This window comes from Cynocephalus volans, chromosome X (assembly GCF_027409185.1).
Source record: "Cynocephalus volans isolate mCynVol1 chromosome X, mCynVol1.pri, whole genome shotgun sequence".
In the NCBI taxonomy this organism is placed as follows: Eukaryota; Metazoa; Chordata; class Mammalia; order Dermoptera; family Cynocephalidae; genus Cynocephalus; species Cynocephalus volans.
Window position 1 is genome coordinate 164,570,201 of NC_084478.1, and position 72,089 is coordinate 164,642,289.

Sequence of the window (72,089 nt, forward strand, 5' to 3'; positions counted from 1 at the left end):
TGGTGGAGGTAGGGGGCTATGTCTTGGGTCTGGCTTTTTATTTACTTTCCTTGTCATGTGCATGAGAGAACCAATCACATTTCCAACTGTGATCACTGACCCTGATCAACTATATCCTGGACTGGGCAAGCACATTCCTTTCTCCAATGATGAACAAACTTTTGTGCATGGGGAAGAATGTTGGAAAACAAAAATATTCATCAGCTTCATGTTTCGCCATTCAATGTGAAAATTGCTGTAAAGACTTTCATGGCAAAAATGCAAATGCTTACAACTTAGCTTACCTACTTTATTGAAGAACAGCAATGAGAAAATTGGCACTGCTTTTTAGTCAGTGAAGTTAATATCTGGACATATTTGAGAAATAACACACTGGGAGGCAAACTTCTAATATTTCCTCCTAAGATGGGAGAACAGGTAAGAACACAGGCCCACCATTTGCCTATAGGTCCTGTGTTGCTCATCACTCCTGGGTATACCAGGAGTGCTGGATATACTCTGAAATGGTTTTTGACTGGATGCTGAGAGAGTGGTCTTCAGAGTTTTGGAAAGTAGGCCTCACAGAGAAGGTGACATTTGAGGAAAAACTTACACAGAAAGTAAGGGAGTGAGCCAAAAGGATATCATTAGATGAATATTTCAGGCAGAGAGAACAGTAAGTGCAAAGGTACTGAGAAAGAAGCTTGCCTGGCATATTTGAATAACAGTAAAGAGACCAGTGTGGTATTATATTCAGGCACTACTCAGGCAGATGGGAGTGCTGCCAAGTAGGGAAACCTTTAGCCAAAGGCATTTTCCTTTGCTGTCAGTGCCACAATTTGAGGTACTGAGTGGTTCAGAGATGAAGGACTCTGGAGAGCAAAGGTAATCAACAGTTAAAAATAAGACATATAGGACTCTGGGGTTAAAACAAAAGGCTTTTTAATTTTTTTTAAAACTTGCTCTGTAAAAAACACTGTTAAGAGAATGAAAACACAAGCCAAGAGTAGGAGAAAAAATTTGCAAGTCATATATCTGACAAAGGAAGATATACGAATAGCTAACAGACACATGAAAAAATGCTCAACATCACTCAACATTCGGGAAATACAAATCAAAACCACGTTGAGATATCATCTCATCCAGTTAGGATGGCTAATATCCAAAAGACTGTGAATGATAAGTGCTGACGAGGTTACGGAGAAAAAGGAACTCTCATACACTGTTGGTGGGACTGCAAAATGGTGCAGCCTCTATGGAAAATGGTATGGAGGTTCCTCAAACAATTGCAGATAGATCTACCATACGACCCAGCTATCCCACTGTTGGGAATATACCCAGAGGAATGGAAATCATCAAGTCAAAAGTATACCTGTTCTCCAATGTTCATTGCAGCACTCTTTACAATAGCTAAGAGTTGGAACCAGCCCAAATGTCCATCATCAGATGAGTTGATACAGAAAATGTGGTATATCTACACAATGGAATACTACTCTGCCATAAAAAAGAATGAAATACTGCCTTTTGCAATGACATGGATGGACTTAGAGAAAATTATATTAAGTGAAACAAATCAGGCACAGAAAGAGAAATACCACACGTTCTCACTTATTTGTGGAAGCTAAAAATAAATAAATGAATAAACACACAAACAAATAAAGGGTATGGAGGGGAAGAAGACAGAACAATCTTAACAATTCCTTAAACTTCTTAAGACAAGTGAACAGATATGATGTTGATGGGGGGAGTGGGAGAGGGAGGCGGGGGAAAGAGGAACTGGTAAAGGGACACAGAAATCAACTACAATGAATATTGATGAGTTAATTTTTTTTTAAAAAAGTGCTTGTACCGAAACATATAAAGAAGCCCAACAGTAAGAAAACAAAGCAATTTTTAAAAGGGCAAATTATCTGAACAGACACTTCATCAAAGGAGATATACAGATGGCAAATAAGTACATGGAAATATGCTCAACATAATTTATCATTAGTGAAATGCAAATCAAAACCACTATGAGATAGTGCCACTCACCTATTGCATTGGCTAAAATCGCCAACACTGACAATACCAAATGCTGATGTGGATACAGAGCAACAGGAACTGTCATTCATTGCTGGTGGGAATGAAAAATGGTACAGCCATTTTGGAAGATAGTTGGCTGTTTATTATAAAGCTAAACATGTGACTTCAGCAATCATACTCATAGGTATTAATCCAAGTGAATTGAAAACTTATGCCCACAGGGAAAAAATGTGAATGTTTGTGAAAGTTAATTGTACATGTCAACTTGATTAGATTGTAGGACCATGCTGTAGTGAATGGACTAATAATGGTGGTCAGGGGCATGGTTCTGAGGGCTTTAAAAGTACAGCACATGAGGTGGTTAGTCTCTCTCTGCTCTGCCATTTTCTGCCATGTGAGGGCCCCGCAGCACTGTTGCAACTTCCAAGACCCTCACCAGATGTGTTCCCTGGACTTTGGACTTCCCAGTCTCTGAAACTGTAAGCAATAAATTTCGTTTTCTTCTAAACCACCCAGTTCCAAGCATTTTGTTATAAGCAACAGAAAAGGACTAATAAAATGTTTATAGTAGTTTCATTCACAATCACTAAAAACTGGAAGAATCCAAGATGTCCTTTAGTAGGTGAATGAGCAAACAAATGTAGTCCATTCATACAATGGCATACTATTCAGTGATAAACGAACAGACTATTGATATACACAACCTGGATGAATCTTAAATGCATATTGCTAAGTGAAAGAAACCAGTCTAATAAAAGCATGATTCCATTTATATGATATTCTGGAATAGGCAAAGCTCTAGAAACAGAAAACAGATTGGTGGTTTATAGGGGTTTGGAGAGTAGGGAGGTTTGAATAGGTAAAGCACAGATTTTATTAGGGTGGGAAAACTATTGCATATAATATAGTGGTGCATTTGACACTACATCTGTCAGCACCCACAGAACTTTACTGCACAAAGAGTAAACCTTAACGTACACAAATTTTAAAAAATCATTTTTGAGGTGGGAGAATCCTGGGATGAAATGCAGGCCTTGACAGAAGAACCTAATTGCATTATAAATATATGAAACAACCTCGCTGAAGGGGATGGGGGGAAAGGTGCTGAATTAAGGAACTTTGGAAATAAATGGAGTCTTTAAGACTAAAGGCAAAAGAAACTGCACATAAGCACTGAATTCTAGTTTATAAAGTTATTTCCCATGGAGGTATGGATTAACAATTCTGATAGTGCTATACATGTCTACTGGAATGGAACAACATAGTAAATTTATGGCAGATGTTAAGTACCAGGAGTCTCACTATTGGAATGGGAGTTTACAGATAAGCCAGAGGAGGAAGCTAGAATGATCATGGTCCATGTGGTAATAAATTGGAGTTGGAGATATCGGTATGAACTCATGTTTAGCTTGCTATAGATACAGATGGTTGTATATAGAACTATTTATAAATATGTGTATATACATGAGTTAGTACACACATATACTTCCTTGTTCTGTTGGCTTAGATGGCCTAGAAGAAATGAAACCCCAGTAGCAATGAGCAGACCTAAGGTCCAGATCTTGGTTTCTAATACCATCCTCCAATAAATGAAACCCTGACCTCATTGGGGAAATGGTTGATTCTCAAACAGGGGCAAGAAATACAAAAGATGAGCCTGGGGTATCTCATAGTGCCAGAAAGTAGAGAAACACTAAAAAAAATATTGATGGGTATATGTCAGAGGGGCACAGGAATCGAATGTAAGAGCTCCCAGTGGCTAAACTTGGAAAAATTTGAGCAACAAAATAAAGTAGTATTGGACTATTAACCCAATGTGTAAAGTAAATATCTATACTGATAAAAATCAATGATTGAATAAACAAATTGGGGAGAAAAGACAAATCTCCCATGCAGAAGGATTATCTAGATACTCTTCCCTCAAAAAGGTGGAACATAGGTCGCCACTCCCTAAGTGTGGGCTGGGCATAGTGACTTCATCCCAAAGAGTACTGTGTGGAAAGTAGAAGTAAAAGAGTAGCTTTACAGTAGAGAAACCTGACAGGCACTACCTCAGCCAGGTGATCAAGGCCCACATCAACAGTGATAAATCATGTTTATAACATGTTTCCTTGATATGATGTGATGAGAAGGACACTGCAGTTCTGTGATCTTCCTCCCCAAAACCCAAAACCCCAGTCTACCCATGAGAAAACCATCAGACACATCCCAATTGAGAGACATCCTACAAAATACCTGAAAAGTACTCCTCAAAACTGTCAAGGTCATATAAAAAGCAAGGAAGTCCCAAGGACTGCCAGGAAGAACCTTAGGAGACATGACCACTAAATGTAATGTGATATCTTGGGTAGGATCTTGGAACAAAAAAAGGACATTAGGAAAAACTAAGGAAATCTGATTTTAATTAATAATAATCAACATTGTCAATATTGGTTCATTAACTGTGACAAATGAATAGTACTAATTTATCTGGGAAACTGGGTGTTTTGGGTGGAGGTACACAGGAACTCTCTATGCTATCTTTGAAACTTTTTTGTAAATCTAAAACTTCTGAAATAGAAAAGTTTATTTAAAACAAACTAGCAAACGATAACAAAAAACCCACATGGGCTTCTTGAGTCAGATTTACTTAGGTTTAGATCCTTGCTCTGCCACTTACCAGCTTTATGAACTTGGGTAAAATAACACATCTCACTGGGCCTCCATTTCCTCATTCATAAAGTGGAATAAGAGGAAAATCGACCCAAAAGCGTTGTTGTGAGAAAAGTCATGAGGCAAATGGGATAGCATATATAATACTTGTGGCTATATTAGAAAGCAGTCAATGAATGGTGGGTATAATTAAAAGTCAAGTGTACTTTTGCACCCCAGTGGGGAGGCAGGAGCTCGTGGAGTTCCTGGGGTAGGGTAGAAGAGATCAGTAAACCTTAGAAGGCAGCTGAAGCAGGGAACTGGGCCAACCAGTGGTATTTACCCCAAGCCAGAGAATAGAGCCAGGAAATGGGAATGCAGTTGGGATGAGACCAGGGAATACAGGTCAAAGAGGTACTCAACACAAGGCTGAGCTGTTTACTGCCCAAGCCTCATTTTTAGTTTCTCTTCATAGTCTTACACATGGGAGGGTCACCTGTGTTTAAAGGGTCACAGGTGGTGTGAGCCATGTGAAGCAAGCCCCTCAAAGTGGCACTGTCATTGTCTCAATCCGTATTTCTCTCACATGCTCTCCTTTTTGTTATTCTTTGATCTTTTGGTCTGATTCAATCTTACGCCAACCTTTCCAGGAGGATGAAAATAAAGTCATGGCTTAGAGATCTGAAGGCATGTTGCTTATTGATATTATTTGAAAGGAAGTGTCACTGACAATCTATTTCCCGGTTCTATGTTGGATAATAGTAGCCAGTTTCTCAAAATATACCCAAGCCAGACACCCAATTTACATCTACAGAGTTACCCTTTGAAAATGAGCTCTACTAGTCCCTGCTTCATTAATTTTCTGGTGCTTACTTCATTAACTAATTTAGTTCTCACTTCATTAATTTGCCCAGAATCTCTTTAACTTTTTCAACGCTAGCAACAATTCTTCTTTGACAACTAGTATTCTAGTGTTTCTTTTCTTTTTCTTTTTCTTTTTAACTTCTGTCTTCAGTTGTCATGCTCAGGTACAGAGCTAAACAAGACCTAAAATGTTTTGGCTTTAAGATCAAGGTGAATGCCCCTGAATTAGATGCTTCTGGGACCTTTGAGTCTGGATTCTTACCTCTTCCAATAAAGGAAGTGTCTCATATAGTTCTTTTGATTTCACACTGTGTCTATCATGTAGTACATGCACAGCTACTATGCACCAGGCACTAAATACTAGCAGGGGAAACCTCTACACAAAATCCAAACTTAACTAGTAATGAGAGAGGAAAATTACAGAAAATCTCAGCGTTGGTACTTGAAGATGACAGTGAAGACTGTGTTTTTCTATAAAATGTGTGGTTTTGGGCATGGCTAAGAGCAGATACGAAATAGGGAGAAGTCAGCTGGACAGGTGTAGTGCTACATACCTATGTGGAATCTCCCTGTAGGACAATAGCCACTCCGTGGAAAACGTGCTGGTATTCTTAGCTCTCAGGAGATTCGAGTTATTTAGGTGCAAAAGGAGTCCCCTGTTCTCTCATTACTGCACAGCAGGTGCTGTTGTTTGATAGCAGAGCTGAGCCACAGGAGGTGTCAAGACCTCCTTTGGTAGGCATTCATAATTTAGACTTGATTTTGTATTCTTTGTCAGTGGTGCCTAGTTGCTTTTTTGTTTTTGATTTTGTTTTCTGAAAGAACATTTATTTTGGATACAATCCACAGCTGAAATTAAAGGCTCATCTTAGTACAAGTTTTCAATGAAATACCATATATTTCAAGAAATTACTAGGGGAAGCCCAAAATACCAAACTGGAGAGATAATTTGTCTTGTCCAGAAGGGCCTTCACATTTGTTGAATAGCCGATTATAATGAGTGTTCCTAAGAAGAGATGGTGTCTGATTGTTTGAACACCTAGTACATATGGGAGGGGGCACTCAATAAATTTTTGTAGAACAAGTAGAGCTATTATAGAATGAAATTTGGAGTTTATTATATGTGTTACAGAAATTTGAATATGTAAGAAGTTTTAGAAGAATTTGCATTCTGGTTGAAGACAGAATAAAGCAAGAACAGCTAGCAATGTAATAAATTTCTATCCTGTACAAGTAAGAGCCTGGGCTGAGAACAGCCTCTTAGTCAATAGTAGCTGCTTCATTTCCTCCGTAAGTTTGATAATCACCAGTCAGGCATTCATAATAAAGCCAGGCTCATCCCATTTTTCTTTGGTTTAAGATATTTCATAAGGCAGGAGGACCTAATTAAGCAATGATTGGATTTTGGGCTAGGAATCTGTTCGCAAACACAGCAAATTAATTAAACACAACAAATTAATTTGATCATTTTTCCTTGCTGTGGTTAATATTTGACATTTGTGCATTAGTTGTAAAATTATCAACTCCAAATTGTTGCTACAAAATGAAAGAGCTGTTTTCATTTTCTTTTCCTTTTTTTTTTTTTTTTTTAAACAAATGCACCACAATTTTTCTATCTCTAAATGAGTATTATCCTTCAGACTAGTCTCCTTAGTAAAAGTATCCTAGGTCCTGGGGTGGAGAACAAGGACTGGCCTCTAACTTTTCAGAGGTTTTGGTTTAGTCTTGTCGTGCTGCCTTCAGACAACTATGGTCTGCCTAAGAAAACCATTTAATACTTTCTTTTCCTTGTCAAATCCTTTCTATCAGTCTTGTTGACCACCTGATTCATTACACATATATATGAATGAGTTTTAACAAAACAAAATCAAACTAAAGGAACTACTACCCTAGTAGCTTGCTTCTGCCCACTAGCCTCCCTCCTCTGGGTTATCACTACTGGTCTCCTTGCTCATTATCTTAGTCTTCTAACTTTTAAAACCTTTCAAAGTGTTTTATTTCTTCATTGTCCTGAAGAGAAAGTGAAAACTACCCTTCTGGTGTCATCTCTTGCCCCATCTCCTTTTTTTTCATGTTTAGTAATCTAGGCCACCTTTTTAATAGGCCTTATCTGAGACCTTGCAGATTTCAAGCTACCTTTCTATTGCCTGTATATGTGAAAGACAGCTTTACTGGATCTAAATCCTTCGGTCACCAGCACTCTTCCTTAAAACCTGGCAAATATTGCTGCTTTGTCTTTTGGTGGCTTTTGTTTGAAAAGGACAAATCGTAGATAATTTAATTTGAGTTTTTGTTTGTTGCTTGGATGCTAACAGAAATCTTTTTGATAACGGTTAACCAGGACATATCTGAATATATAGTGATCCTCCTTTGGTAATTTTGTCTGTAACATGGAACATGGCAAGCCTCTCCAGATAATTTTTCTGAACTGGGATGTTTCCTTCTATTATAACTTTGCTGTTTCTAATGCATTTGCTCCATTGACTCCTCAGACACATAGAATTAGTAGATCGATTAGGGATCTACCTTCCAATATGGTTATTTTTTTCCTCTAATCTCTACCAAGCATTTTAGAAATGTTTTTCAATTTATTTCTCTGTTTCAGTGACTTAGCTTTCTGTGGTGTCAAGTCATTTACTCCTTCTGACTAATTCTTTTGTCTTGACTATTGCATTTTTTGTTTGATTTCATCATGGGAACCTGGTATGGGAGACTGTATAAATTCCCAAATGATTGTGGAATGTGTTTCCCTTTTACTTTTATTTTGGTTGCAGAGAAGGCTCATTTTTTTCCCGATTGTTTTATAGCTGCATTAAAGTTGATTTGGGAGAGATTTTCTGGTGACCTCATACATCTCTCTGTCTTCCTATAAGACAGATGTATGCATTTAAACACAATATAAATGCTGAATTTGGGGAATTTTGTTAGCATATTTTTAAAAGCAGCAGCATGCATTTGCTGCATTAGCCATAACCTGTATAGGACACCCATATTCTGTAACTATGTTGCTAGTCCTTTCCCGTAGGTTGTAGTACTTAATGTTGATTCTTGTCTTTGGCTAAAAAATACATAGCTAAAACTCATTTTTTCTCTCCATGTTCTTGGAATTTTCTTATCCTCTCCATGTCTCTTAGTGAATTTAGCACCTTATGTAGTTCTTCTAATAGCCTGACTTAAACACTACATTAAATTTTGATCATTTATTTAATTTAATTTTATTTTTTCAAAATGAAAATAACTTCATTGTTTTTCATATCATAAAAGTAATACATACTCACTCTATAAAAACTCAGGCAATACAGAAGCAGGTCTCTTGTTCCAAAAACATTTTTGTAGAAAGGAGAAATGATATAATACTCTTGTAAATGACTATGTCTTGACTTCTGGGGAGAAATTGATGGAACTAAGTTATGCTGCCTAGAAAAGAAGTAGTTAGGCACATCAGTGCTCTTTTATTCATTTTATGAAATTCTTAAGATAATGTTCAGTCTCCTAGAATAAGGAAGAAAATCTTTTGCCTGATAAACCTCAGCTACTGCTAAGTACTTAGAAAATACAGTTATGTAGCAAGCAAGAAGTAAATAGTTCAACTCTCCGTTTAAAAATCAGATGCCATACATGTTTCTGACTTGCTGGGATACCTGCATGTTTAAGACAGAGGGAGCATTTAATGGGGTTGGAAAGACTGAAGTTCCAGACTCCAAAGTACAGATGATGAATTGCAAATTCTTCCACTTGATCCCTATGGGTTATGGTTTCCTCCTCAAGAACTGTATTTGAATGATATATAGTGGCTGGTAACAGCATCAGGCTCCAACCTTGGAACTCCCTTTGGGACTCTGTAAAGCTTATGGCTTTTGTTCATATTTCTTTCTTCTAAAGGAATAACTTCTCTAAAGAACCATTATTTGGAGCAGCAATTAGTTGGGCAATTAATAAGTCCTTTCAGATATTAATGTGTATTTATAAGGTACAGATGTGAATGTAAATGTGAAATACATAATATAAATAATGCACACTTTCAAGAAAAATGGAAACAACTTTTTAAAAGAAATGTTTTTAATTGACAGATATAACAATTATTTACTGCATACAACATGATGTTTTGAAGTATATATACATTGTGGTATGAGTAAACCTACCTAACCTATACATTACCACACATAATTATTTTTGTGGTGAGAAGACTTTAAATCCACTCTCTTAGTATTTTTCAAGAATACAATATATTATCAACTGTAGTCACCATGTTGTACAATAAATCTCTTGAAATTATACCTCCTATCTAGCTGAAATTTTGTATCCATTGAACAACATCTCTATCCCCCACCCCCATCACCTCAACCCCAGGTAACTACCATTCTATTCTTTACTTCTGAGATCAACTTTTTGACATTCTACATATGAGTGAGATCATGTGGCATTTGTCTTTCTGTGCCTGGCTTATTTCACTTAACATAATATCTTCTCGGTTTATCATATTATCACAAATGACAGTATTTCCTTTTTTGTGGCTCAATAGTATTCCACTGTGTATATATAGACCACATTTTCATTTTTTTTCTTACCTTGCTGAAATTCTGATTTTATTTATTTATTATTTTTTCATTGAAAAACAATTCATTACATCTATTTGTTGGGTACAGATTTGAATATCAATACATGTGCACAAAATGTGGTGATCAAATCAGGATAATTAGTGTAGTCATGTTTGCAAAATGTAATCAATCTTTGTGACCCTTAACTAATTTCTCATTTATCCCCCTCCCTTTCTCACCTCTAATAACCACAGTTCTGTTCTCTTTTTTTCAAAGTTCAATGTATTATGGTATTTCTTTTCTTCTCTCTCTCTCTCTCTCTCTCTCTCTCTCTCTCTTTCTCGATTTTAGCTCCCACTTATGACAGAGGGCATGTGGTATTTCTCTTTCTGTGCCTGGCTTATTAGATTTAACATAATTTTCTCTTAGTTCATCTATGTTGCTGTGAATGGCAGGATTTCATTCTTTTGTAAGGTGGAGTGGTATTACACTGTGTAAATATACCACATCTTCCTTATCCAGTCTTCTGATGATGGATATTTATGTTGATTCAAACTCTTGGCTAATGTAAATAGAGCTACAATAAACATGGAAGTGCAGGTATCCCTTCAACATGATGATTTCCATTCCTTTGGGTATATACCCAGCAGTGGAATTGCTGGAATGTATGGCAGCTCTATCTGTAGTTGTCTGAGAATCCTCCATACTGTTTTCTATAGTGGTTATACTAATTTACAGTCCCACCAACAGTGCAGGAGTGTTCCCTCCTCTCCACATCACATCCTTGACAGCATTTGTTATTCACCATCTTTCTGATCATAGCCAGTCTAACAAGGGTGAGGTGGTATCTCGTTGTAGTTTTAATTTGCATTTCTCTGATGATTAGTGATGTTGAGCATTTTTTCATGTGTCTGGTGGTCATTTGCATGTCTTCCTTTGAGAAATGTCTATTCAGCTTCTTTGCCCATTTTTTTTTTGATGTCATGTGGCTTACATTCTAATATGATACCAAACACTAAACAAGCAAATAAATAGATGGCTGTACTAAAAAGAAAAACAAAGTAGGGTAAGGGGACAGAAAATCATGGGGATGGAAAAGCTATTTTAAACAGGATGATGAGGTAAGGCCTCTCTGAAAAGGTAGCATTTGAACAGGAACCTGAAGGAAGTGAGTCATGAGAATATCTGAAGTAAACCAATTAAAAAATGGGTAAGGCTTTTCACATATTTTAATTGGTTTACCTGTTCTTTTACTGTTGAGTTGGGTTCCTTGTATATTCTGGATATTAATCCCTTGTCAGATGCATAGTTGGCAAATATTTTCTCCCACTCTGTTTATTTGCCTTTTTGTTCTCTTAATTGTTTCCTTTGCTGTGCAGAGTCTTTTTAGTTTGATATAATCCCATTTGTTTATTTTTTCTTTTGTTGCTTGTGCTTTTGGGGTCTTCTTCATAAAGTCTTTGCCCAGTCCTACATCCTGGAGGGTTTCCCCTATGTTTTCTTTTAGGAATTTTATGGTTTCAATTCTTATACTGAAGTCTTTAATCCATTTTGCATTGATTTTGGTATATGGGGAGAGACACAAGTCTAGTTTTATTCTTCTGCATATGGATGTCCAGTTTTCCTGTCACCATTTACTGAAGAAGTGGTCTTTTCCTCAATGTACATTCTTGTTGCATTCATTAAAGATCAATTGACTGTAAGTATGTAGGTTGATTTCTGTGTTCTCTATTCTATTGCATTGGTTAGAGTGTCTGTTTTTATGCCAGTACCATGCTGTTTTCGTTACTGTAGCTTTGCAGTATAGTTTGCAGTATAATTTGAAGTTGAGTAGTGTTATGTCTCTGGCTTTATTAATTAATTAATTTTTTACTCAGGATCGCTTTGTCTATTTGGGGTCTTTTGTTGTTCTATATGAATGTTAGGATTTTTTTTTTCCTTTCTCTTTCTGTGAAGAATGTCATTGGTACTTTGATGCAGATTGCATTGAATCTGTAGATTACTTTGGGTAGTATGGACATTGTTACAATGTTAATTCTTTCAATTCAATGGCTTTCTATCTTTTTGTGTCTTCTTTAATTTCTTTTGGCAGTGATTTGTAGTTCTCATTGTAGAGATCTTTCACTTCCTTGGTTATATTGATACCTAGGTATTACATTTGTTGGTGACTATTGTAAGTGGGCTTGCTTTCTTGATTTCTTTTTTCTGCTAGTTCATTATTGGAGTATAAAAATGCTACTGACTTTTACATGTTGATTTTGGATCCTGCAACTTTACTGAAATCATTTACCAGCTCTAAGAGTTTTTTGGTAGAGTCTTTAGGTTTTTCTCTATATAAGATCATGTCATCTGAAAAACCGGACAGTTTGACTTCCTCTTTTCCAATCTGGGTGCCTTTATTTCTTTTTCTTGCCTGATTGCTCTGGCTAGTACTTCCAATATTATGTTTAAATAGGAGTGGTGGGACTGGGCATCGTTGTCTTCTTCCTGTTCTTAAGAGAAAAGGTTTCAGCTTTTCCCTATTCAGGATGATATTGGTGGTGGATTTGTTGTATATGGCTTTTATTGTGTTGAGATACTTTCCTTCTTTATCTAATTTGCTAAGAGTCTTTATCATGAAGTGATGTTGAATTTTGTCAAATGCTTTTTCTTCATCTATTGAGATAATCATATTATCAGTCACTGGCACCTTATGTATCCATTTAGTGATGTCATGTTTTCCTGATTGTTCTTGGCCCTTGTGGTCATGCGTTGATGTATGTACTTATTTTAGTCTTTGCTGAATGGCTTTGTCTGGGAAAGCTTCACAGCAGGCATAGCACTGGTACACATCAGAGGCCTGGGGAAGTTGTGGCCACTGCAGCACTGCCAGAATTCTCAAGTTTGCTATGGCAGACATGGTGCTGGGGTCGTCGAGAAGCCTGGGGTAGTTACAGCTGGTATGGGAGTGGAGTGCACCTAAAGCCAGAGGCCATTGAGGCCTGCCAGGTGCTGAGGACTTATGGAGCCCTGGGCCACTGGTGTTGGCCCAGTGGTGGTGCAGGCTGGAGATCAAGCTTGCTGTGTGAGCTTGAGGCCTAGGGCATGTGGTCCTGCCTGGTACCAAGATGGGTCTGGAGTTTCAGTCTGTGGGTACAGGCCTGGAATATGGGGTTGTGGGTATCTGCCCAATGCTTTGTTTTACTGTGTTGATCCCAGTGTTGAATCCAAGGCAAAGTTCTGTGCTTGCTTCCCATTTCTTTTACCCCAAGCAGATGGTGTCTCTCTATGTTGTGCTTCCTGGGGTTGGGGGGGGGTGCTGTGGGTAATGTAAAACTGTCCTTTCTACCCTCTTCAATGTGCATTTTCTTATTATTGTGCTACAATTAGGTACCATGAACCCTCACCTGGTTTCCTTTGCTCTTGTGAAAGTATTTTTGTGCATGGATAGATGTTCAAATTGGTGTTTCTGTGAGGAGATAATCACTGGAGAGTCCTACTCTGCCATTTTGCTCTGTTTCTTCCCAACCTAACCTTTGACAAGTCAAATGATATCTTACTACCAACAAAGTGCCTAATGAAGCCATTCTGATTTTCATGTAAGCCTTTCGTTACTTGATTGATTGTCCATCATTTCTGGAGAGCATGAATTTCACCATGGGACAGTTGTATTGATACACATTAATTTCTTCCCTTATTTATTAATCTATTATATATCAGACACTGTACTAACTTCTAGGTTAACAAAACAAAAAGGGGAAAAGAGTATTTGCTTTTTATTAGTTATAGTACTTTAGTGGACCCTACAGATCATTACAACGCCGTATAAGTACATATTTAGGGAAAAATGACTAGAGCAAGTATACAGAATTCTTGTAGTATAGTAGCAGGAAATAAAGTTGAAGAAGTAGTTTAGGGCCATATTGTAATGATCCCTGAATGGTATCTTTAGAGTTCTTACACTTTATTTAATGTGCTAGCCAGTGGAGGGCCACTGAATATTTTTGAGAAGAGATGAATATCAATGCTAGGTTCCCTGCTGTGATACAAGCTCAGAGAATAAAATGACTGTGCTTTCCTTGTTTGCATCTGTCAACCCAGAGCCTACCACAGTTCTTAACCCATAGTATATGCTCAATAAATATTTATTGATGAATAGCCTATATACAAAGTGGTGTCTTGGGAAGATAACTCTGGCTGTTGTTAATAACATGTATTAGGTAGCAGACTAGAGCTAGGAAAACCAGCTTGCTTGTTCTTGAGTAAAGTAATGAACATCTGGACTATAATGGGAGTATTAGGAATAGAATGAGGAAATAATTGCAAAAAAGGAAATGTATGAATAGGTAAATGGGCAAAGGAAACGGAGTAAACAAAGATTATTCTAAGATTTTTGAGAGGGTAACAAAAAATAGCTATTGGCAGATAAGGGGGAGTGCTATGGGTTGAATATTTGTCCCCTTCAAAGCTCCTTTTAGAAGCTTGTTCCCCAATGTGGCAATGTTGAGAGGTGGGGCCTTTAAGAATTGATTGGAAAACACCCTCACAAATAGACTAATCCATTCATGGAGTAATGTGTTAATGGTTTAATGGGTTATTAGGGAATAGACTGGTGGCTTTATAGGGAGAGCAAGTGAGGACATTGAAGCACTTTTGCCATTCTTGCCATGTGATTGCCTGCATCGCCACGGGACTCTGTACAGAGCCCCCACCAAGAAGAAGGCCTTGCCTGATGTGCCTCCTGCATCTTGGACTTCTTGGCCTCCAGGTCTGTAAGAAATAAACTTTATTTTCTTATAATTTACACATTTTCAAGAATTCAGCTATATGCAGTAGAAAAGGGGCTGGTACAGGGAACCTAGCAGTTAAGCTAATTTTGAAAGATTATGAGTATGGGTTTACTGTAACAGAACAGCCGAGACTGGGTAATTTATAATGAACAGAAATTTATCGGCTTATAGTTCTGGAGACTGGGAAGTGTAAGATCAAGGCACCTGTATCTTACAAGGGTCTTCTTACTGCATCATCACATGATGGAAGGCGGAAGGGCAAGAACGCAAGAGAGCAAACCCACTCCTGGGAGCTCTTTTAATAGCAGCATTAATCTATTAATAGAGGTGGAGCCCTAATGAACTAAACACCTTCCATTAGGCCCCACTTCCCAACATTGTTGCTTTAGGAATTAAGTTTCCAACACATGAATTCTGAGAGACACATTCAAACCATAGCATGAAGCAAACTAATCAATCAAATGAAAGTGCAAGTGACTCCCACAGCAACTCTTATTAGTAATAATAATAACAAATCATACGGAATTTTTGAAATATCTAACCATTGAAATACTGTCTTTTGAAATTCAGTATTGTAATTTCAAGGTCCAGTTCCGTTAACTAGCCTACTGAAAAAAAAAAAAAAAAAGCTACATATGTCCTTACAGAGAACAGGCAGCTGAATGGTGTTTAAAAAAATAGTAATAAAAAGACAATAGCAATTTTCTAAGCCAATATGTCATAACTTTGATTATGCAAAAAGTGAAGTGGAGTGTAGTGAATTTGAGGTCAAGTTTTCAAACAAGTCATCAGGGGGAAAATAAGAAAAGTGCCAAAGAGCTAAATATGCATGAAGCTGCTAGTGAAGTTTAATGGAAAAATGGGGCTCTTGTCAGCTAGCTGAGTACTTAATAATGTTAACACCACTACAAACAAGTTGTGGTTTATTACTTCAATTTCCTACATACTGGCAAGAGAATTAATAAGACTGATGCATTAAGATCTTAGATTTCAGTCAAATTAGGTGACTAAAAGGGTGATGAAAAAACACTTGTTCTCAAAGGGAACACAACTCTATCAGGAACTTGTTATATCAGATCATTGGATGAGCTGCTGATTTAACGGTTGTACTGAAAAGGAAACCCCTTAATCAATCCATTTTTTTTCACAAGAACTATTTTGTGTTTGGTGATTTAAAGGAATAATATACAGAAGTGGCAAGTGCAGGTACATCTCTGAATATTTGTATACGAATTCAGAGAAATGAATAAAATACAATGACTTTGTGAATATCCCTGCTTCATTTAGAATGTAAGATACTATTGAAGTAGACATTTTTAAAGTAAACATTCTTTATTTTTTGCTCAGATTTAATGGAGGATCTCCAAGCAATTAAATGGCTCATCTGGAATCGCTTGGTCAAATAGAACCTTCCTCCTTCAAGCTTTTACTCAGTACTAGTACAGATGACACCATCCAATGACAACTGTCACTGTTATCCACAAGCATCTACCTTTTCCGGCTCATAAATCAGACAGAGAAAAGAGATTGGCCCATTACAAAATAGCATATATATATATATATATATGACCTTTTTAGAAAAAGGTGAAAAAGGTCAAAATAGTAGACTGACTGATGAAGGGTTGAGGATGTTACTGAAGATGTGTAGCAGCAGCTTCGGTTTCTTCAATGAAAAATATCATTGTTGTATAATCAACTGAAAGTCACCTAACATTAGCATATGGAGAGAAAAACAGACCGTCATTATCCAAATATTAAGTTTCCCAGTACAACATGGGAGGACTTTCCTAACGTGGAAATTGATAATTTTTTTTCCCAGAGATTTACCTGGTTTACTTCTTCTATTGGAGTAGAAGTTATAGATTCATCAAATTATAGTTTGTTAAACCTTAGAGGCTAGTGGTTTAATAATTTTAGCAGCTGAATTCTTTTTGAAATGAAATCTTATGTGAAAGCCTATTATATTTATAGACAAAAGCAGAATTACTTTGGTTAAAGTGGGGAAAGGAGCTAGACTTACTAGCTGTCCCCTTATCTCTGCAGCAGCCACTCTTAAGGCAACTTAATGGAGCCCTAGAATAACAGGTATGATTAGAAAACACATCAGTTTCACAGATGATAAAACCACAGCTCTGAGTAGTAGAATGACTTGGCCAAGGTCATACAACCAAGGCAAAAGTAGCATTTAGCACTAGGACTCAGGTCTCTTAAGCTGGGCTAGAGTTCAGGCCTCTCAAACTATCACTTTGTGGCAACCTTCAGAAATAGTTAACACAAAGGGGAAAGTTACATTAATTTTCCTCCCATTAAATAGACGGTTTAGGAGTACCAGGCAAAACAGCTTTTGTCTAGTGCTTGGTAGCTCTCAATTCCATAGAGGAAAGGAAGAGGTTAGGCACAGTCATTAGGAGGGCTTCTTACAGAAGCCGAAGTTGCTTGGGAAATTACAGAACCATTGACTAGAATACATCAAGTACAATAGGGAGATGTAATAACAGAAAAGTAGTTATGCACCTAAGTCCTGAAATGTAGTATTACATCCATCCTGAGAGGTAATCACTCCTGTCATTACTAAGCTCTGTGATCACTCAGTGTAGCATGATAGACGGCTTCACGCTCAATACCATCACAGGCAGATCTTGCTTCAGAACCCTGGGCTCTTATGGCTCAGCTGGAGTTCAGGCAGAGGAGAGAAATAGCCACCCCGGCAGTTTTTAACTGACCTTTAGGTATTGGTTATTGTCCTACTTAATTGAAATAAATGATTTTTTTTCATTAGTGCTTTATGGAGCCATTTAAAATTATAATCTTTCCTGTCCAAGAATTAGTTTAATATGATCCACTATGATTACCTCTAATTGGATTTAATTTAGATTGAAATGTTTGAGCTCATATAATAGATAAGGCTTCATTGCAGTGTGTGTGCGTGTGTGTGCCTGTGTGTGTGTGCACGCGTGCAAGTGTGTCTTCAAATTTCAGGAGATTGATTTTTTTTCTTGCTATCGACTGCTGCAATTTTATATTACTAAACCCTGAGCTAGCAAAACACTGGGAATTTTATTTTACTCCAAAGATAGTTCGTCCTTGTTGAAAATTGTAGTTAGAGAACATACAGGGAACTAAAATTCTATCTTGGGGAGAAACAAAATAGAGCCACACTATTTTCTTCTATCCCTCCCCCCAACCTCAGCCCCGAGGATACACTGCAACTTTTGCACTAAAACATATTTTTGCATCCATACATCTCTATAAAGCCCTGAGATTTGGTTGACTATCCCTTGAGTGGATGCTGAAGAGCATTCTTTAATAGGCAAAGTGAAAAATGGCATAAGCATTTAATTGGGGGAATAGTCTTGGAGAAAACAGTCGGAGCTCTAAACAATGGATAAAATGCTCTTCATTGTGAAAGTGTAAGGTGTAATGGTTGGCATTGCATGAGAGTCCATTCCCAGCACCTAACAGCGGTGTTTGCTTTCTCCTTGCTTTTATGTCCTGAGTGGATCTTTGCTTGAGTCTTGCTGCTTCCTTCCCCTATTAGGGCTATAAAATGACTTAGTTTTGCCATAATCGGGTGACTAAAACATTTTGGTGCTTTTCCAAAAACGTATTTTTAAAGCCATTACACAGTGACACTGTGTCTTCAGAGCTCAGTGTCTCGCCAGGGGCCTGGCACTGACAGCTCACTAATGGACTGGCCTGGCTTCTTTTCTAACAGGAGGTACTGGTTAAAAGTCTGCTCCCACCTCAGGCTTGTTGGGTCTAAAATCTGACTGGGCCAGAGGAGCCTTATTTTTGTGATTAAGACTTCAGATGGATTACCCTTAACTTGGATGCTGTGGATGGATTTGGTTATCACAGTGTGCAGATTTAAGGCTTGCTATTGAAAACCACAGAGGTGAGTTATCAGAACTGCTCCCTGTAAAATTGAAAGCATTATGTATCAACTTCATATAAGCGTGAAACCGAGGGAGGGCAGGGGAAGCAAATCAGGTTCCAAACCCATTTGGTGTAATGCCCCTTCCATTGGTTTATATCCAACCTTTTCGAGCAGTCAGGAAACTAGAATTCAGTTGTGAATCTATTAAAATGAGTTTCAGAATATTGCAGGATTGTAAAAAATTTGTTGGGGGAAAATTTGCTTGGAACTAGTCACATTTACCATTACTTCATTCATTGTGACTTTGCTCCACCTGGAAATATCTGGGCATAGGAGTAAATGAAAAATTGTCTCATCAGGACAAGTGAGATGCTAATATTACAACTGAAAAGATGGTCTTGAAAACCCAGAAGGAAGAGTTGGACGATGGTGCTTCCTCTTTTATTCTTCATGAGCTGAGTCCCCTTAGAAAGTGTTACCCCCAGGATGGGATGTAGATTGTAAATAGGCTTTCCAATTTATTATGTGATTTTTATCTGCTTGTTGAAGGATAGACAGAAAACATCAAGGCAGACAGCACTGTTGTCAAGAGGGACATGTAATCCCCCTTCACTATCAAGAGAAAAAGAAAGTCCAATTTTCATTTCCTTCTGTGAGATGGCATATGAAACAAATCTGGACACCACCAAAAAGTCTGTGGAAGCTTCTATTAAGTCTACAGCCAAGAGTAAAGTTTAATGTGAAGGGCAAAGATATATCTTTAGGAACTTATATATGGTGAAGCAGCTCTTTAATGAAATAAATATAGGGAAGTACAATGAGAGTCTTAATAGAAAAGAGGAACTGGTAGCATAAATAAACAGTTTCCTGGCTGGCCAGGATACATATTTGTTCACGTAAATCCCATCCAAGATATGAGCCAGAGATTCCCAACTCTCCGGTAGTTGAGATGCTGTGTTATTTATTTCAATACTCTTTCATCCCAGCCCCATTCCTCTGAATAAATGTAGTAAATGACATTTATGTTATGTTTCAGGTTCAAGTGAATGTAAATTATTTTTAGGTGGGGGAATCAAATTTCACAATGCTACTTAAGATCATTAGAGACACTCTGAGGTGTCACAAAACCAATATTGGGAAACCGAACTAACTCTTCCGTTAAATTTGGTTTAAAGGGTTTGTAACTTTCAAATTTGTAATAAGTTTGTTTAGAAATCATGAGGACAAACTTCCTTTGGGTTTTTACAAATTTCACCTTTTACCGCAGCTCTTCCAACACTGTGGCCATCTGTTTTGAGATGGGGACTGAAAAATCCCATAGGAAACTTCATATTCTTATGTGTTTTTTCTCATGCAAGAGACAGCTTAGCCTCAGGGGAATTTTGTGGTCCAGGTATTTAAATAATAGCATCGATATTAGAATGCATATTTGGTGATTTTGTGCACCTGAATGGACAAAATAAGAAGCAATGCGGGACTGGTTGATTGTTAGTACAGCCAGCCAGAGAGAACACATCCAGAAACCCACTCTTGGAGTTTGAAAATTGTAAAAATAGCCTTTGGCAACTGTTATTGTTTGTTCTTTATTATTATTGTTGTTGTCATTGTTAATGTTATAAAATAATGCACATAAGAAAAATTTTAATAAATGGTACAAAATAAAATAAAAAATAAGTTTCACTTCCCTGGCCTCACTCCAGCCACATTTCCCAAAGAAGCTACTTTTAACAGCTTTAATGATTCAGAAGACAGCACCGTAATGCTAAATAATAGAGTACTCTTTCTTGATTTGTCAATTTTAGATAGCATGTATTGACTGTATTTCTGTTGATATGACAGATGAAGAATTTTGCAAACTATACTGTCTTCCACATCCCTTCTTCCTGCAACTTCTTGATTTTATTAGTTACACTATTTTAAAAATCTCCTCCAGTGATTTCATTTTCAAATTTGAACAACGCGTATTCAGTTCTATTTCCTGTTTCATCAAATTTTGACACTATTTATTTACTGCCCACCTAGGGAACTAACACATACACACATACTCCCGCCTCTCCTCTCCCCCTCTGCCTCCTGACAGTTGTTTCCTATGTCATTACTCTTATGTTGTCAAGGTTTATAACATTAACAATTTATTCTGTAAGTACTAATTTAAACCATATGAAACTCATTTTTGTGGTCAAAAGTAGCCAAATATCAGCTATTTTGTGTGGTTCATTATAATACAATTATGTTTTCTGTGCTTGTCTATAGCCTGGTTCTAAAAATTGAAAATCAATAGACATTCACATCATATATTATTTTTTTTCATGACAGAACAACGTAGTGTAGGACTCATGGCTTTAAATATCATTTCATGACTCCCAAATATAAATGCCTAGTCCCAACCTCTCCCATAAAGTACAGACTGATATTTAACTACCTACTTGATATGTGTGCATGTTAACATGCATCTCACCGTTAACTTGTCAAAATCAACTCTTAATTTCCAGCCTTCAAAACCACCACTCTACCTCTTTCCAGTGAATGCTCAAGCACCAAACCTGGGGGTCATCTCAGATTCCTACCTTTCACCCCTTCACATAACATCTCCTATTGGTTTCTCCTCCAAAACAGATCCTGATTTGATCAACTCTCAACTCCTCTTATACTACCACCCTCATTCAAGCCATCGCACTCTAGTAACAGTCACCTAATTAGTCTCCCTATTTCTAATCTTCATCTTATACCTACAGTCCATTCTCTAGAGAGTAGCCAGAGTGATCTTGAAGCAGAAATCAGATCATTTTCCTCCCTTGCTTAAAATCCTCCAATCTTGCTGTTTTATTTAGAATAAAAGAAAGAAACAAACAAACAAACAAATAAAAAAACCTTTTGCCTGGCCTGCAAGGCTCTGCATAATTTAGCATCCAACAGACCTCTCTGATCAAGTTTCCCATCACTCATTCTCACTTGCAGTCTTTCAGCTACAGTGGACTTGCTGTTTCTGCCACATAACACGATGCATTAAGGCCTTACAATGTGCTGTTTTTTCTGCCTGCAATACTTTGCATCAGATCTTTCCATGGCTTGCTCTTTGCTGTTATTCAGGTATCGGTTCAAATGTAACTTCCTTGCCTGATAACCCAATCTTAAATAGTACATACTGTCCTACCATTAGTTACTCACCCAGATTCATTTTCTTCATAACACTTAGAACAAGCTGAAATTTTCTTATTTATTTATTTACTTGTTTGTTCATCATCTACCTCCCAATATTTGAATGTAAACTCCATTAGGTTGGAGGATTTTTTTCTGTGTTTGTTCACAGTCATATATCCCCTGAGCACCTAGGACAATGTCCAGCATGGAATAGGTGCTCAATAAATATTAGTTAAGAATATACTTTATAAAGAAAGAAATGTAATCCTAGGTCATTAAGAAGCATCAAGATCAAGTGGATTATCTTTTTGTACACACTCAATTATTCAAAAAATGCCAAATTCAGTTTGCTTCATATTTGGAACATTAGCTCTTTTGTTTTGTCCAGCTTTTGTTTTTCTTTTTGTTTTAAAGCCAGAGTTTCTAGTTGCCTTTCTTTCTTTTCTCTCTCCTCTCAGTTCCTCCCTTTCTTTCTTCCTTCCCCATTCTCCCTCTCTCACTCTCTTTCTGACAGAAGAGGCATTTGCCATCATTTCATCATTAAGAACCTCAAAGTTATTACACATATAGTTTGTGGAATAGAACTTTTTTTTCTTTTTGGAGATGTTATTCAAGCATCACTCTAACTTCCTGTTCAGATTGAACCAATTACACTCTATCGTTCTGGGATACGTTTTTGTTCCCTACTTTGAAAGTACATTTTTAAATGTTTTTCCCAAAAAAATGAATAAGAATAAAAATTTCTGAGTTTTCTTATGCTGATAAAGTGGCTCTACTTTGTCATCTCAGTCGATTGTTTTTTCTAGATATAAAATTCTAGGTTCAAAATTATTTTCCATCAAAACTTTGAAGGCATCACCATTTATAGATTTATAAAGAGAGTAACATCAATCTGATTCTTGCTCCTTTAGAGATAACTGATTTAATAGATTTTTTAAAAAACAAGGAAGCTTTTCATTTGTTCATTTGTTCCACAAATGTTTATGATGTATCTACTATATGCCAAGTAGTACTGGAGTCACTGGATTTAAAGAAATGAGTACGACATTATTCATTGTTCGTAGGCAAAATATCCCTGCCTCATGAAGCTTATTTTCTAGTGGGTAAAGGCAACAAAAAGCATAAGTATGTAAAATATGTGGTGTATACGATGGTGATAAATCCTAGGAAGATAAAGAATGGAAGGATAAGAAGTACTAGGGGAAGGGATTAAATTATTAGATAAGGTGGTCTAGGAAGGCTTCCCTAGGAAGGTGACTTTTAGGTAAAGATCTGAAGGAACTGTGAGGATAAATCATGTCAATATTTGATGGGAAAGATTTCCAAGGAAAATAGCCATGGAAAACCCTGGTTTTTGAGCCTGCCTAGTGTGTTTCAAAAACAGTTAGGAGGCCAATTTGACCAGTGGAATGAATGGAAAGAGTAGTAGGAGATGAAGTCAGAGAGGTCTTGGGTGAGTCATGGAGGACCTGATCGGTTAGACTTTAGCTTTCAAAAGTGAGATATGAAGCCATTGTATGGTTTTGAACAAGGTCTGCTGGGTTGAACATAGATTAAACATTGGCAGGGGCAGATCAGGGAAAGTAGTAAGGAGGCTCATACAATAATCCAGGTAAGAGATAATATTGATTTGCAACAGGATGGTGGCAGACTCTGGAAGTATTCTGAGGCAGAGCCAACAGAATTTTCTGGATGTGATGCATTGAAGAAAGAGAGAAGTCAAGGATAAATCCGAGGATTTATGCCTGAGAAACTAAAAATATGGTGTAATTAAGTTATGTTAGAGAGTTGTAGGGGTGGGGTGAGTGGAATATCAGAAGCCCAGTTTTGTATGTTAGTTTTGAGATGTCAATTATATCAGGTAGGCTGTTGGATATTCTAATCTGGGTTCAGGAGAGAAATCCAGGATGAAGAGATGCAGGTAAGACTTATCAGCCTATAAATGATATTTAAATTCATGATATTAGATGATTCCACCTAGGAAGTAAGAAGAGATAGAAAAGAAAAGAGGAACAAGAATTAAGTCTTGGGTCACTTCAATGTTTAAAGTCTATGAAGATGAGAAACCAGCAGATAAGACGAGGAAGGACTGGTTAATGATCTAGGAAGGAAATCCATAGTGAATGAGGTCTCCTGGAAGCCTAGCGATCTTCCCTTTATCCTTCATGAACTGAAATATCAACATGAGTTGGTGTGGGCCAGTTTTTAAATCCTGTTTGGCATTCCAAGGACCCTTTTTATCTCTGGTCTCCTGTCTTTCTTCATCTATGAAAATTTTCCCTTGATCGTATCCTACCTTCTATTGTTTCTTTCATCCTAGAACTCCTGTTAGATACAGGTGTGACCTTTTGGATGTATATTCCATATTTACTAACTTTTACCTAAGTTTTTCATCTTGTTATCTTAAGCTATAAAAAAATTATTTAGCCCTTCTACTTTTAAAAAAATGTACACTTCTTTAAAAATTTCCAAGAATTTTCTTATTCTATTATTGCTTCTTTTTCATAGAAGCTTATTCTTGACTTCTGTTACTGGGATTATCTCTTTCCTGTGGAATCATATGCTTTGTTTATTCATATTGGTTCTTTCGTGCTGTTGGTTATCTCCAACCATCTGGTTATCTATGATTGGATATTGCTATTTATGAATGAAGAACTACATTGACTAGAATAGTAGCTGGTAGGGGTTTCTTTGCTGTTGTGTATGTACATTTCTCCAACGGGTTACTCTCTGGATTGGGAGTACTGAATGTAGACTCTGGAAGTGGGTTAGTCCTGTCAATTGGCAAGCTTCCCTTTAGAATGTCTTAGTGGGAAGTAGGCAGGCTGACTCATAACTCTTTCATGTCAGTGCTAAAGTAAGGAAGTTTTACAGAAGTAACTTATTCTAGAAGTAGAAGACTTTAATGCACTTTATTCTTGATGGCGCTGCCTTTCCTTGTTTTTCCCCCTCCCCTCAAGATGAAGTGTAGTGTCATCCTGTTCCATACCCTGCCTCTTTACCTAGCTGCAACACCCGTACCATTGGCCCTCTCCAGGCAAATATTCTACTCTGTTTAGACAACTGTTCATAGGACACCAGATAGGAATAAATATTGCAGCTAGCTACTCTGTACGCGTGGAGGAGGTGGAGTGGATAACTGGCACTGCTCCCCATTGACAGTCCTCCAATATGACCACCCTTACTGCTGTCCCACAGGTCATTTCTTCTCTTAGAACCTGCTGACTCTTAGTTCGGAGACTTTCAGGGGCTCTACCAAGGGAACTTTCCTTGAGCCATCTCCCATATGTATTTTGGATGATACCAGGGACTTTGGTTGTAAGCAATACACTCTTCTGCTTCCTAATATATCTTTAGTGTGATTTGAGTGGGTCCTTAAAGACTGGGAAGTAAACACAAGTGTTCAGTCATTCACCTGGAACCAGAATTCCTGAGGCTATTTTCCAACTTTAAACTCTGACTACAGTACTTTCCTGACTTTCCAGTTTATTTAATAAAATGTTTATGGTAATAAACAGCTATAGACAATACACTCTTTTCAACACACTGTCCTTAGCCTCCAGATCTGGATCCCACCACATGCTTACCTTTGCTTCTTTTAGCTGGTAGATGGAAATGGTGGCTACTGCAGAGGAGCAGACCATTATTGGACTGTGACCTACGTAGGGTATTTCATTTAATTTCTCTAACTGCCATATAAGGTAGGTAACATCCCCATTTTATGAAGGAGGAACAGAGGCTCAGAGAATAGAAGAGCTAGCCCAATGCCATGTGCATTGTCACTGGAAGACCTGGTATTGGAATCCAAGCCTGTTTTACTTCAAACCTGTGTTACACCAAGCTCCCTTCCCTCCTTGCCTCTTTGCCATTGTGCTTTACCATAGAAGAGAACTCCGCCCAACTTAACTGTAATCTTTGTAGAACTTCAAAATTAAAATTAAAATTTCAGCGTGGTACATAAAAAGCATTGTAGTTGTAGAATTACATTTGTAATTATCTAGATTTCTTAGTATTTTATAATCTTTTTTCTTTGTTTACAAAACACACATTCCTTTTCAAATGTTAGGAAATTTTTCTCAGTGGGGAGGCTGATACTCTGTACCCCTTACTTTTGTCATAAGTTTAATGAATAACCAGTACAGTTCTGCTGGAGGTAGTGGTTGTGTTAGTAATTTTTCTTGTGCATGGTCTGAGTTTGCATTTCAGGCAGTTGCTTATTTTCTCCAGTCAGGCAGCTTTTATGGAATAGAAGACCAGCTATCCAGAAAGAGGTTAACTGTTCCTTTCCAGCTGTAACCAGCTAAATCCCAAAGGCACTTGCTTAGTTGCGGAGCAGTGGCTGCACCAGATAAGCAAAGATCTGAACAGATCAAGAGAAATATTTTGGAGGACTCACAGTGCAGGCTGGTTGTACCAGGACAGACGCCAAACCAGTGCCCCAGGAGGATGGGAGGAAGCTAGTCACTCTCTTAATTTTGCAGCCTATTGTCCACTGACTGCTACCAGATCACCCCCAGTTCCACACACAGAACACAGGAAAGCACATTATAGTTACAACAGCATCTACTCCTAGCTATTGGAAAAATGTGCATTTGGGTTCTGGGAATGGTGCATCTGGCCCTCTTAACCTCTGTGACTTACTTTCCCACCCCAGCTTTTCTCTCTTGCAATGAATTTGCCCCTTTTATTGGAGGCTGCAAAGCTAAAGTGTGATCCTCTTGTCTATGTGCTGAATCACCTTATGATGAAAGTGTTCAACTGCTCATCCCTTAAGATGACCTGATACTCATTCTTGGACCAGAGCATCTTAGGCCTGCTTCTTTCTGGGTCTATTGAACTTTTTTCCAACAAATACTTATTTAGTTAATACTGAATGAAAAAAAAAAAAATTACATGATGAATGAAATACTACAATGTTAAATAAAGACAGGATCTGACAGGCCCAGGATTTGGGGGAGGTGAGAGAGATGAGCTGAGCAAATGCAGGATTAGATTCTATCAAAAAGTTTACTTGGGATTTGAAACAAGGGCAAGAAAAATCCTCAGATTGCTCTTTTGCTTTTTATGACTTCAAATGAGAAAGAAGTATAAAAGTGCTTTCAAAAGATCTTAAGTATGATATAAATGCAAAATATGGCTGTGTAACTTTTATCATTTGTCCCCAGTAATGACGGCCTCCTTGGATTGACATTTTAAACAAGTCGGTTCGATTCTCTGAATCACTAAAGATTTACCCTAATTTGGCTCTTTTCTTTTTTTCTCCTAAATCATACAGAAAACAATTAGGTTTCAAAAGTGTGCTGTAGGTGTCACTCCAACTGGAAAGAATGTGATCTGCTATTAGGGAGCATTTGGTTCAATTTTCTGCCCCTTATTTCTTTTCTTAATTACCATTTACTTAAAACACAAAACAGAGAGCACCACAGTGCTCAGCACCCAGTCACAGTTAGGGAGGTGCCTTTTACAATCCCATACTGAGAAAGGATAAGATGGCAATTGCATTTTACAAGCAATTTGAGGAATTTCTGAATTTCCACACACTCTGTGACTTGGCATCCTAGAAGAATCTAAAAGATTTTAATGTTAGTGCTGAAAGATGGTAAAAGTCATGTCTTGTGATGTAGAAAATGGAAGTTTCTTTCAAAGCTGCGTTAATGAGCCTATTTCCCTAAACTTCATTAAGCCAGCCAAAGATGCTGTTCAGTTCCAGCCTGTCGTGCAGTTATTAGAAAATGATGTCAAAGAGGCTAAAATTTAGAATTTACAAGTTAGGACTTAGTGTTCAACTCTGGCCTTTGAACTTCCCTGAAGTTATCTTCTCATTTAATTAAAGGCATGTGCGAATTCATCATGCTACATCTCCTGTCTTATAATGTGTTACAGGTCGTCTAGGAATAGAAAAGAGAAATGAAAAAATTACTTTTGTATAAATACAGTGTGGTACAGGTGTTACTGGATCCTCGAGGTATTGCATTCCTGGGAATGAACAAACCATAGCAGGAGTTATAGACAAGTTTAGAAAATTGCAGTTTAGACAACAGCAAAATAGAATAAAGATCCAAAGCCAACGTAAGGGAATTGAAATCAGTGATATATTGGGGAATATGTTCAATGGGGTGTGTGGCCTTAAGCTACAAAATTAAATTGGCACCTTAACTGGGGCAGCTCAAGTTTGTGTGTGCAGAAGCAGGACATTTTTCTCTGCCATTTCACTTGGGATCACCAAGGAAATTTCGGAAGGTAAGGATAAGAGTCGACCATTTTACTTTATATCAATTCCAGTTTTAAGGAAACCGATTCTTAAATGAGGCAATTTCTGTGTTTCTATGTCCAAACTTAGGAACAAAACGAACACTCCAAATATCCATTTAAACAATCCTATTTTTCACAGTGCTTTACAGTTTACAAAGTTCTTTGACCTTAATGCTGAGAAGCAAGAAGGCAGCGCGGTGGGAAAGCAGGCCCTGAGGTGTCTGCCTAGCAGCTGTGTACCCCTGGAAAAACCACAGTGCCTGGCTGAGCCCCCATTTCTTCGTTTGCCCAACGGGAAATCAAAGTAGGTGCTTGAATAGACATGTTCCACCTTGACAGGCTGTCAGCTAAGTGCAACATTGTGGCCATCTGGAGAAATGACTAGTGACACAGGTTCCACATGGTCTCAGGGAGATATTAGATTGGTCAAAGTAATGACCACTGTGGTGTCTGAAAGTGGCAAGATTGAAATTTGGGTATAGCTCAGGGCTGTTGTCTTCAGGATGACATCTTTGGGATGTCTCACCAAGTTACTGAGGGCCACAATGTAGTTAGTGTGATGCACATGTTAGAGGCAGCTCTTATAGGCAGTTAATAAAGTTGAATTCTTTAAGCATACCTTGTTTGCACTGATTTTGTCCTAGGTCGCTTCAATTTCAAGATAAGAACCAGGCAGGGTGAATCTTGATTAAGTTAGAGCAGAAAAAGAAATAGAAGTCTTAAGATCAGAAAGTGCGGCTGCAGAAGGGCCAGGCTGCCCAGCCCACATTCCACCTGCCCTCTCCTGCCCACACACTCCATCCACATAGCAGGCACCTGTTGGAGAATCATCCTGGCATGGACAAGTTTCATTTCCCAAACAGAAGCAACTTTCATAGTCTTCTAGCAGGTCCTTAGTCATAGTATGTTTCTACTCTCAAGTCAAGGCCACATCACAGTCAGCTAAGAAATCTCTTGTATTTAATGCAGTTTTTCCATTACAAAAGTAATAAATATTTATTATAGAAAACTGGGAAAGTATAGAGAAATTAGATAAAGGGAAAAATTACATAATCTGACCTCTGAAAATTAATTATAGATAATGTTTTAGCATATTTCCTTTCAGGTATTTTCTATGTATAGTGATTTTTCTATGCATAGTTGTATATATACGTGTGTGTGTGTGTACGTAGGCATATCTATGAATATATATGTATATGTGTGTGTGTGTGTGTGTGTGTCTATACAGGATATAAACACACGCACCCACTGTGTATATAATTAAGGGTGTTTTTATAATTCTGTACTGATTTTTTTTTTTACTAACCTTTCTTTGTTCTCATCTGTTTTGACCTATTAGCATCAGCCAATGCAGTCAACCACATTCTTCTTCTTGAAACACTCACCTCTCTTGGCTTCTCTGTCACCACGCACTCCTAGTTTTCTTCTGATTCTTCAGAACTAACACCTGCCTTCTCTTCTGGCTTTGTGTTCATTTGCTGGTGGTTTTCCTCATCACCATGACTTTAAATACTATTTAGAGGCAGATGCCTCCCACTTTCTATCTCTAGCAGAAACCTCTTCTTTAAGATCCAGATTCACAAACCCAGATGCCTACTTGACATCTCAACTCACATGTTTCACAGGAATCTCAAACCCAACAGGTCTGCACAGAGCTCTTGATCTTCCTTTCCCACACCTGCCTCCTCCAACCTTGCCTGTTTCAGCTAATCCAAAAATGAAGGAGTCACCCCTTTAGGTCTCAATTTCCCTTACCTCACATCCATCCGTCATCAGGTCTTGCCTATTCTACCCCACATTAGGTCTTGAATTGACCCACTTCTTTCTATCTCCATTGCTATCCCATGGACTTAGCCAACACCTTCTTTTACCTGGCTATGACAACAGTCTATAACTCTTGCCCCTTCCAACCCATTTTCAATACAACAACGTGTGATAAAAATCCTTAAATAGCTAACCATTGACTGGTTAAATGAATTATTGTACAAACATATGAAGGAATACCATAAATCTATATAAATGAATGAGGAAGGCAGCCATGCCCTGAAATGGAAAGATCGCCAAGACATATTAAGTGAAAAAAACAAAACAAAACATGTAGAATAATATGTACAGTATATTACTTTTGGCATAAGAATAGAGATAAAACAATATATATTTGTGTCAGCATCAAAATTCTGAAAGGATTCATAAGAAACTAATGAAAGTCATTACTTGTAAATGGGTAGGGGAAGTATGTGGTGGATAAGTACAGGGATGGGAACAAAACGGGTCATGGTAAACCTTTTTTATAATGTTTAGACTTTTGAACCATGTGGATATATTCCCTATTCAAAAAATAAAAATAGAAATAGCTTTCCATTGCACTTAGGATACAAGTAATATTCTATACTACAGTCTATAATACTTTGCCAGGAAAAGCCTCTGCACACCTCCCCTTCTCTCATCTCCCTACCATTTCTCTCAGTCTCTCACTACTTCCCAGTCCAAATGATCTTCTTTCAGTTAATCAAACATGCCCTGCATTTTTCTTCTCAGTGCCTTTGCGTTTTTACTTTTGCTGTGACTGCCATTTTCTCCTGGTCGTCATATGGCTAACTCCATTTCAGCCATAAATCTCTTTTAAAATGTCACCTCGGAGGTATCTTCTCTGAGGTGACTTGGTATATGCACCCCAGCCTACCTTTTATTTATTTCAATCACAGCAGCTTAGTCTCTTCCTTTGTAGCATTTCTCGTCATTTTTTTTTTCTGTGACAATTTGTTTTATTTTACTTCTCAATATACATTGTAGTTGATTTTCATGCCCCTTTACCCATTCCTCTTTCCCCCTCCCCTCCCCCCCATATTATATCTGTTCACTTGACTTAAATAGTTCAAGGAATTTTTGTCCTCACCATTATTTTAGTATTTACTTCAAATAAATTATTTATGTTGGTGGTCACCATCTGTAGCCTCCACTAAAGGCTGAACTTCATGAGGCTGGGAACCACTTATGTATCTTTTTCACTGCTGTATAACCAGCCTCTGCCCTCTATTTCTGGTGCACATAGGTGATCAGTAAGAGTCAAATGTGTGAATGTAGATGTGCATGTCATAGGCATTTACCCACATCATTACAAATTTTTTAGAAGTGTCTTTGTAATAGTTGCATAATGCTTTATCCAGTGCATATACCATAGGTAACATAACCATTTTCATATTATTTGACAGTTAGGTGGTTATTAAAACAATATATAAAAGCATGTTTAACCTTAACATTATCAGTATTGAGTATTGTCATATTTAAAAATTTCTGATGTATGTGATAGTTTAAAAAGTGGTATCTTTTAAAATTTTATCTTGTACCTCTTTGATTACTGATACAATTTTTCCATATGAGTCACCTGGATTTCTTCTTTTATGGATTGTTCGAAACATCATTAGAATGACACACTTCTCTTACCCCAAACTAATGTCTTAATTCAGGCTCTTACTATTTCTATCCTGGACTGCTTTAACAACCTCCCTACTGTTCTTGTGACCTCCAGTCTTGCTGCCCTCTGACATATTCTTTCTCCTGAATCCAGAGTGTTTTTTCTACAATGCATATTTGTTCACAGTATTGCCTACTTACAACTCTCAGCATCATTGTCTAGAAGATAAAGACTAAGGTCTGCCATGCTATGGCTCATAAGTATAGCTTCAATGGCTCCAGCTAATAGTCTCACCCCCATCCTACATGTTAGACACATACACACACACACACTCAAACACACACACATCATATTCATTTCTGCTTGTGTTGCCCTCTCTTTCTGGAATACACTTAGATCCCATCTCCCATCCAGCTGAGGAACTCATGTTTCAAGACTAGGTCAAGAGTCAATTCTTCTATGAAAATAGAGTCTCCCAGTTATGGTAAAATTGACCAGTACCTTCCTTATGTTCCACTTATACTTCATTCAGACTTCTATCATAACATCTATGACACTTGGTTGCGCTGCTTTTTTCATGTTTATTTCCCTGTAGATTTCAAGCACTTCAAGAGACGGACCATTTCTTATAAACTTTACCTTCCTTAGGGCCTAGAACATTTCTTGAAATATAGTCTGTATCCATGAATGTGTGTTGAAAGTATTTGCCCAGTTATTTGAATATTAGCACTTTCCTTATAGATTTCTATGTGATTTATATGTTAAAGATAGTAATCCTTGTTTCATTTATTATGAATATATTTTTATCAGTTTGCAAGTTGCCTATGTTTGATTATGGGATGGTTGAATAATCTGGTTGTTTTATAGGCATTTTTAATCTGTATAAAGTCAAATTTATTAATGTCCCAAGTTATTTATTCCATTATTTCCAAGTTTAGAAATTCCTGTTCTCATTAGAGATTTGATAAATATTTATTTCTGTTTTCTTCTAGTCTTATGGCTTGATTTTTTTAAACATTTAACTCAATAAACTATCTAGAATTTACTTTGTGGTATATAATAAGGGTTTCATTTATTTTTCCCTGGATAGTTAACTACTTGTCCTAATACCATTTATTGATAACTCTTTTCTTCCCCCTTGATTTGAGATACCTCCTTTATCATATGTTAGTTTTCTATATATGGTAAGATCAGCATGGGTAATATATGGGATTTCTTTGATTTGTGTGTCTATATTTATTCCATTACTCTAGTGCTTTAATAATTAAAGATTTATAACATGTATTTCAAATACAGTGAAGTATAAATAAATTTTAATATCTGAGAAGGCCAATTCCCCTTCATTACTCTTCTTTTTCAACATTTTCTATGCAATTTTCTGTCATTTTTTTCCAGCTAAATCTTAGGATTATTTTATCAAGTCCCCAAAGGAGTACTTTTAGTATTTTGATTGAAATTCAACTAAAATTATAAATAATTTAAAAGAGAATTGATTTCTCCTTACTGCATTCAGTCTTCCAATTCAGTAACATGGTATTTCTCTCTACTTATTCAAGTCTCTTCTATATATTTCTCAGTAAAGTTTTATAGTTCTCTTTTTGTAGGTCTCATATGGTTCTAATTAAGATTACTCCTAGGCATTTTGGATTTCATTCAGAAAACTTCTCTGGTATGACTGAAAATGCCTATGCAGCCCACTGATAAATCTAAACCAGGATATTGGGGCCCATATTTTCTAGGCCATGTGGTCTGACAGTAATTGAGGCCATACAGTATAGTGGTTAAGTGCATGGGCTTTGGTGTCTAAACAGATGTGGTTCTGAATCCTGATTCTGTCACTTATTAGCTATGTGACCTTGGGCAAGTTATGCAAACTCTCTGTAAACTTGGTTTCAGCTGCTTCATCTATAGAACAGGGTTACTAATACTACCTCTCCTCATAGTGGTCTGGTGAGAATATGCAGGATAATGAAAGTGAAGGCTTAGCACAGCACTTGGTACATATTCAGAGCAGCAATATCATGCCCCAAGCATGGAGATACCTTGGATGATTTTCCCAGTACAAGACACATTAAGTTCAGGAGAAAGAGCACTAGACTGAGTGTCAAGATACCTTGATTTTAGTTCTGTGTGTCTCTGGGGATGTGTGACCTTGCAACAATTGTATAGCGTCCCAGTGCCTCAGTTTTCACGTTATACAACAGGGATAATAACAGCCCTTTCCTCATAGAGTTGTTGTGCAGCCTGGCACACAGTGAGTTCTCAATGAATGGTAGCCATTATTCTCTTATACTTGCTTTTTCTATAGTCCCTTTCAGTTCAAAAGAGCTTTGGTGATCATTATCTCATTCATCCTCACAGTCCCCTCGAAGGTGGTGGTGGCACTATTATCATCATCCCTTCATACAAAGGAGGAGTTCAATGCTGAGAGTGGTTCATTGACTGACTCAAGGCCACGCAGCAAATATTCCAGCCCAAGCCTAAAACCTGGGCTTTTTTGCCATACCTTTTCTGCTTTTTGGATTTAATTCACACATATTTCCTGGGTATATTCCTTTCACTGTGGATAGGGAATCAGGCCCAGTCCTGGCCCTGGAGGAGATCACAGTCAAGGTGGAGAGAGAATGCTGTGCTGCTGTAGACTCACTAACTACCACACAGTGAGATAAGTAGTGTCAGAAGATGTGTTCAAGATCCCATGGAAAACCTGGAAAGGGAGCAGAATATGCGTAGTACATCTCAAAGGCCTTTCACAAATAGGTCAGTCTTTGATACTATGAAATGGAAATGTTTAAAATTAAAAAACAAAAACAAAAAGAAAAAACTTTTTTTCCAGAAATATCTTCAGAGAGAGAAAAAAAGAAAAAGACGATTTAGCTTCTGGAAAATATTCCTTGCTGTTCCATATGTGGTCTGTACTATGTTCCGGCCACCCTATTCCCCCAAAGAAAGAAAAGTACATTGGTGGGTTTATAACACATATCCTGCATGCACTAGAAGGTCCCAGGGCAAAGGATGAGTACATGCCAACAGACAGATGACCTATGGGGTTTCCATAAATAGGCAGACCCTATTTTAGGATGGAAAGAAAGGGCACTATGAGTCAGTAGACCTCAGTTTCAATTGTCGCTCTGCCAACCAGCTCACCGTACTACTATACGTGAGTCATTTCACTCCTCTGGGCCTCAATGGCTCTATCTGTCAAATGAGGCCTGTCAATTGGTTCATCCCAAAGGGCTTTTTCACCACAAACATTATAAGATACCAAGATATCCAAGAATACCTCTTGACACAGGCCTCACAGGTTTATGGTGAGGGTTAAATATGTTAATACATGTAAAGTACTTAGAACATTGCATGGCACATACACAATGAGAATTAGCTCTCTCTCTCTTTGCTGTTGTAATTTCTTTGCCTATTCTTGGGTGCCATTATGATTTCCATTTTACAAATGATGAAACTGAGGCACAGAGATTTTACACTTGTCCATAGTCTCACAGTGTGTACGTAAGAGGAGCGAGGATTCAGATCCCAAGTGAGAGCTCTTAAGCACTGTTCTCTACTCCAGGGCTTCTCCACCTTGTACATGCAAATGTATCACCTGAGTGTCCTGTTAAAATGTAGGCCTTTAAGTCTGCAGATGTGGGAAGGGGCCTGAGATTCTGCACTTCTATGGAGCTACCAGGTGATGCCAAGGCTGCTGGGCCTTGAGCCATATTTTGAAGAGCAAGATTCTATTGCTTCTCTATTAGAGACCTACGTCTTCACACCGAAAAGACTCTTCTTAAGAACCTCTGGCTGAAATTCCCAATTCTTTCCTTATGTATTACAACATTGGCTGTCAGGGTTTCTGCATCTTAGATATGAATCTCACAGTATTCAATTTAGTTTATCCAGTAACTTGTCATCATTTTCAGACACATCATTTGAATCAGTAATAAATGAACACTCACCAAGTTATCCCAGCTTTGTCAATTAATTGCTTTTGGTATTTACCATATTTATTTCTGAGATGTCAGTTTTACATTGTTCATTATTATTATAATTATTATAATTATTATTATTGCGCTTTACTTTCCTGAAAGGTAATGTAAGTAATTTCTTTGGCTCTTTTCCTATCCATTCAACTAACATGTATTGCTTCCCTACTATGGGCCAGGCACTGTTCTGGGCATTCAGGATAGAAAAATGAACATTAAAAGACGGAAATGACTATCCTTGGGGAGTTCACATCCTGTTGCATGGAGAGGCAAGGAACAAATAAGCAAGAACACTAGATAGCTGCTCTTGAGAAGTGACAATGGAGACAAGAAAATCCAGGCAGGGGGACAGGGAGGGTTGGAGGAGCTCTTTTCTGTAGAATGGTTTGGGAAGGCCACACAGACAATGTGGCACTTAAGCAGATCCATCAGGAAAACAGGAGAGCATACTACATGTACACTTAGGAAAAGAGTATTCCAAGCAGAGGTAACAGCAAGTACAAAGGCCCTAGGGCAGGAGTCTGCCTGGGTCTTTTGGAGAAAGGCCAGGAGGAGATCACAGGAGCGAGTGAGATGAGAGGAGTAGAGGGTGAGGCTGGAGAAGTCGTGAAGCTGGGGCCAGCTAGGAGGATCTTAGAGAGCCTTTTGGGAATTTGAGATTTTACTTTCATGAGATGAGAGCCATGGCAGGATTTTGAGCACAAGTTTTTACAATATCAATCTGGCTTCTATATTAAGAATAACGAGATGAGAGGGATGAAGTCAAGTAGGAATGGAAGAGAGAAATAAGTCAGAAGGTTGGAAACATTTGCTTTGCATTATTTTGTGATATAAGAAAGCATTTAACCACTGACAGAGTTACTGAGTTGAACTCTATCTGAAGAAATCAGCAAGAATGACAACAGCTACCACTGACTGAGGACCGACTCTGTTCCAGTCACTGAGATAATGGCTTTCATGATGTGATTTCATTGAATTCTTACCACAACTGTATCAAGTATGTTGTGGCTATTTTCAGAGAAGGAAGCATAGGCTCAGAGAGGTTAATCCACTTGCTCATGGTCACACAGCAAAAAAAAAAAAAAAAGGGGCAGAATCAGGGTTTGAGCTTAAGTCTCCAATTTCACAGTGCTACCCTTTCTCCCATAACCATAAGTATCACAATTAAAGATAGATTAAAACTACTCTCAGCTCTGTAATTTATCTTTATTCTATCCTTACTAACAAATTAAATAATGTTTGCTATCCCATGGCTTTATGACCAGCTTTTAATTTACAGTGCTGCAAAATAACATTGTGAGTGCAAGGTCCTAGGCTGGGAAATTGGATCCAGTTTCATCAGATGCTTGTCTTGGCAAAGGAGAAAAGAAGTCTGTTCTCAGATGACTTAGATTTTCTAAGCTTTTTGATACAAAATCATTTGTATGCTACTTTTCCTCTAATTCAGGTAATTTCATCAGCTACTTGTATGAAATGAACAAGTCATCCCCCAATCTAGATATTGCTGATTAGTTTATGCTGGAGGCTGTATCACACGGTTGGCTGTTCAGGGTGTCTCACCTCTCTGAAATGGCATTAAAGAAAAATAAAAGCAAACCAAAAATTATTGCTTTTCAAGCCTGATGTTAGAACAGTGTCCACAATGGGTCATATGTTCTTGAATTTTGCAGCAACTTTTTAAGGACTTTATGATACACCCACTTCATCTTGGAAATTCAACTTAGTAGCCAAAAGGAAATTTTTCTTTTTTTTGGTCTTATTTTTTAAAATTGAATCATAATTGATTGTACATATGTGTGGGGTACATAATTGAATGTCAATATACCTGTGTGCAATATGTGATGCTTAAATCAGGATAATTAGTATATTTAATATTATACAATGCAATCATTTTTTTGTTGCTGTTTATCAATTTGCTGCTATAATTTTTATGATCACATCAGGTTGGAAAAGTTGAGGTAAGGTAAACAGAGACAAGATCTTTTAGTTCTAGGTAAAATAAATCTACCAATAGATTCTTTTTACTCAATAATATTACCCTTCCACCTCTTCCCCACTCTCCTAAACATGTGTGCACACTTGTCACACGCATGCGCACACACACACACTCACACACAGACACACACACACACACACACACACAGGAAAGTCTGCAAGCTGTCTTCATAGACTTTCTATTGCTTCAGAAGCCACTTCCTGGCCCGTGCTTTCATCTGAAATCTCGGTATGGCATCTCAGCCCTGGAGACAGTTATTTCGGTTAGCCTCTGGTTTAGAGATAGGCAGCATCCCATCTCTGAAGCTTCGTCCTGTGGGTTGGGCAGCTACACTGCCCCTCACCCCCACCCCAACCTACTCCCCACTGACATCCAAAAAAGAAGATGAAACTCTGGTGCTTAGACTTATTATTTTTTTCTAGTACTGAAAATCCTTTCTATTTATTACCAGTGAATAAGCATCCTGCAGATTCACATGTGTTTTCTAGTGAATGCTCAGAGATACAGGGCCAGCTGCTGCCTAAATGAAAGGGCATAAGGTGCTCCCTGTGGGCAAAAACTGTAAGGACTTTATCTATAAAATGGCAAGCAAGCCTTAAGGCTTGGCCACTTAACTGCCTCATGACCACAAGCATGTCACTTCAGCTCTCTGAGCCACAGGGCTGTCATGTAGCAATGAGGGAAATGGCATTTCCTTCATTGCCACTCATATCGCTTCTCAATTGCTCCAGCACAGGTCCTCTGCCTGGCAGTGAGTCAGCTTCCCATTCTGTCTTATCTTGAGTGCTGTCTCCAGATAATGGGAAAGGAGGAAGTGGCAGGTGTGAACAGAGAGCTGACTGGCCAAATTCCCCCTGATTAACCCCCCAGGAATCCTTGGGTGCACTCCAAATCCTTTGGCTTAGAACACAGGTCTCCTGAGACCTTGCAGAGACACTGAGGGACCAGCCTTTGGGGAAAGGATGTGCCTCAAGTGGTCCAAAGACAGTGCCCCCAGCCAAAGGTGATATTCTGTACTTCTGGGCAGTGCTTTTCAGTTTATAAAATGTTTATCATCCACAATCTCATTCAATATTTTCACCAGTGTGTGATGTAGGCAGGGCAGGTGTTACTATGACCATTTTTACAGATAAATAAATTGAGACCCAGAGAGTTGAAGGGACTTGCTATTGGATCAACAGTAAAGTCCCCAAGACCAGCTTTCCTCCCCATAAACTCAGTGTTTTTTCATTGTAGCCCCACCTTATTGCTAGAACTGTCCATACACTTGAAATAGGAAGGCAGCTACTTTTCCTTCATGATGCCTATGGGAGAAATGGTCAGAACTGAAAGTCTTCTCTGTCTACACTTAGTCCTTGATGGTCTCTCAGCTTTAAATATGCAATGATGCATTTGCAACTCCAGTGGAGGCTCTTCTGAACTTCAGACTCGTCTGTCCAACTGACTATCTGGCATCTCCACTGGGATTGCCAGGAGACATTTTGGACTTTGCAGGTTCCAAACTGAAATACCGGTCTTCCCCACTCCCTGCCCCAAGGGGCCATTCTTCCAGTCACTCAAGCCAATACCCCAGAATCCCCTTTGACACCTCTCTTCTCAAACCACGTCCAGGCCATCAGCTAAATACTTCCCCCAATCCAATGATTTCACCACCTGCACTTCTGCCAGCATGGTCAGAGCCACCACCATCTGTCCCTGCACTGCTGCAATCACCTACCTGATCCTGCTTCTTCTTCCTGCTTCCCTTCTATAGTTTATTCCTCCCAGAGGGATCCTGATGAACTTTAAGTTAGAGCACAACCCTCCTCTGCTCAAAACCCTCCCATACTCCCCCAACTCACTCAAAGTCTCCACAGTGGCCTCTGAGGCCCTGCATGATCCAGCTATCTCATTACATGCAGATCTTCTCTCCTAATACTCTCAGCTACTCTTGTCACTCAAACTACACTGCCAACTTAGCTGGTCCTAGAACACACCAGACTGCTCCTCCCTCAGGGCCTTGCCCTTAGCTGGTCTCTCCGCCTGGACCACTTGCACTCTTCACCTAGATATACCTCCTGCAGCTCCTGCAACTCTCTGTTCACACCTCACCTTCTCATTGAGATCCACCCTGCTCACCCTATTTATAATGTGACCCACACCTACCAGCCCCTTACTGTGCTCTATCTGTTCCTTAGTACTTATAACTTTCCAACATATAAAATGAATTTGTTTATATATAGTCTGTCTTTCATACTTCTCTTCATTAAATTATAAGATCCATAGGCAGGGATTTTTGTCTGTTTTGCTCACTGGTATATCCACAGAGCTTAAAAAACTGTCTGTCTCAAAGTAGTGGCTTAAGACATTTTGTTGGATGGATATTCGTGGAATGTAGAAAGGTGGAGATAGAAAGCAGGTGAATGTCAGAGATGAGGAACTGAGGACCCCAAGTCATGTGATTCATGCTGAAATCTTAGCATCTGCCCAGCATATTGTAATTTATGGATTTGCATACCTAAGCCAGTCAAGGTTAGGGTAATGATTAGGGACAAGGTTAGAGGTTGCCTCTCAAGGGCAGGGACCGTGCATGCTTCACTTTGAAACTCTAGCTTCTAGGAGAGTTATTAGTGTATAGTGAGTGCTGAATAAAATGTTTATGGAATGCATGAAGAAATGATGGATGATCCCATGAACAGAAAGGGTAAATACTAACTAAAGCTTAAAATGCTGGTGAGACAGAAAGAGAAACACCATATGACCTCACTCATAAGTGGGAGCTAAGAAACAAAGAAAGAAAGATCATAATAAAACGTTGAACTTTCAGAGGAGAGAACAGACCTATAGTTACTAGAGGTGGGAAAGGGGGTTAGGGAGTAATTGGGTAAGGGATACAAAAGTAATTACAATTTGTAATGATAAACATGCTAATAATACTGATTTGATCATCACATACTGTACACAAATACTGATAATCAACTCGGTACCCTATAAATACATATAAATTAAAACAAACCAACAAACACTGGAGTAAATATCCTTGATGATAATAGCAAACTGTATAAAGCATTTACTGCATGCCTGACACTGTTCTAAATATTCTATACATATTAACTCATTTAATTCTCATGTAACTCTCTGAAGTATGTATTTCCTCATTTTTCCACTGACGAAGTGGAAGTACTGTGAAGTTAAGTAGCTTAATCATGACCTCACAGCCAGTTAAATTAACAGCTGGGATTTGAACCCAGGCAGTCTGATCCAGAATCCATGTTTTTAACTACCACATTAAACCAAATCTAGAATTTAAGATTATTATAAAAAATAATTAAGACTATTTTCAAATGCTGAGCCTTGGAGAGGAGTTTAAGGAGAAGATAACACTATGAGAATTTAGTATCTCTGCTGTTCTTGATATCTTTATTAGACCACACTTTTAGAGTACTTTCTTGACTGATGTTTGACAAGTCATATTTCAATGCATTATTCTACTTGACTTTTTTAAAGCTCATTGTATTTTTTTTTTTATTGTAACAAAGTTGATTGTACATATCTGTGGGGTACAGAGTTGAATGTCAGTACTTGTGTGCAATATGTGATGCTCACATCAAAATAATTATTATATTCAATAATATACACTGTCATTGCTATCCGTGGCCATTTACCAATGCCACCCTCCCCCCTCCCTTGCTGGTTCTTGTAACCTTTGTTGTCCTTTTGAAAGTTCAATGTATTATTGTGAATGTTGTATCTTTCTTTGTTTTATTTATAATTTTACTATTTTAGCTCCTACTTATGAGTGAGAACATGTGGTATTCTCTTTCTGTGTGGGCTTATTTCACTTAATTTTCTCTAAGTTCATCCATGTTGCTGCAATATTTCATTCTTTTTTATGTCAGAATAATATTCCATTGTATACATATACCACAGTTTCCTTATCCAGTTGTCTGTTGATGGACATTTAGGTTGGTTCCAACTTTTGGCTACTGTAAATAGAAGCTCAGTGTAATTTATGAGCTTGCATTCCTAAGTGAGTCAAGATTAGAGTAATGATTTGGCATAGGGTTAGGGTTTACTTCTCAAGAGCAGGAATCTCATATGCTCATCTTTAGCTTCTAGCACAGAAGAGATATGGTTCAAAGAAGGATATACAAATATAAGGCTTTGCTATTGTGCCCTACTGAAAACATCTGGTTAGGGCACAGATTGGGATGACTTCGATCTAGGCTACAATGCCATTTATCAAAGGAAAGGAACATAAATTATGTAACCTTGGGAATTGTTTTCAGACCCAAAGAGTAAAATGCTATGGAATTGTTCTACAGTAAAAAACTCCGTCAAAATGAGTACATATTTATGCCAAGCAAGTGGAAATTAATGTTGTTTTCATTTTGATTGCTGTTCTTTGAACATTCCAGCGAGATAGGCTAAGAAAATTTATACACATCTTTGAAGTCCTTTTAAAAACATATCACTATTATTAGAATGATGAAGAGACTTAGAACTGTTCCAGGTTGTTATCTTTAGATTGCATGATTTAACATATGGGATTTTAAAGCTATATTCTTATTATAGTGCTCCTTTCAGCTAGTAAAAACATTAAAATCACAGTGAAAATGAAACCAATAAGATCACAATATATATACTCAGCTGCACATCTCCACTGACAAAAGTACAATGAAGAGAACTTTGTTGTGGTTTTATGTGAATCTGTCTTGGTGGCTCTCTGGAAAAAGTATATTCTTAGATAAGTTAATGCTTTTTGTTAAATACATGAAGCCAACAGTAAACTATATGTCCAATAGATTGGAACCTAAGTTTTCTTTTTCTTTTCCTTTTCTCTATCTTTGTTGTCATCTATGTTCCAATATAATTAAGTGATTGGACCATGTGATTCTGACAGGCGGTGTCCTGTGCATCAATTTGAGAGACAAAAATAAAAAAAGAGTTGGACATTATCCTCAGATAGTAGTTCCCAGGACTTCCTATGGTTTTGCTTTCTAAGGTGCTAGACTTTGTGTGTGTGTGGGTGTGTGGCAGCTGGGTGGTATGGGGATCTGAACCTGTGATGCTGGGATTATAAGACTGTGCTCTAACCAACTGAGCTAACCAGCCAGCCTTGGAAGGCACTAGACTTACGATAATATTCTGCTAACTCGGCAGAATGTATTTTTGCAGTATGTAGTTCCTGATGCAGAGGTAGTCATCATAGGGATATTGCAGAGGGACAGTGAGATCATTCAGCACCATTCAACAGCCATTCACATAGTGCCTGTTGTGCTAGGCACTGGGTACACAGAGATGAGGAAGTCATAGTCCCGGCCCAATATGCAGCATCTCCTTTGTCTTTAAAATTGCATCTAATAGCTTTAGCATCCAATGGGAAGCTGATTTGTGGCTGTGGGAGGTGAAGATTTCATTTGCTTTGAGGAGGAAGGCATTGTCAGGGTGTGCTGATTCGATTGCTTGACATTTTTCCTTTCACTTTTCACTAGGGAACAATGGCTTTTCATGCAGAAATCACACGGGTTGGCAGTTTGTAATGTGGGTGATTAAGGATTTTCCCAAGAAATGTGGAGCTGACAACAGCTATAAATAAAGGTTTAACTGCTCATAATTAATTTAGTCATAGTTTATGTATTACTACAAATGTTAGTAATGTCACTTGTAAATATATCATTGACTTGGCAATGGAAACGACTTATTGAATTTTCTAGTCCATTCTCTATCAATGCAAAATTGTTCCCTCTTGTATTTTCTTAATTGTTCAAGCCAATCAGTCATGTTTATAATGACTTGATATATTAATAAATTAAGGTTTGGGGTCCACAGAGGGAAAATGTATACGTATATTACAGTAGATTATGTTCCTTACAGGAGAGTTATAGTACTGCCAATTTAGGAATCATTTGCTTTCTTCAAAGGAAAACAAAGAAAAGAGACTTCAAATTTTAAAAGAGAATGTTAAGCTTAATACAAAGGCTACCAAGAAAATTATACTTATTAATAGACCTTCTACTTGAGTAAAATTATTACAATTTAATATTTAGCCTCACCCTATTGAAATATTTTTGTTCCTTTTTAATATTGTGTCCATTTTGTATACCACGTACCTTGGGATTTTTCCAAAATGTCCTTGAAGAAATTAAAGAACAATTGACTCTATAGCAGGAGCTGATTTTTGATCTCTGGCAACCCTGCTTTTATCCAAGGCACAGTAGAGTTCCAGCTTTTTCATGTGCTTCTCCTGCTGTGAACTCCAATACCCTGTATTATTACAAAGAAGCACAATTCTGTTGTGTCCTCTGGTCACTATTAACTCCCTTATTCACTCTCTCATTCGAAATGTGGTTCCTTTCTTTCAGTACATCTTTCCCATTCCCAAACTGGTGCCCAAGGTAGAAAACTGACAAGTGATCAGGACCAATTAACCAATTATTATTGCAAATCTCAAGAACTAGGCCAACAAAGAAATGAATACAAAAAAGCAATGACTGAATTTGAGTACAATAGAAAAAGAGAAAACACGAATGAATTGTGGCATATGTAGCTTTTAAAATACTGGATTCTGTCCAGTACTGCAAATTATTTTTCATTTATATGTGACTTTGTTAACTCAAACTTTTTGAGTACAGAGAGTTTAGTGAGAATTAATTAGTTTTTTACTTCCATGTTCTGTGTGGGAGTTCAGCATTATATCAAGATCTCCTTATTACACAGGGAAACTTGGAAACTTACTTAGGAGGGCTGTGCTTTCAGCACCCCTGACTCATGGGAAAATACAGAGGAAACCAAGGACAATACTAATCTAACCAGCTTTACCTCCCAATTGGACACTGTTCTCATCGGGATCAGAAGTTTAAAAGCATTTCTGGATGTTCCTGTTTACTGCTTGAACTATAACTAAGGAACGAGGCGGTCTTTTCCTTTCTTGACTTTGGAGAATAGGAACTTTGTATTCTTACTTTCAGATTCAGAATTAATCTTACATATGTATCACTTTTTCTCATGCTGAAAATTCCAGTGATGTGGAAGAGGCGTGTGACTGGCTCACTCCTAAAATTCTGATATAGTTGGCCTGAGATGTATCATGGGCATTAGGGTTTTTATTTTTGTTTTTTGAATCGTAGGGCCCTGGAGAGGTGATTGGATTGGGAGGACTGTACCCTCATGAATGTACTGATCCGTTGTTGGAATAGTGGGCATGGTTCTGAGGGCTATTTTTTTTTTCTTTTTTGCTTGATAGCTATGTTTTTTTATATATATACGTATATATATATATATATATATATATATATATATTTAGTTTTTATTTTTATTTATTTATTTATTGTAACATAGTTGATAGTACATTTATGTGGGGTACAGAGTTGAATATTATTACCCATGTGCAATATGTGATGTTCAGAACATGATAATTTGTATCTTTAAAGACTTCTCTGGGGACCTAGGCTGAAGACCAACTATAGTGGTGGATCAGAGGCAGGAATCAACTTTGTTCTGATGGATTAGAAAAGGTTTTTGGTGGAAGGTGATGGACTTAAAGAATATGTAGGTCACTTGAACTTTCATAGGTGTGACCAAGACTTGATTCAACATAAAAATAGTCTGTTATTGCTAATTTGCCAAGATTTTGCCAATATCTAAGCATCTGTCTATTTCAGCAGCATCATCAATATGGCTTTTACGTAGTCAAGTGGGTGAAGTTTCTTACCTTCAAATAAAATATATGGGATTGTATTCTTCCACATTTAAGCAGTCAATATGTACTCTGACTCTAATATAATAAAATTTTTGGAAATTGGCAAATGAGTTGATAAAGCCAGTGAACATATCAAATTTTGAATAGCACTGGATGATAGATGACTCACTGTTTGATCAGATAGACTGGTAAATTCTCTTTTTTCTACTCTATAGCTGGGAGGAGAGTAGAGGTATAGAACCAGTATAGTTTAGCAAAGGAAAGTTCTTACATGTAAGCCTCTACTTTTGCTATTCTAAAGGCAACCTTAAAATACTAAAACAAAACAAGTCAAAAGCCCTTCAATTATAATCATTTTTGCAACATAAAACAACAATTTGGTGAAAGAATTAGGAAATTTGATATGAGTTACAGGCACTACCTCCACTTCATGTTTCACAGCCTGAAATTCAGATGACAAGGGGGAAATATTAAATTACTGACTACAAATCTTTATTATCTTAGGTGACGATTAATGTTCTAGAGCTTCTCTGCCTTCTGTTACTTCAGCATTTAGGACATGATTATAGTAGACAAGAGTTTTCTCATTCTGTGGGATGACTAGAAACTCTAAAGGAGCAAAACAAAACATTCAGGGAAGATGACAAGAAAGAAAAAAATAAAGAAGAACAGAGAGAAGGTGGCAGAGAAGGCAGAGCTACAGAAATGCAGATTAGAAGTGGCAGCTCACAGACTCAATAGGCAATAGATCAGCACTTCCAAACCTTTGCGTTCGTCAGCATGACCTGGATCTTCATTAAAAACACAGATGTCTGGACCCACCACTAGAATCTACTTCAACATATCTAGGGTGGGGCCCTAAAATCTGAATTTTTACCTGGTCCCACCCAGATGCAAATGGGTCCCAACCTACACTTTGAGATTAAAGTGCGCAACAAAGATGACGGTGACTAGTACTAGTGACAAAAAGTGTTTCATAAATAGAATTTTCACAGCTTTTTTTTCCTCCTCATTTGATCTTAGGAGATAGATTGGGTATATATTGTTTTCCCCATTTTACAAATGAGTACACTAAAGTTACATGAAGCTAAAATATCTGTCCAAAGCTGCACTACAGTAGGTGGTACAGTCAGAACTAAAATACAGCTCTTTATAATGTACACTCTTAGATGGCCATTTCTTCTATTAAACTAAGAAAATCACACTACAATCGTTTATAATAGGGAGCCATTCAGTATAATAGGGAGCCATTCAGTATAAGGGCAAGCATTCGTACAAACCCCAGTACTCTTTCCAGGCACTATGCAATAATTGAGGCTAAGGAACTACCCTGCATCATCAAGAAGATGGTCTTTAATGCAGGGTACTGTATCAGGTTAGAACATAATAGAATATATTGTGAAAGATTTGTTTTAAGTTTTAACATTTTAAAATTTAATATACTTCAAGTGCTTCCTATTACTTGGGGGCCTCACTTATACAGAATAACCTAATGAAACATTGATTCATTTATTCAGTAGATATGCCAGGTAAGTGAGATATTACTAGGACAACATTTACACAACTTTGTAACCCTTTGAAAACATTTTCAGTACTGTATATATTATTTTATCTTTATTTTTATTACCCTTTATTATTATAAAATGTATCTACCTAGTATACATATCTATACTTGGTATTCGTCATAGGCAGTATTCAACAATTCCTCGTCAGGTCAGAACTTTCCAGTACTCCCTGTTTTTCTACTTCCTACCACTTTTCTACGATGTAAGTCAAACAGTCAGGTGCTCACCTTTTGTTTCATCTCTGAAATTGTAATTTTTCATTCTTGATCCTCATCCCTTCACTCTGTTGAATAGGACCCTTTAAGCTCTATTTATGACCATTAACTTGTTTCTTAAATTTCCTCATGTAAACTTGGCTGAAAGGCTCTTGTATGGCATGTTCTGAGCCTGTGTTGCTCCATGGACTGGTGGGTTAGAGCTGGCTTCCCATCACTTTCTTCTGCGTTCTTAACCTTGAAGTCCTAAAACATGAAACTATCACAGACTTCTGTATGGATCATGTTCAGCCCTTCCTTCTCTGGTGGCAAGCTACCTTCTTACTATAAATACAGAGGGCCATGCCAACAGCCCCCCACCCCACCCTCAGCAGGCCTACATATTTTGAGCCATGCAATGAATAGGGCACCAGAATGTTCTTTATCAGTTCTATAATTTCCTAATATCAAGCTCCCAAATCCTCCAAATGGTCCCTTTCTTTTCCAATGCCTTTATTCCCATGGACCAATTTCTTTTAGCATTATCTTTCTCTTTAAACAATTGTCAAAAACTCTGATGCCCCTCTTTTACCTTTGTGTCTTGAGCCCCCATGCTTATAGCTTTATGCTTTTTTTCACCAATTTGGGCTCCAGCTTCTTAAACCCATTGTTTAGATATTTTTAATCCATGCTGCCTTTTATCTGCTGCTCTTGCCTATGTGATATAATATGTCAGCTGTATCAGATGTGACTGGTGTGATTGGCCATACTGGGCCCGACCAAAGGAAACCCCAATGTGGATCAAAATGGAAAACTTCTAAGCCCTTTAGTAGAAGCACAGAAAAGTAGAGATAGCCCCAGCAAATTCAGTAAAGTAAGTGTTTCAAGTTTTAAAAAAGCACAGATACTGGACTCAGATGATGAGGCTTCCTGAATAGTATAACATGTAGGTTGTTCCTGGGTGCTGAATACTAAATGTCCTAGTCTGCTCTGGCTTCCATGACAAAATATTACAGCCTGAGTGGCTTAAACAATATACATTTATTTCTCACAGTTTGGGAGGCTGGAAGTCCGAGAGCAGGGTGCCAGCATGATCAGGTTCTGGTGAGGGCCCTCTGCCTCTTCCTTAGACAACTGCCTTCTACTTTGTCTGCTCATGGCAGAGGGGAGGCAGGGGGAGAGAGAGAAAGAAAGAGAGTGAGAGTGAGAGAGAGAGAGAGAGAATGCAAGCATTCTGGTGTCTCTTATAAGAGCACTAACTCTATCATGGGGGCCCCAGCCTAATAACCTCATCTAACCCAATTACCTCCAGAAGGCCCCACCTCTAAATACCACCACATTGGGTGAGTAGAGCTTCAACATATGAATTTGGGGAGGGGGGAGTGGTACAAATATTCAGTCCACACACTAAGGATGTGAAAGACAGCAAATCCAATATTCCCAACATCTTCAGCCTGTGGATCTCTCTTCCACATGAGCTGCCAACACTACAGAACTCAGGGCATGCTTTTGAGAGATGAAGGGGAAGCCTGGGAAGCCAAGCTCACGCTGTATTTGCTCTTTCAGACTGCTGATCCACTGCTTTAAGAATCAACTAAAGTAAAAGCAACCTTGAACATGGATCAGACATCATGGTTTGGTCTCACACAGCTGTAATCAACTGCTCCTTTTTTTTTTTTTTTATCTCCACTGATCTGTAGCCCTTATCAGTGGCTCTACAGGCAACACACAGAGGAAGGGGCTCTGTGGGAGGCTTTGCTTCACTCCTCGCTTCGCATCCATTTTCCTTCCCCACCTTCTTTATTTTAACTTCTCTAGCCGTTGATCCTGAGCATGTGATTGCATTGACATCAAATAAAATCATTCTTTCAAGAAACATTTTTTAAGCTCTTACTATGTGCCAGTTCTTACTATGTGTTCAGGGCACTGAATGTACAACAGTGAACAACAGAGATAAAAACGTTTCTCTGGTGAAACTGACATTAGGCAGAATACCAACAGATGGTGGAAAGTGCAATGAAGATGACAAAGCAGGGCAAGACACTTTGAATGGGATGGCCAGGGAAAGCATCACTAAGAAGGTGCTGTTGAAAGAAAGGCCTGAAGGAAGTGTCATGCAGACAGCCTGGGGAAGAGTCCCAGGTGGAGAGAGCAGCAGGTGCAGCAGCACTGAGGTGGGAGCAGCCTTGGGATGTGTGAGGAACAGCAAGGAGGCCAGCATGGCTGCAGAGGAGTTGGGGAGGGAGCTATGTAGGGCATCGCAAAGTGCCCACATGGAATCACAGGGTACCTGTTATAAACCCCCACACCCTGGCCCGAAGAGAAAGCCAACTTGCTGGGAATCAAATGGATTTTTCTTTGTTCATCCATAATAAATATCCATTCTACCTCCTTTCATGAACATTTTCTGTCGTATCTCATGTCTAAGTCTATCAGTTACTTCTGTGTAAGGCCCACTGCTAGTCTTGCCTGTCTTGGGTATAAGTTTGCCACTAACTTTATGTAGTTCACATTAAATAATGCAGGTGGTATCCAGTTTCCTAATATCCCTTATCTCTCTTTTAAAAGCACTGTAGTTATTCCCAATGATAATACTAAGAGCTATCACACACTGAATGCCTGCCGTGCTGGAAACTGTACAGATGTTATGGCATTTGATCACCCAACAACTCCATAGGGAAAATATTATTATCCCCACTTTACAGATGATCATATTGAGACTTCAGGAGGGTGAACCCCTTGACTGGGCTTACAAACACAGATTTTAAACCTTTCCTGATGCAAATGCTGCTTTTCTTTTCACCACAGCAGGCTGCCAGTCTCCTTAGACAGGCCAATTCCCCCATAATATAGTTTTATAGAGTTCAACACTGAGACTTTTTCTTGAAATCATCTCTCTTGACACCTTGACAATTTCTTCTCCTCAAGCAGGCTCCAGAACTCCCTGACATCTTAGAAGGCAGAGAAATTTCTTTTCTTTGATCTTCTCAGTTGCTGTAATTTAAATTTTGCTGTCTTCTAATAGGAATGTATATATCCTTTCTATATCCATGTCAAATGTTCTGTCTTTTGATAAATTAATCTTAGTTATTACCGTAACAAAATCAGAAAAGTTAATATATTTTTCTTTGATTACACAGCACCTATTCTTCTAGTGTTTACTTCCTAGCGATTCTGCCAAATGATTTCTTTTTTGTAACTTTTTTTCTCAGAGGCTATTGGAAAATTGCATTCATTTCAGCATTCTTCTAGGCCAGTTCTAAATATTTGACTTATTTTTGCTGCTTCCAATATTGTCATCTTTTTTACAATGATGCAGTTGATATTGAGTCTCTCCATCACTCTTCGATTAAGTAACCTTGATATATTTTCCCTTTCATGTACGTTCTGGGATTCATATGGTCCTATCCATTCCCATTGTTGAACTTTTCCATTCTCACATCCATGTGTGTGTGGATGTGTGTGTTGAAACATTTTTTTAAAATACCCAACCAGTATATGTTTTATTTTTCTTAAATTGTAATGCCCCAGGACACCCTCTTTACTCTCTGCCATTAAATGAGCAAATTTTGATGCTTTAAGGAAGGGTAGATACAGCTTTTCTTTACTTTTTTATTTTTTTCCTTTTTTTCTCCTGGGGCTTCTGACTGGCATGGGGATCTGAACCCTTGACCCTGGTATTATCAACACTGTGCTGTAACCAACACAGCTTTAAAAAAGTAGTCTCTATTGGGCTTTAATCATAAAATTATATGTTTTTAAGAACCTGTAAATTTCAAAATTTCTTTTATATATCAAAATGCAAGACTGTCACACCCACTAGTATGACTGTGATAAAAAACTGACAATCCAAGTGCTGGCAAGGATGCAGAATTACAGCTACATTGCTGGTGGGAATGTAAAATAGTGCAGCCACGTTGGGAAGCAGTCTCACAGTTCCTCAAACAGTTAACCATAGCGTTAACATGTGGCTCAGCAAGGCAACTTTTAGGTATATACCCAAGATAAGGGAAAATATATCCATACAAAAACTTGTTCGTGAATGTTCATAGAGCACTGTTCATAATAACAAAAAATGAAAACAACCCAAATGTCCATCATCTGGTAAATGAATAAGCAAAATTATTTATACAATGAAATATTATTCAGCCATAAATAAGAATGAAGTTTTAGTACATGCTACAATGAGAATGATCTTTGAAAATATTATGCAAAGGGAAAGAAGGCAGACATGAAAGTCCACATATTGTATGATTCCATGTATATGAAATGTACAGAATAAGCAAATCTATGGAGACAGAAAATAGATTGGTGGTTACCAAGGGTTGTGGGGAGGAGGGGATAGAGACTGACTGCTAATGGATGTGGGGATTTTTTTTTTTTTGGTGTGGTGAAAATCTTCTAAAATTAGATAGTGGTGTTAATTGCACAACTCTGAATATTCTGAACAAAACCCACTGATTTATACACTTTAAAGGGGTGAATTTTATGGTATGTGAACTATGTCTCAATAAAGCTGTAAAAAAGAAAGAAAGAAAGAAAGAAAGAAAGAAAGAAAGAAAGAAAGAAAGAAAGAAAGAAAGAAAGAAAGAAAGAAAGAAAGAAAGAAAGAAAGAAAGAAAGAAAGAGGCAAGCCTAGACAACTGGGACTCTATTAGGCACAGATGGTGAAAACTCAGGATATGGTGCAAGTGAAAGGTCAAATCTTCAGGAACAAACACGGAATATTCTGAGAAGTGGGAGGGAGAGAGAGTGAAAGAAAGAGGGATGAGCAAGGAGCCAGATGCCATGGATCCACCTTCCCCACCCACTCCCAATTAATAGGTGGGGAATCTGTGAGGGGAGTAGGGGTTTAACAAAAATGCTCCAACCAGGTTTTAGGAGAAAACTGACAACAGAGTAGACTTAAGCCACCTTCACTCTTTGGGACTCTGGGAGACCACCTATCAGAGAGCCCCTCACTAACAAAGAATGATCCTAGCAGAATAAAAATGGATGCAAGAAAGGACTGCTACTTCTCTCTTAGCTCCCACCTGGCACAGAAGGATCCAGAAGTTTCCACACGCTCCCACTAGAGGACATGGAAGGCAGCTGAATGCTGAGAGCCAGAAGGCCTGTCATGAGGCCACTGCAGTGAGGAGCAAGGTGACCCTCTGGCAAAGACTGCAGGTGGAGAGCCTAATCCCGGGGCCAGATTGTGACTGAGACTTGGAGGGCCTGAGGAGCAGTTATGGGCTGAGGCGGGACCAAGTCAGCAGGGTGAAGAACAGCACTGTGCCTGGACTGGCCTGACAGAAGAGACTACATTTCATTAGCCCTGCCCCTCATTATTGGATACTAGGAAGGTGCCCAATGATGAGGTGGGGCTATCTGGGAACGTTACTGTACCAGCTGGTGAGGACCCACATAAAAATCCCCATGCCAATGTCTGTCACTCTCCTGGGAAGAAGGAGACGAGGGTGGGTAATAAAATTCTGGAACACTGAGCATTTACCCAAAGAGACTAAGTTAACACAGAAGAGATTATTTTCGATGCACAGAGACTGTGTGTCCAATAATTATTCGATTTGAAGGTACCTCTCACCACCACACATCTATTGGAATAGAGACTTCAGACGGAGATGAGAACACTTATCAGGGTTTTTTGACCATCACTGACACTCTGGGTCAGATAATCCTTGGTTGTGGGGGGTTGACATGGGCATCACAAGACATTTAGCAGCATCCATGCCTTCTACCCACTAGATGCCATGCCATGACTAGATCCATGCCTTCCCCCCCATGACAATCTGTCACCTGGGGGGGAAAAATTGCTCCAGTCAAGAACCACTTTGTTACAACAATAAAGAATGCCACGCATTGTGCACACATGTGAGTATGGAAGGTACATTTTTCAGCCCTTCTCTCTACATACATGTTCCAGCTCAGGCTTCAAATATTCTACATGATGTGAGCTGAGCAAACTTCCTCTCCTGTCTGATGTCCTCCCCCGTTGACCACTGTGAAAAGCCTGAAAGCCATGTCCTTTCATGCATAATACATGCCCTTCTTTGTATTCAGCCTTGTTTCTTGTACTAAAATTACATCCTGTTTCTTTGCTCTCAGAGCCCCACAGGCTGTGTCTTGAGCTTCCTGTGTTCTTATATTATTTGTATTACCTGTTCCAAGATGTGCTTTCTCCCGTTGGTATGATTTGAATTAGTCCTTCTGGGTCTCCTGTGACCTCCCTCATACTTCCACGCTTCTCTTTGCACTTCTCTTAAACTGGGCCCATGTCTGCTGGCTCTGCCCTACCTTTTCTCTCTTGTCTTGTTCTCCATTGGCTTTTTGGAGGCTGCCATCCACAACCTGCTCCCCCTCCATCCCGCCACCCTCCTGTGGAACCTGACAGGCCATCGCTTCTGAATGAGGAAAGGTTTAGCCTTCCATTCCCCACCCTGTCTTCCTTTTCCTGGCCTCTCTTATTCCTCCCTGCCTTCTTTCTCTGCTTTTGTTCTTTCTTCCTTGTATACTGCAAGCTGAAATACAGATTATTCATTATGTCCCTCAACTCACTGCTCCTTTCCCACATTTGCAATGTCTGTGGCCCTCCCTGTGTCAGCTGTGGCATCTCGCTACTCCCACATGAAGAGCAGCTGAGCGTGGACAGCCTGGTATGAGCGAAGAGCACAGTGCTAGGGTCAGCCATGCAGACAAGGATATGGATCTGGGACCTTACGTTTTGCCCATCTGAGTAAAATGGGGGTAATAAGAGTGCCCTATGGGTCACTGGAAGACTAAATGAGTTTGTAGTGTACAATGTTTAGTACATTCTAGACTGCACACTCTGGTATCTAGTGGATATACAGTGGAAGTTTGTCAAATGGTTGAAACTTTCCATCACATGTAGCCCAAGGCCTGGGGCATAGTAATTGATCAAGGCAAAAATGTCCTTCAACTGAACTGAACCAAACTCTCCTTCCCACACTAGATTTTACAGTCCAGACCTCAAATCAGAATGTTACTGTCTTCATATGTCTCAATCTGGTCTTCTTCAGGTAGAAACCTCTCCTACACCTATGATTTGATTCCTCAAGAAAAAAAGATGTTCCCTGAACCTACTATACAGAATTTTTCCAAACCCTTCCTGCTGCCTTTTCTCCTCGTGCACCCTCTAAAATGAATTCCATTTTTCTGCTCATCTGAAGCTTATATCAAACTCCTTTACTTTCTGGGAATTTAATTACAACAAATATGTCCCTAGGGTTCATGCCAATTGGATTAGTAATCAGGGTCTCTTGCACACAATCTCTGTGCAGCTTTTGAAGCAGATCCTCATGCCAAATCTTCCCTTGGAGGACTCTTCCTGCTCTCTTTCCTTTTCTCCTAATGTGGAAAAGGTCTTGTAGTTTCTCTCATTGTCTGGCTTCCTCTCTGCCTGTTGCTCTCATGGAGGGCTCAGCAGGGACACTGCCAACATGAACTGCTTTCTTTTGAATTCTTTTTTCTTGCTCCCCATCCTTTTCTTTCTCTTCCCTCTACCCTGCTGCCATTCTTTAGATTTTTTTCTTTTCCCTCTGATTATTAAAGTCAATTTAATCCTGTTGAACAAACTGAGCAGGTGGTATTAGCTCCACTGACAGATGAGAAAAGTCACAGAGCGGCACATTACTGCTATCGTTCAAGTCACAGAATGGCATTAACCCCATTTTACAGATCATAAAACTGAGGCTCAGAAAGCTTAAATAATTTAATGTAAGACACTCAGCTAGAAAATGGCAGAGTCGTGAGTTAGATAATTTTTCTCTTGACTCCAAAGCTCATGCACTTTCAATTTTAGCATTCTGCTTCACACATGAAGGGGCTGCATTTCTAAAACCCATTTAGCTTAGTTTATGAATATTTATTATTGAGAGGAGAAATGCATCAAATTTGTAGACAAACAAGGTAAGGGCAAATCAGTAATATTATGTTTAGCTATTGATATGAGATGGAGCTGCTTGCAAAATTAAAATTCATTACAGGCAGTAGATCTTTCTCATGACTAGGCTTTGCTGGATCTTATTATCTTGAAGGAGCAGCAAAATAAAAGACTTGGGGTTTAGTAGGGTAATGAAACAAGTTGATTTAGTCCTCAGTTGAGCAGAATGGGCCACAGCCTGCATGACTGCTCACTCACAGTGTCCTAAAGAGCTGTGGCAGGGTCTGGGAAAACCAGACTGGGCTTTGCAGAGCTGCATGTGAGTCACCTGCATTTTAAACATTGGGAGCTTGATCAGGATTTCTATAAAAAAGTTAGAAGCCAGGAAGATCTGAAACTGGATTATATATCTCTTTGAAAACTCAGACTTTGTTTCTATGAATAACTGGAATAGATTTAAGGCCCAAGTTAAAATGTCAGATGCCTGAATCCACTTTATGCAAGGAGATATGCTTTACTCTAAGCTGGAGGTTTTTATCTTGAATCCACGGATGGACCACGTGGCATGTGAGTGCGCAGAAGGTCAGGGGGCACATTGAGGTGATATATGCGTATGTGCATGTTTATGGATAGAGATTTTGTAACTTTCATGAGTTTCACAAAAGGGACAGAGAATGGTTAGCCACTGATAGGGCAGTTAAAGCCTGGGGAGTATGTGAGCCTACCTAGAGGGACTGGGAACAGAGGGAGGTCCCAGGCAGAACCTAGGAAATTAACCAGCTATCAGATACATCAGACATTTTAATAAAATGATTCTCAAATCAGTGTCGCGTGAATAACAGATAGTGTGACTGTGTTTTATGATTGGGGAGGCGGTGGTGATTACTGGTGACTTTTGACCTGGCGCCTATGGATGCATCATGTGAGGTTCATAAACTCCCTGAAATTGGATGCAAAATTTTGTGTGTATGTATATAGGAGCATATTTCTTGGGAGAGAAGCTCTAACTTTCATCAAAGTCTTAGAGAGTGTCCTTACTAAGGTTAAGAACTACTTAGTAAAGTTAAGAACTACTGAGGTGGAAGAATCATTTGGAATCTTTAAACTTCTGGCAGTGACAGTAATTCGGATTCCTTCCTTCCTATGTCGAATTCCCATCTTTGTATAATCTCTTTTCCATCTCTCTCTTTTTTTTTTTTTTTTTTTTATTTCACAAAGCAGCATTAAGTGCCAAAAAATGCAGTCCAATGAGAATACATGACAGCTGAGAGCGGGGAGCTCAAAGCGGGGAACCAGAGAGGATTAATCTAAGAAGACTCCCCAGAACAGGCCTCTTTAGAGTAAGGTCTACCGGGTCTGCTTGTACTTGAGTCCTGAACTGGCATGCAGGAAGAAGGCTGCTCAGGCAAAAAGGCATTGACAAGAGGGCTTGGGCTGACCACATAATTGAGTATCAAGTTCACATGCAAGACAAGGGATTTACCCTTTTATTGTGTAAGACACTATAAATGAGGAAGGCCGTTGCCAGATGGAACACTTCATAGACTATTTATCATTATAACGTTGTCAGGAGGAATTGACTGACCTGGTGGGTTCATCAGAATTCTGAGCAATGGCTTCATTACGTGATAATTCAGTGCACAAGATTTATATAGCTCTTGTCTTCATTAACAATATAAATATTTCTTTAAAATAGCATTTCGGAATTGAGCACAGAATCGTAATAAGTTTCTTCCCTCCCCACCCCCCCGAACCGCTAGCAATTGATTCTCACCTACTTGTGTAGATGTCACTTAGGTTTCAGCGCTCCCAAGAATCACCCACAAGGCATGAGTTACTGTGCTATAATTCACAACTTGTCAGGGTTTCTAGATTTCATAAAGGAAGCTGTCCTTGGCATCAGTGGGAAGTCTCTAGGAACAGACTGGATCTGTGACAGGCTACCTCAGAATAATCTGGAATCCAAATGGTGCTCTTGACTTCCCAATTCATTCTCAACAAGAGCCCGAGTCTGTTGCAGTTGTGCCCCCATTTATGTAATAAATGTACTATTGAAAATCAGTGTGCAAATTACACACACCAACATACATAAATACTGAAGCTTTGCATTAACATCATATGATTGTTATTGCAGAACAAGTTTTTGTAAAGTTATATGTCTTTTCATAATGTGAATATCACCATTGGTTTTATAAGCATGGGTTTTAATGTTTACTTAAACTAAAATCTATTTGCATGTGAGCCCAGGAAGCTAGTGATTGCTGTCTTCCTGTGTTCAGGCTGATTGGGTCAATATTTTCACAGGGCCTATCTAATTCTTTTAAGTTCAGAGCAGATGGCCCTGTCACATTAATGATAAACTGTAAAAATTGATCATGCTTACAAGAAAAATTAGTATTATAATCAAATAAAACTTGTTACAAAGTTAAAATGAGACATGTCTAGTGATTTTTGTGGTAATTGGGCCAAAATATTAAATGGTTCCTATAAGTGGCTATAATTAGTGTGGCTCCTGTAGGTCAAGCAAATATTTCTAGGGACAGAAGATGTTGATAAGACAGTTAAAATAAAACTGACCAATATTGTCTTTGAATATTGGTCCATGACTAGGTCCATGACTCAAGGACAGTCAAGGCTTTCCTTTATTCAACTGGGCAATGAGTTCCTGTTGACAGAGATTTATTGTGTCAGACCTAATCCTGTAAGACCAAATCAGTTAAGTCAGACTTACTATGGACCAGGAGTTCCTCAACTTGAGCATGAGTCAGAATCCCCTGGAAAGTACAGATTTTTGGGCCCCACTCCCAGCTCTTCTCATTCAATAAGCCGAGGGCTGGGCCTATTCACATTTCTAACAGGTTCTCAGGTGATGCTGTGTCTGTTAGGGGGCCTCATGATTCTGGAGGCTGGAAAGTTTAAGAGCATCCACTAGTTTCTGGCAAGGGTCTTTGTGCAGCATCATCCAATGGCAGAAGGCAGAAGGGCAAGAGGGGGCTGAATTTGCTTTTATAACAAACCCATGCTTGTGATGACATTAATCTGTTAATGAAGGCAGAGCCCCCTTGGTCTAATCACCTGTTAATGGTCCCACCTCATACTGTCACAACGACAATTAAATTTCAACATGAGTTTTAGAGGGGACATTCAATTCAAAGCAGTGTCACTGCAGGAACCTCAGGTACAAATGGTTTATCAAGAGAAAAAACTTAAAAAGTGGTCTTTTTCACTACCCAGCATGGGGAGAGAACTGGGTATAGCGATGGGTGGGCTTTGGGGGCTGCCAACACTCCTCACTATTGCTCTCACCAAAATCTCACATGCATTCATGGATTCCTTTGTTTGTTAAAAAATTATTTACTCAGCACCTACGAGGATAAAGCATGTAACCAAGCATTAGAGACACATCAGACATTAGTACTGCAGCAGAAGACCTTAGGTACAGGAGGTATGATGAGACATGAACATCAATGAGAATCTAGGTTGACAATGAGGATCTAGTTGTACCTGCAAGAGGTACAACTCCTGCTCCAATATATTCCCCTGGTTTATTCATCTCCTACTCTCTCCAGTGACTTTTCCCACATGCTGTCTCCACAGTCACTCAACACTCCTTGCCTTGTTCTCACTCTCAACTGATTGCTTACTTTTCACTTTACCAAGAACAGTGAAGCAATCCAAAGAGAACTTCTGCAAGCTTCCACAACCACATCTCACCAACTACCTACACCTGAACCATGTGCCCAGTCTTCTTGCCCATTATTCTGAATGTATTAGCTAGGGTTATCCAGAGAAACAGAACCAACAGGATGTGTCTGTGTGTACATACATAGATGATGGATGGATAGGTAGGTAGGTAGGTAGATAGATTTTAAGAAATTAGCTCACACAATTGTTGGTGCTGGCAATTCCAAAATCTGCAGGGCAGGCTAGCAGGCTAGAAACCCAGGGAGGAGTTAATGTTGCAGCTGGAATCCAAAGGCAGTTTGGAGGCATAATTCCCTCTTCCTTGGGGGATATCTGTATTTTTTTTAAGGCCTTTAACTAATTTCATGAGGCCTACCCACATTATGGAGGGGGGTCTTTTTTACTCTAAGTCTACTGATTGAAATATTAATTTCATCCAAAAATACCATCACAAAAATATCCAGGATAATGTTTGACCAAATATCTGAGTAATGTGGTCCAGCCATGTTGACATATAAAATTAACCATTGCACTGATTTAAATGGTTGTTTTCTTGCCCAGGCCAGCCCTTCCAATGGTGCCCTTGACCATGCCTCTTACCTATTCATGGACTTCTCTCCTGCAATTCATTCCTCACTCTCCTTCCTTATGAATTTTTCTAACATACTAGATTTTTCTAATCATCATGAAAACACGTTATAATAGCTCTCATTGTTACAAACCTCCCCTTGACCCTGAATCCTCCTCGAGCTACAGCCCCATGGCTCTGCTTCCCTTTAAATCAAAACTCCACCAGAGAGTTGTCTATACTTGTTCTCTCCATTTCCACTCCTCCCATTCTCCATTGAACCCATTGCAGTCAGGCTTTCATTCCCTAAAACTACATTTGCCAGGGCTACCAATGACTTCTTGGTGTCCAATCCAATAGTAGTTGCTCGGTCCTAATTGACTAGTCCATTTCTATTGCTTATAATGGAATACCTGAAACTGGGTAATTTATAAAGAAATGAGATTTATTTTTTACAGTTTTGGAGGCTGGGAAGTCCAAGGTCCAGGAAACACATCTGGTGACAGTCTTCTTCTGGGTGGGGACTCTCTACAGGGTCCTGTGGTGACCAAGGTGTCACATGGCAATGGGCTGAGCAAGAGAGCTAAACTCCTCACTTGATCTCCTTTTAAAGCCATCAGAACCATACCCATGATAACTCATTATTCCATGAATGGATCAATCCATTCAGGAGGGCACAGTCTTTGCAAGTTAATCACCTCATAAAAGCCCTGCCTTTCAAATATCATAATTGGATTTCCCACCCTCTTAACACTGTTATAATGGGGGTCAAGTTTCCAATACATGAATTTTGGGGAGACAAATTTAACCCATAGCACTAATCAAGCAGCAGCATTTGGCAGACTTAGTCTCCTGATCCTTCAACATGTTCTTCACTTAGCTTTCAGTGCACCACACTCTGGGTTTTACTCTTACCTTCTTGGCCATTAACTTCTCAGTCTTTGTTGCTGGTTTCTCCTCATCCTCCTGAGCTTTAAATATCAGAGTACCCCTGGGCTTTGTCCTTGGCCCTGTCCTCTCTTCTATTTATGTCAACCTCCTACATGATCTCATGTGGCCCCATAGCTTTAAATGCTTTGGATGTACCAATGACCCCAAAGTTACTCTAAAGAATGAATAATTGCAAACTCTGATGAATGCTCTGAAGGAAAGATACACAGTGCTGTGAAATCATACATCAGTGGTCCCTGTTCGAGTCTAGACAGGCATTTGCGAACTTTGGCCTGGGGGCCAGTATTTAGCCTGTGACCTGTTTTTGCCAATAAAGTTTTATTGAAACACAGCCACACCCATTTGTATCTATTAAGGTTGCCTTTGTACTGCAATGGCAGAGTTGAATCATTGCAGCAAAGATCACAAAGCCAGGAACCCTGAAAATATTTAATGTCTGGCTCTTTATAAGAAGTTTGTTGACCCCTGGCCAGGAAATCAGGGAAAGCATAATATTTGAGCTGATGTCAGAAAGATGAATAGGAGTCATCCAGGCAAAGAAAGGGCAAGAGCATTCCAGGGCTCCAGAACAGCACAGGCCTTAGAGGGTGGGGGCCTGAGGAATTAGAGAACCAGATGGAAATCTAGTGTGGCTGGAAAATGAATTCCAGACTACCAGATAAGGCTGGTTAAAGGTGGAGGCAGTTCCGTACTTCACAAATACAGCCTAAAACACTGCTTGCAAAACTTCACTCTGTGTAAAAACACCTGTTAAAATGCAGATTCTGATTCAATAGGTTTGGGATGGGGCCTGTGGTTCTGCATTTCAAACAAGCTCCCAGGTGACACCCAAGTGGTAGGTCTGCAGATCACAATTTGAGTAGAAAGCCATATGCCTCCTACAAAGTAGAAGGACAAGATCTCATTAAAGCTGAGTAGATGGATAGGGGCATGAGGGGGAGGAAGAAATCAAAGATAATTCCAAGTTTCTAACTTGAGCAGTCAGGTGGTGCCACTGGAGACCAAGCAAGTTTGAGGATGGACATGATGAGTTAAGTTATGGATGAGTTGAATTTGTGGTGCCTGTGGGACATTTAGATATAGACCAGCAAGTAGTTGAATATTTAAAGTTGAAGCTGAAAGGGGGAATTAAGAGTAAGGGAAGGTTTTTCAAAATTACATGAGTGAGACTTTAGCAATTTTATAGGTTGAGGGGAAGCAAGGTCTTATGGGATGAATGCAGAGGGAATTGCTCCTCTTGGACAGGAAGAGGCAAGTGTGTAAAAGGTAATAATGTGTATTCGTGCAGATGTGTGGGGTGGATGTGAGCTTGAGGGCACCCTCACTGCTTGCTTCTCTTTCCCTTGTGAAAAAGGAAGCCAGGCCATCTGCTGACATGAAGGGATGGAGCTGAGAATGGAAGAAGGAAAAGAACACATTTATGGTATGCGTATGTGTGTGCAAAATATCAGAAAAGTGTTTATTCTGATAAAATTTTATTTTATTTTTCTTTAAGCTTCATGGTTAAATGGTGCAGTGGAAAAAGCATGGAACTTGGAGAGAATCGAGAAACCTGGTTTTAGTACCGGTGCTACTACTGACTTACCATTTGACCCTTGACAAATTCTCTTCCCTCCTTGGACCTCAATTTCCTCATTTGTAAAATGAGAGGGGTTGGAATTCATTTCTAAGGTGTCATCCAGTTTTATGGTTCTAACACAATACAAACAAATTTTTAACTTAGCATATAGATAAAGGACAGAAATATTTATGTTTTATCTTGGATATTAATGAAGAATAACTATTCTGTCAAGAAACTGATGACAGTCAAATATACAATTCATTTCAAATCACTCTAAAGGTATTCAATGCATTCTAAAGGATAAGAAATTCCATAGGGATTTAGGTAATGTACAATTTCTGACCAAGGAAATGCAATAATATATAACACTTATAATATTCAAAGTGTTTGGTAATTATGAATCCATTTCCACAAAATGCCCTCGAAGATTGTTATTCCCTTTTAAGATGGCATGTAAACCAAGGCAAGGAGATTGTGACTCGTCTAAAGCGTTATAAAGAATCTTGCAATCCTGTTCATTAAAGCCAGGGCCTGAAAAAGGGTCATGTTCGGCTGATTTTTTTTTTTTTTACTTGAAGTGAAAAGGATCTGGAGGAAGCTTGTGGGGGGGCTGGGCCTCACCTACTGACATAAAGTATATCCTACCAAAAAGATTCCCTTCTTTCAGTAGTATTTGAGAAGCTCCTTGAGAGCAGGAAACCATATACAACCCATCTTGATATTTCCTACAATTCCTAGTACATATAGTAGGAGCTCAACAAATAACTGTTGAATAGGAATTAATTAACTAATTAATAATTAATTAATTTTTTTTTCTGACATTGTGTTTTATAATGAGAAAAATTCAATTTTCCCCAGCTAAGTTCTTGCCACAAACAGGAAAGTAATGGCTGATACTCAGGTCAGAATTTTGCTTATAGAGAATGTGGTTCTTAAACTGGGTTCATTGGAAGGAAGTTGGTTCTTGCCCAACCCGTTCTCTGGAAGGAGAAAGTGGACTTTGGCTTTTCACTGAGTTGCTGTGTGCCAGTGTAACTCAAGTTCTGCTTTTCTGTTGTCTCATCTAGGAGTTCAGAGTAATAGTGCCTCCTCCTATCTACCCCAAAGGCTTTCGTGAAGATAACCTCTTAAGTATGCTAAGACCTTTGAAAAAAAGTCTTATATATGTGCAAAGTATTATCATATACACATGAGATACATTTTAGCCAGATAAATTTTAAAACCAAAATAAATAGAGTTTGTAGAATACTAAATAAATGGATATACCGAACATACCTGCCTCACAGGGGAGTTGAAAGAAGTAATTGATGCTTGTAAACTTCCTTGAAGCTTTTGAATTAAAGAGTCTAGAATTTGCAAGGTATGATTACCTTCCTTATTATAAATGTTATAATTAATACACACACATATTTTCCAATACAGATGCATAGCTAGGACTTGTTTAAAATGGATAACCCTTTAAAATGAGTATTTTGGGAGGTAGTCTCTATTTCCTCTAGAGTTTGACTCATTTGGGTGGGCACCAATTGATATGGACTCTCACCCAAGTATATTCTGCCACCTGTATTTTATAATTTTAGTGATTTGCCTTGCATCTGCAGCAGGAAGAACTTAAATAACCCTGTGTTATCATTGATTCAGGCCTGACAGAAATCAGGAGCCAAATAAAAGGGAGGAGAGCAATTTCTGTGTCTAACAAGGTTACCTCAGATTGCTTGACGTTCTCTGTGACATTTGCCTTAAAAACATTCTTCTAGCTTCATTAATCTGTCTTTGGTAGGTAGCAACTAGATATTCCCTATAGTCTAGATTTTCACATTCCCAAAAGATTGGCATTAGAGTTGGAAGGAGAGGAGGGATATATGAGTGAATGGGCTGAATGGGGACAGACAGGTGGGGGCAGTTGTGGGGGCAGGGCAGGGAGTGACCAGTAAGTAGTCTTCTTGTTGTTGTTGTTGCTGCTACTGTTTGTTTTGTTATGTTTTGGTTTTATTGGTTATTTTGGTTATGAATATTCATGGAGTACAAAGCAAATTGTCACCACTCGTGCCTAAGATGTGATGGCCAGATACATACTGGCAGCATGTCCATTACCACAAATTGTGATTATACCTTGTGTCCCTCACCCAATTATCCCCTCAGTTATCCCCAACCTCCCTCCCCATCCCCCTTTCCACGCTCCACTTTGTATCCCTAGATATATTCTCTCCCTCTGCAAGTCCAACATACCACTGTGGTCTTTCTTTCCTTCCTTCTTTCTCTCTTAGCTCCCACTTATGAGTGAGTACTTGTGGTATTTATCCCTCTGTGTTTTGCTTATCTCACTCAACATAAGTTTCTCCAAGTACATGCATGTTGTTGCAGATGGGAGAATTTCATTCTTTTTTATGGCAGAGTAGTATTCCATGGTGTATATATACCACAGTTTCCTTATCCAGTCGTCCATCTATGAACATTTAGATTGTTTTCATATCTTGGCTATTGTGAACAGAGCTGCAATGAACATGGGAGTGCAGGTATCCCTTTGACAATATAATTTCCATTCCTCTGGGTATTTACCCAGAACTGGGATTGCTGGATCACATGGAAGATCTATCTATAGTTGTTTCAGAAATCTACATACTGTAGGAGGGATATGTGAGTGAATGGGCTGGGATGGGGGCAGACAGGTGGGGGCAGTCATGGGGCAGGGCAAGGAGTGACCAGTAAGTAGTCTTTAAGCAGCGAAAACCTGTGGAAATTTTCAGAAATATACTGTGTTTACAGTCATCTGGTGAGAAAGTAGATACAATTAGTTCAGATTACAAAGCAATGTCCCACTTAGGTGCATACTGTTCAGAAGGACAGAAGACAAAATGCCTCTGCTCAAGCTCACCTGGTCAGGATGCATTAGGAAAAACAAAAAAGAAATTGCTATTTTTATAGTCCTCAAATATTTGAGTACTGTTCATTGTAAAAGTCTTTCAACTTGCCATAGATTTGAATTTTCTATAATAAAATGTGGGAGAAAAAAAAATGTCTCAACTCCTACTCCACTACCACCCTTTCTACCTTAGGCATCAAACGAGAAGATCAAAACTCACTGGATCTATTTAATTGCATCATAAGTTATATATTCTAGAATGTCCTTTTTCCTTTTTGAGTGAAATTTAGGCATTTCTCCCTCACCGCCGAAGGAGGTGACAATAAGTTTATCAGAGCCAAGCTATGGTAAGTGGTCCTTAAGCACATTGAATTATACAGGTAATAGGAAAGAGATAATGACAGACCCTTACACATGCAGTATTAATACCCAAGTAGCTAGAATTCATCTAAGGTTTTCCTCTTTGGAGGCGGCTGAGAGGGATAGGGGAAGAGTGAAACGGTTGACAGCTAAAAAAAAAAAAATAGGCAGTGGTCTCCTTTATGTTGTGTACCCAGTGGGTTCTTGAAAAAGTGTGGGTTGACTATTTAAAAAGTGAATTGACCAAATCTCATTGTTGGATGACTGTTGCAATTACGAGTATTGTATTTCCAAATCCAAAACTGGGACACGCACTTTGAAACTGGGACTGCCTAGAAAATTCAGGATGTGTGATATATCCAGCACTCTCATTCCATCCTCTCTGTACTCCATAGAGCTGAAGGAAAACATTTGTGATAAAGTTCTATGAAGGTTTGTCATGAACCTCATTTTATGTTAAGGAACAATTGGCATTTTGAATTGGAGTCCTGGGGCTGAAAGCACATGTGCATAATGTAAATATCTTAATTATCATTCATTATGCATCTTTGGAGGTACATTATTATACATAATTATGCATATGCCTCTGAAGAGGTATAGCTTCTACCTACAGTGACCACATTTTTCAAATCCCAAACTGAGAAGCATAATCAGAATGTGGTCTAACAAGGAGATTGGATTTTTTAAAATTAGGGCCATCCTGGAAAACATGCACCCAATGCACATGCACTTTTTAACTAAAGAAAGGCAGAATGAGCCTGTTCTTCAGAGGAAAAATGAGCCTGTTCGTCAGAAGGAGGTCAGGGCTGGGTGACCTCAGAGCCATTTGTTTCCATGTATTTTGCAGCTGGCAAGAGTGAGGGAGGCTGATAGCAGAAGCTTTAGGAAAAAACAAACAAAACAACACACTCTCTCTATTTGGCAAGATGGGGAGGGGAAGGAGAAAGAGAAACTAGAACTGTATTTTGAATATTTTGAAGGGCAGGCAGTACCCTGGGAGGATCCTCACTTATGCTGAGGGGCTGGAGCTCTGGACTCATGTGTGTGGACATGCAAGCTGGTATGGGCTGAATTGAGTTCCCCAAAATTTGTATGTTGAAATCCTAACTCTCAATATCTCATAATATGATTATATTGTAGATAGGTCTTTTAAGGAGTTAATTAAGCTAAAATGAGGTAATTAGGGTGGGCCCTAATCCAATATGGCTGGTGTCCTTGTAAGAAGAGATGAGGACAAAGACACACACAGAGGGAATACCATGTGAGGACACAAGGAGAAGACAACTATCTACAACTATCCTGCCAAGGAGACAGGCCTCAGGAGAAACCAACACCAGAACTGTGAGAATCTAAATTTCTGTTGTCTAATCCACTCAGTCTATGGTACTTTCTTAGGGCAGCCTGAGCAAACTAATAAATGAGAGTACTTCAAAAACTTCATGGAAAAATTTGTATTATCTTTCAATTCTATTTTTCCACGAACTTTTTGAAGTGCCCTCTTACTAGTATAATGCTGATGCTATGTGGGGCATGCAACAGGAAATGAGCCACTGGGTCTGGGAGAGAAAAGGCTCTCTGGGAACGGCACAACACCGGTGTTGTACTCCTCTAGTTCTTAGAGCAAGCCCCAGGAAGTTTATTAGAATATACGATGCTCCCTGAGGCCTTATGGGCCTTGAATTTTCTACTCCTGATTCCAGCCTCTCCAGAGTAACTTGAGGATCATGTTTATCCAGCATGAGGCTACACCAGAATTTACAATGAAACCAGCTTGCAAAGACCCCGAGAAGGCTTATGTGGGGGATTTCTGATAATAGATCTGATGGATGTTACCCTCTAGTACCCCAAGGAAGGTTACAATATTATGAAACAGCATCATCTTCAATTGACACCTCAATAGCTGTGTGAATTTGATCATACATGAGCATGATATTCAGCTGTAGTTAGTTTGTTTTCGTTGGTTCCTGGCTTACCTGACTTTTTCCAGATGAAATGGAACTCAGGGTAACCAAGATGCCATCTCATCACTTGTCTCTTCACTAGACATATTGTAGTGGTCAGGACTTATCTGTCAGCCTGTGTATTAGTCCATTTTGTTGCTTATAACAAAATACCCAAAACTAGGTAATTTGTAAGAAAATGAAATTTATTTCTTACAGTTTGGAGGCTGGGAAGTCCAAAGTCATGTGGGTACATCTGGTGAGGGCCTTGTTCTTCAGCAACACAGGGTGTCACATGGTGAATGGGCTGAGCAAGAGAGAGCTAACTTCCTCTGTTGCTCTCCTTTTAAAGTCAGGAAAACAATGCCCATTACTCCATGAGTGAATCAACAATTCACAAGGGTACAGTCCTCACACTCTAATCACCTCTTAAAGTCCCCACCTTTCAGTCACTGCAGTGGATTGAATGGTCCTCCAAAGTCATTACAGCTTAATCTCCACTGTAACTGCTGAGGGTGGGAAATCCTACTATAATAATTGAAAGGTGGGGTCTTGAAGAGGCAATTATATTATAAGGAGCATGCCCTAGTGAATGGATTAGTAATGGTGGTCATGGGCATGGTTCTGAGGGCTTTAAAAGGAGAGCATGTGAAAGTCTCTCTCTGCTCTGCCATTCTGCCATGTGAGACCCCTGGGTCACTGTCACCACCAACAAGGCATTCACCAGATGTGTTCCCTGGACTTTGGACATCCTAGCCTCTGAAACTGTAAGAAATAATTTCCTTTTCTTTCTAAATCACCCAGTTCCAGGTATTTTGTTATAAGCAACAGAAATGGACTAATACAGTTACCATAATAGGATTTCCAACCCTCTTAATACTATTACAGTGGGGATTAAGTTTCCAATGCATGAAACTTTGGGGGATATATTCAACCCACAGCAGCCTGGGAATGCAAATGCTGAGGGGGAAATGATCCTGGGTATGCTGATGAGGAAGAGGAAAACAGGAATGCTACTGATACCTCTAATACTCTCTCTCTCTCTCTCTCTCTCTCTGTCTCTCTCTCTCTCTGTCTCTCTCTCTCTCTCTCTCTCATGTGTGTCCTCTGTACCAGGGCTGCCCCAGGTGTTGTGCAGATGCTGTCTCATTTTCTCCTCACATCCAACATATGAAGTAGATACTATCATTACCTATACTTTGTAGGTGAAGAAACTGAGGCTCAGGGAATAAGAGAAACTTGCCTAAAGTCACAGAGCCAGCAAATGGCAGGGACAGGGGGAGAAGCCAGGTCTGCATGACTCAAAGCTACATGCCACCTCCCCCCTTGAAAGATACAAATAGGTCATCCCACATTTACTCATTAAGTCTTGGGATGCTAAAATGAAAGAACAACTTCCTTCCTAGCACATCTTGTACACATCCTGAAACTGAAAGGAAGCACTTCAGAACAAATTAAAGACAGTACTCTTCTGTTGTAGGGAGCTAAAATACTAATTGTTTTTTTAACCTCAAGCTGTAGAGACTGAAAAGATTGGCTTGAAAAGGGTCTAGATTAGCCCCTAGACAACTTGAGGTCTGTAGGGTAGAAATAGGGGTCCACAAGCTATTCTGAAAGCCAAGCAAACAAAAACCCTCCAAACCTGACAGACAATGGACACATTCCCCTTAAGACTGCACAGACAGCCAGTGCTGAAATAGCTTTGACTTTGGGGTGAGATTCTGTTAAATCCATCGATCCTGGCTTTGTACGGGTAGTTTCGCCTACTCTTCACAGCCATCACAGCTAACCCTAACTGAGCACTTGCTGTGTGCCAGACACTGTCTTACTTAATTTAATCTTCACAACAACCCTGAGATAATGACTACCATCACCTCCATTTTACAGTTGAGAAACTTGAGGCCATCTCATGCTGATGAGAAACTGACTGGGAGTTACCTGATCTTTTCAATTATTTTTTCTTAAAAGGTAAGTTTAATTACTTATTGCTTCATAAATATAGTTGGTAAAAATGGTTATTCAAATAAATAAATGCAGTTTGATATGGTAAAATATTCAAAATATATAGTCCCTGGTGGAGGGAAATTTAAAAAAAAAAAAAAAAGGTGGCCTTGATGATGAGAAGATTGGCGCTGTTGATGGCTTAGGTCATGTCATGAGTAATAGCCTCATACCAGGCTATCAGAGGAGTCCAGGAAGTTTAGAGTAAACCCTCACCTTTGGGGGCCCACCTCAAAAAGAGCAGTGACAACACTTGCTCACAGCTCATCACTTGGAGTCTCTGGGCTGGATCACTGGAATGACCTATTTTTTTATGTAAAAGCTCTGAACACAAGAAATCAGTCTTCTTGCATCACTAAGATAACTCAAAAACTTAGAAACATGCAAAAAAGGATACTCGTACAGTAAATCTGTGGCTTGGGCCCCATTCCTAAACTAAAATGCATCACTCTTGCTTTCTATTCTACTGTCACAGGCTGCACTTTACTGGAATGCTCAGATCCACTGGGGGTAGAAATCCCAAGCATAGCAACAGTGTCCAAGCAGAAGCAGCAGTCAAATATCCTTAACTAGCAGAGGAAAGGCCTGAGTACCAATAATCAAGCTCAGAAGCCAAATCTAAAGAAGGTTCAGTAGTAACAGACATGACTGGGGGTAGGAATGGCAACGAGGGGCAGGCAGGCCCTGTTTTTTAGGGTTTTGCACCAGACGTAAGGAAATCTCAGTCCAGCTGAATGCACCTCATCTAGCTAAGAGAAAACCACTAGCAGAAAGCTCAGTGGCAGAAAATGGGAATTGATTTTCATAAAAAATAACAATAATTGCCACTGAGTCATAACTTTCTATATGCCAGATACTATTCTAAGCGTACATTATCTTATTTGATTTTATGTAGGGCTAAACAACAGCCCTAGGTAGCAGGCACAATTATTATGTCCCATTATTCATATGGGGAAACTGAGACTCAGGAAGGTTAAGTAACTTTCTGAGGTGACACAATTTCAAAGTAGCAGGGCTAGAATTCTAATGTCAGTAGGTGTGAAACTGAGTCCATGTATTTATCCAGTAGGCCAGGAAATAGCAAACTTTTTCTGTAAATGGCCAAATAAATATTTTCAGGCTTACAAGCCACACAGTCTCTGTCATAACAACTCTACTCTGCCATCATAGTACAAAAACAGCCAAGGACAATATGTAAATGAATGGGCATGGCTGTGATCCAATAAAACTTTATTTGAAAAGACAGGTGGTGGGCCAGATTTCGCCATAGTGTGCTGACACCTTAACTAAGCTATAACACTTCCCTAGTTGTCTGCAGCAACAACTTGCTCTTGTCTTAGAATTAAGTGTGCCAGAATCAGAGACAGTGGTCTATTGGAAGGAAATGTGACCAAGCTAAAAGATTTGGGCCTGAACCTCAATAGTGCCACTGACTTTCTATGGGAACTTAGGCAACTTACGTAAATGCCTGTATGCCTTAGTTTCCCTATTTACAAATAAAATGCAAATTATTCTTTTACATACCTCACTGGAATATATATTTTTCGAGAAAATGGGGGAAAATGGATGATCTGTACTATGAAAAATGGAATTACCATACAAATCTGATGTGCTTACTCTTCCTTACCCCAGTGAGTAGCTGTCTGGAGCTCTGGTGTCTTTGGAAGGAGCAGATGCCCTCATAGCTTTTCCGCAGCAGCAGGTGAGTCAATGGCACTTGCATATCCATATGAATGTCGATTCCTATGGCAACAAACTGAATCAAAAGCAGCTCCCACGCTGTGCAAAAGAACACTGGGAAGACAGCAAACCAGAAAGTGAAAATCAGATGAGATAAGGAATTGCGAGAAGAGTCGGTTAAGCTCAGCTTGAGTGGCTAATGCTGACAGCTAAAAAAACCTGCTGATGTTGATAATGGACTGTCTCTCTCAGTGATAGAAATTGTTTACATAGGGTGAGAGAGAGAGAGCTCTTGCTTTATTGAAGCATGTGTTTGTGACACCATTAGTCAAATAATATACTCCTTCCTGACGAGTAGCTTCTCGGTGCTTTCAAGTCTGGGCACTGGGATGAAGCTCTCCAACTAGTCCCCAAAAGTACCACTTCAGAAAGAGTCTGCAAGGAGGACCAGCACACTAAGCTGGAATGACCCGTGGAGATGATTTTGTCCAGGTCTTCATGTTTCCAGTAGGTACAACTCTTCAGCTGAGACCCGAGTGGTGACCGGCTGCAGACTCTCCCATTTCAATAGCTACACCTGCTTTAGAACCCAAGTCTCCTGACTCTTCTGCCCAATTAGTTGTCACATATTTGGAATCAAATATCTGCTTCAATACAGTACTGCCATGTACTTCCATTGAGACACCCTGATATTGGCAAGTGAACCCGAGGCAAGATTTCCTTACTGATTATTTTTGCCAATCTTCAGTTCGAAGCCAATTATTTGGCCTCATTACTTCCAATGCAATAAAAAAAAAAAAAAAGACCCTCTACACCTCTGTTTAAATGGTTTAAATAATTAGGTTGTAAACAGTGTTTTGCTCTTTTTTCTTTGTTTCAGTGATTATTACTTAGGGTCACATTGAAAATATTTAAAACTGCTTCTTCATTATTAGAACATGTGTTATCTAGTGTAAGACAACCCCTTTTAAGCTTTCCTTTACTGATAATTGCTAGACCCAACTACTCTGTAGTACCTTTTAAGTAATACTCTGTAAATTTGGCCATTGAAGTTACCATACAGTAAATTTTTTTTTTCTTGCTTTGCCAGTATAGGAAGAACTCAAACAACAAAACCTCTGGGTGTCTGGATGTGGCAGGCAGTGTGAGTTAGCTTTTTCCCTAATTAGCTTCTAGACATCTGTGCCTATTTGCACAGAGCTTTGTATTTTTATAATGTTTCCAAGTACAATATTTCTTCAACATTGCTGAGGTGTTCAACTTTGTCTTACACATTGTACACATGAGGAAACATGGGGGCAAGAAGAGGGTAAATACAGTGATTAAAAACATGGGATTTGGAGTCAGCAGAATTCAAGCCCATCTCCTCTATATTTTAGTTGTTTGACCATGGGAGAATTACTCAAATTCTCCATCCTCAGTTTTCTCATTGATAAAGTAGGGGAAATAATGGTACCTACCTCCTAGTATTAAGTTGCAGGTGAAATGAGCTAATGAAAGCAGTGCTTGGCAGACGTGTGCTCAATAAGTGTTAGCCATTATTTCCTTGGGGAGCCTGGGAAGTTTATATCACTTATGTTCTAGGATACAGGTAAAAATGTGAAATATTTATTGTGAAGATATGAATAATGTTAGATAGAAATACAGAAATGTCAATTGTTAGTGCTGACACACATA